This window comes from Nerophis lumbriciformis, linkage group LG31, assembly GCF_033978685.3.
Source record: "Nerophis lumbriciformis linkage group LG31, RoL_Nlum_v2.1, whole genome shotgun sequence".
Lineage (NCBI taxonomy): Eukaryota > Metazoa > Chordata > Actinopteri > Syngnathiformes > Syngnathidae > Nerophis > Nerophis lumbriciformis.
The window spans coordinates 28,444,032-28,516,120 of NC_084578.2; positions in this window are offsets into that span (position 1 = coordinate 28,444,032).

Below are 72,089 nucleotides of genomic sequence, written 5' to 3' on the forward strand. Positions count from 1 at the left end.
AGACCGAGCTAGCGTTCCTGCATCACAGAGATATGACTTAGATGAAAATACGAAGAAAGACGAAGGGGCCTATTTGGGGCGACGTTCATTCCCTCTCCGCAGCTGTGTCACGTCTCCTTGCGTCCTCTGCCGACCTGCCACAACACAAGATATATACGGACCATTGCGCCGAAATAGTGCCATTTGCGTGCATCCCTAGGAAATCAAATGTATAAATGCGCGATAAAATGAACGTGGAAATACATTTTTTATGAAGCAATGTGTCCTGCACATTGATCTGATTGCATATTTAACCAGGAAAGCACTGGAAGAGCGCATGCCTGTGCCAGGCCCTACCTTGCAATAGTAAAAAAAATATTGAATTGATTGATTGATTGAATCCAGACGGTGATACGGATCAGCCCCAAAATGTAATCAATCACCTGTTACTTGTCCTATTTCTGACATTTCCTGACAGTTAAATCAAAACTAGCCATAGCTTTTTTAGTAATATTGCTGACTAAATACCGATACCGTCTATTACAACGTAACAAAACACGTACTGGTATGTCAGACTTAGCCTTTTCTTGGTTTTAACTTCAATCTTACTGACAGGATGCAGTGCGTCTCCCATAACAATGTGTATGTTAAGGTAACGTGTAGAGTTCCACAGGGTACAGTTCTTGGCCCTGCACTCTTCAGCATCTACCGTATTTTCCGCACTATAAGGCGCACCTAAAAACCACAAATTTTCTCAAAAGCTAACAGTGCGCCTTATAACCCGGTGCGCTTTATTACGATTCATTTTCATAAAGTTTCGATCTCGCAACTTCGGTAAACAGCCGCCATCTTTTTTCCCGGTAGAACAGGAAGCGCTTCTTCTTCTACGCAAGCAACCGCCAAGGTAAGCACCCGCCCCCATAGAACAGGAAGCGCTTCTTCTTCTACTGTAAGCTACCGCCCGCCCCCGTAAGAAGAAGAAAAAACGCGCGGATATCACCGTACGTTTCATTTCCTGTTTACATCTGTAAAGACCACAAAATGGCTCCTACTAAGCGAAAAGGATCCGGTTCATAAAAAGACGCAATCTCTCCATCCGCACACGGATTACTACCGTATTTCACAGCAACTGATATTCCTGTGAACCGCACTGTGGAACGGGAGCACGTACGGTGAATATTCGCACCACAGGGAATGAGAAGTCATCCTTCACTGTGGTTCTAGCTTGCCATGCTAACTTCCACCCATGGTGATATTCAAAAGGAAGACCTTGCCAAAAAAGACCTTTCCAGCCGGCGTCATCATAAAAGCTAACTCGAAGGGATGGATGGATGAAGAAAAGATGAGCGAGTGGTTAAGGGAAGTTTACGCGAAGAGGCCGGGTGGCTTTTTTCACACAGCTCCGAAGGCGAACACACCTTCACTAAGACGGGCAGACAGCGCCGGACGACATACGCCAACATTTGCCAGTGGATCGTAAATGCCTGGGCAGATATTTCGGTCACAACTGTGGTCCGAGCTTTCCGGAAGGCAGGATTCACAGAACAACAGCGACACTGACTCCGATGACTTCGACGAGACGGAACCGGCCATTTTGGATCCCACGCTTGCGCAACTTTTCAATTCGGACACCGAAGACGAAGAATTCGAAGGATTTACGAATGAAGAATAACTTCAGAAGGTGAGCGCTATGTTTATTTTGTGTGTTGTGACATTAACGTTCGAGCAACATTATGTTGCTTTTGCTCTACACCATTTTGAATTTTACTATGTTTGTGATTGCACATTTGCGTACATTTTGGGACAGAGTTGTTAGAACGCTGGTTTTCAATATATTATTAAAGTTTGACTGAACTATCTGACTGTTTTTTTGACATTCCCTTTAGCGCAGCGTAGGCGCGGCTTATAATCCGGGGCGGCTTATTGGTGGACAAAGTTATGAAATATGTAATTCATTGAAGGTGCGGCTAATAATCCGGTGCGCCTTATAGTGCGGAAAATACGGTACATGCTGCCGCTAGGTGACATCATACGCAAATACGGTGTTAGCTTTCAGTGTTATGCTGATGACACCCAACTCTACATGTCCCTAAAGCTGACCAACACGCCGGATTGTAGTCACCTGGAGGCGTGTCTTAATGAAATTAAACAATGCAAGTCCAGCAACTTTTTGCATCTTAACGCTAAGAAAACGGAAATGCTGATTATCGGTCCTGCTAGACACCGACACCTATTTAATAATACCACTTTAACATTTGACAACCAAACAATTACACAAGGCGACTCGGTAAAGAATCTGGGTATTATCTTCGACCCAACTCTCTCGTTTGAATCACACATTAAAAGTGTTACTAAAACGGCCTTCTTTCATCTCCGTAATATCGCTAAAATTCGTTCTATTTTATCCACTAGCGACGCTGAGATCATTATTCATGCGTTCGTTACGTCTCGTCTCGACTACTGTAACGTATTATTTTCGGGTCTCCCTATGTCTAGCATTAAAAGACTACAATTGGTACAAAATGCGGCTGCTAGACTTTTGACAAGAACAAGAAAGTTTGATCATATTACGCCTATACTGGCTCACCTGCACTGGCTTCCTGTGCACTTAAGATGTGACTTTAAGGTTTTACTACTTACGTACAAAATACTACACGGTCTAGCTCCGTCCTATCTTGTTGATTGCATTGTACCATATGTCCCGGCAAGAAATTTGCGTTCAAAGAACTCCGGCTTATTAGTGATTCCCAGAGCCCAAAAAAAGGATGCGGGCTATAGAGCGTTTACTATTCGGGCTCCAGTACTATGGAATGCCCTCCCAGTAACAGTTAGAGATGCTACCTCAGTAGAAGCATTTAAGTCTCATCTTGAAACTAATTTGTATACACCAGCCTTTAAATAGACCCCCTTTTTAGACCAGTTGATCTGCCTTTTTTTTTCTTTTCTCCTCTGCCCCCCTCTCTCTTGTGGAGGGGGGGCACAGGTCCGGTAGCCATGGATGAAGTGCTGGCTGTCCAGAGTCGGGACCCGGGGTGGACCGCTTGCCTGTGCATCAGTTGTGGACATCTCTGCGCTGCTGACCCGTCTCCTCTCGGGATGGTCTACTGCTGGCCCCACTATGGACTGGACTCTTACTGTTATGATGGATCCACTATGGACTGGACTCTCACACGGCGTGGCGCAGTGGAAGAATGGCCGTGCGCGACCCGAGGGTCCCTGGTTCAATCCCCACCTAGTACCAACCTCGTCATGTCCGTTGTGTCCTGAGCAAGCCACTTCACCCTTGCTCCTGATGGGTGCTGGTTAGCGCTTTGCATGGCAGCTCCCTCCATCAGTGTGTGAATGTGTGTGTGAATGGGTAAATGTGGAAGTAGTGTCAAAGCGCTTTGAGTACATTGAAGGTAGAAAAGCGCTATACAAGTACAACCCATTTATCATTTATTTATCATTTATAATATTATATCAGACCCACTCGACATCCATTGCATTCGGTCTCCCCTAGAGGGGGGGGGGGGGGGGGTTACCCACATATGCGGTCCTCTCCAAGGTTTCTCAGAGTCATTCACATCGACGTCCCACTGGGGTGAGTTTTTCCTTGCCCTTATGTGGGCTTTGTACCGAGGATGTCGTTGTGGCTTGTGTAGCCCTTTGAGACACTTGTGATTTAGGGCTATATAAATAAACATTGATTGATTGATTGATTGATTAGAACATTTTCTATTCGGGCTCCAGTACTCTGGAATGCCCTACCGGTAACAGTTAGAGATGCTACATCAGTAGAAATATTTAAGTCCCATCTTAAAACTTAGTTTGGCTACTCTAGCCTTTAAATAGACCCTTTTTAGACCAGTTGATCTGCTGTCTCTCTTTGCTGCTCTTCCCCCCTCTCCCTCGGTTCTATCAAGTGACCATGGATCACCCTCAACAGAGGATTTGCTAGCTGTTCCAAGTCGGGATCCATGATGGACCACTCTTTGCATCATTTGGTGACGTCTCTGCACTGCTGACTTGTCTCCATGCTGGTCTCCCAATGGACTGGACTTTCATATGACGTCTAGACCCGGGGTGACCACTCCTTACGCATCAGTGGGTGATGTCTCGGCGTCCCGTCGTGTCTACATGCAAGAGGATCCCCTGCTGGCACCACTATTGACTGGACTTTCACATTATTAACTGTATCCACTCTGCATCCATTGCACCGGTCACCCGGTGATTAAGGGCAATATACCGTATTTTCCGCACTATAAGGCGCACCTAAAAACCACTAATTTTCTCAAAAGCTGACAGTGCGCCTTATAACCCGGTGCGCTTTATTACGATTCATTTTCATAAAGTTTCGATCTCGCAACTTCGGTAAACAGCCGCCATCTTTTTTCCCGGTAGAACAGGAAGCGCTTCTTCTTCTACGCAAGCAACCGCCAAGGAAAGCACCCGCCCCCATAGAACAGGAAGCGCTTCTTCTTCTACTGTAAGCAACCACCCGCCCCCGGAAGAAGAAGAAAAAACGCGCGGATATCACCGTACGTTTCATTTCCTGTTTACATCTGTAAAGACCACAAAATGGCTCCTACTAAGCGACAAGGATCCGGTTCATAAAAAGACGCAATCTCTCCATCCGCACACGGATTACTACCGTATTTCACAGCAACTGATATTCCTGTGAACCGCACTGTGGAACGGGAGCACGTACGGTGAATATTCGCACCACAGGGAATGAGAAGTCATCCTTCACTGTGGTTCTAGCTTGCCATGCTAACTTCCACCCATGGTGATATTCAAAAGGAAGACCTTGCCAAAAGAGACCTTTCCAGCCGGCGTCATCATAAAAGCTAACTCGAAGGGATGGATGGATGAAGAAAAGATGAGCGAGTGGTTAAGGGAAGTTTACGCGAAGAGGCCGGGTGGCTTTTTTCACACAGCTCCGAAGGCGAACACACCTTCACTAAGACGGGCAGACAGCGCCGGACGACATACGCCAACATTTGCCAGTGGATCGTAAATGCCTGGGCAGATATTTCGGTCACAACTGTGGTCCGAGCTTTCCGGAAGGCAGGATTCACAGAACTACTGGACAACAACAGCGACACTGACTCCGATGACTTCTACGAGACGGAACCGGCCATTTTGGATCCCACGCTTGCGCAACTTTTCAATTCGGACACCGAAGACGAAGAATTCGAAGGATTTACGAATGAAGAATAACTTCAGAAGGTGAGCGCTATGTTTATTTTGTGTGTTGTGACATTAACGTTCGAGCAACATTATGTTGCTATTGCTCTACACCATTTTGAATTTTACTATGTTTGTGATTGCACATTTGCGTACATTTTGGGACAGAGTTGTTAGAACGCTGGTTTTCAATATATTATTAAAGTTTGACTGAACTATCTGACTGTTTTTTTGACATTCCCTTTAGCGCAGCGTAGGCGCGGCTTATAATCCGGGGCGGCTTATTGGTGGACAAAGTTATGAAATATGTAATTCATTGAAGGTGCGGCTAATAATCCGGTGCGCCTTATAGTGTGGAAAATACGGTAAGTAAACTTTGATTAATTGAACTATTAGACAAACTTTGGTGATCGCCCAACCTCTTAGCGGAGGTGAATAATACAATTAAAAAGTTACATTTTAACTACCTTAAACAGTTCCTAAAATAAGACTTGACCATTAATTATTCAGCGCCTGCAGGATTTCACCACCATGCCAATACAGGCCTAGGACATAAAGATGGACAGGGGCCCTCCGATTTCATGGGGTCCATTTGTGACCCACAGCTCAAGTTTTATAGGCCCACGGCATATTGGCAAAATCAAATCAAACGAATAAACAGTCAAAATGTCAGCAAAAAGACGTAATATGATAACAAAAAGCTGACATTTTGATATTAATTGAAATACGATTTAAAACCTACAACACAATCCTGAAACAACATGATGTCTATAATTATGTTTTGTTTGTTTTTAGTTTTTCTTTGGACAAAATAAAAATAATATTCAAATGGCCGCTACATGCAAAATATGTGGTCCTTAGTGGAAAAGGTTTGGACACCCCTGTCCTACTTACACATCCTGTATGAGTTAAATGTACCCAGCTATCGTAAATGCTAAAACGAGTATAATAATATTAATTATTATGTATCATTAGTTATTATTCTAAACTGGCAAAGTACAGTGAGTAGAGTAACCATGCCACTGTCATTTACAAACTACATACATACATAATGTGAATTTAAATAATTGTGAAAAATTACGTGGGGATATAAAAAAATAAAAATAAAACAGGAAGTTGCGTCCTTCACATCTTCTACAGGCCAAAAGTAAGGAAATTGATGTGTTTGATAAAATATTTAATGATATTTCAACTATCACAAGGAGGGTTCAAATCTGAGCTCAGTCCTGTTATCACATATGCGGTCCTCTCCAAGGTTTCTCATAGTCATTCACATCGACGTCCCACTGGAGTGAGTTTTTCCTTGCCCTTATGTGGGCTCTGTACCGAGGATGTCGTTGTGGCTTGTGTAGCCCTTTGAGACACTTGTGATTTAGGGCTATATAAATAAACATTGATTGATTGATTGATTGATTAGAACATTTTCTATTCGGGCTCCAGTACTCTGGAATGCCCTACCGGTAACAGTTAGAGATGCTACATCAGTAGAAATATTTAAGTCCCATCTTAAAACTTAGTTTGGCTACTCTAGCCTTTAAATAGACCCTTTTTAGACCAGTTGATCTGCTGTCTCTCTTTGCTGCTCTTCCCCCCTCTCCCTCGGTTCTATCAAGTGACCATGGATCACCCTCAACAGAGGATTTGCTAGCTGTTCCAAGTCGGGATCCATGATGGACCACTCTTTGCATCATTTGGTGACGTCTCTGCACTGCTGACTTGTCTCCATGCTGGTCTCCCAATGGACTGGACTTTCATATGACGTCTAGACCCGGGGTGACCACTCCTTACGCATCAGTGGGTGATGTCTCGGCGTCCCGTCGTGTCTACATGCAAGAGGATCCCCTGCTGGCACCACTATTGACTGGACTTTCACATTATTAACTGTATCCACTCTGCATCCATTGCACCGGTCACCCGGTGATTAAGGGCAATATACCGTATTTTCCGCACTATAAGGCGCACCTAAAAACCACTAATTTTCTCAAAAGCTGACAGTGCGCCTTATAACCCGGTGCGCTTTATTACGATTCATTTTCATAAAGTTTCGATCTCGCAACTTCGGTAAACAGCCGCCATCTTTTTTCCCGGTAGAACAGGAAGCGCTTCTTCTTCTACGCAAGCAACCGCCAAGGAAAGCACCCGCCCCCATAGAACAGGAAGCGCTTCTTCTTCTACTGTAAGCAACCACCCGCCCCCGGAAGAAGAAGAAAAAACGCGCGGATATCACCGTACGTTTCATTTCCTGTTTACATCTGTAAAGACCACAAAATGGCTCCTACTAAGCGACAAGGATCCGGTTCATAAAAAGACGCAATCTCTCCATCCGCACACGGATTACTACCGTATTTCACAGCAACTGATATTCCTGTGAACCGCACTGTGGAATGGGAGCACGTACGGTGAATATTCGCACCACAGGGAATGAGAAGTCATCCTTCACTGTGGTTCTAGCTTGCCATGCTAACTTCCACCCATGGTGATATTCAAAAGGAAGACCTTGCCAAAAGAGACCTTTCCAGCCGGCGTCATCATAAAAGCTAACTCGAAGGGATGGATGGATGAAGAAAAGATGAGCGAGTGGTTAAGGGAAGTTTACGCGAAGAGGCCGGGTGGCTTTTTTCACACAGCTCCGAAGGCGAACACACCTTCACTAAGACGGGCAGACAGCGCCGGACGACATACGCCAACATTTGCCAGTGGATCGTAAATGCCTGGGCAGATATTTCGGTCACAACTGTGGTCCGAGCTTTCCGGAAGGCAGGATTCACAGAACTACTGGACAACAACAGCGACACTGACTCCGATGACTTCGACGAGACGGAACCGGCCATTTTGGATCCCACGCTTGCGCAACTTTTCAATTCGGACACCGAAGACGAAGAATTCGAAGGATTTACGAATGAAGAATAACTTCAGAAAGTGAGCGCTATGTTTATTTTGTGTGTTGTGACATTAATGTTCGAGCAACATTATGTTGCTATTGCTCTACACCATTTTGAATTTTACTATGTTTGTGATTGCACATTTGCGTACATTTTGGGACAGAGTTGTTAGAACGCTGGTTTTCAATATATTATTAAAGTTTGACTGAACTATCTGACTGTTTTTTTGACATTCCCTTTAGCGCAGCGTAGGCGCGGCTAATAATCCGGTGCGCCTTATAGTGCGGAAAATACGGTACATAAACACATTGCTGTCTGAGCAACTAAGATATTCAATTGTGCACATTGAACCTACAAGCTGTGCTCTCTTAGAACAGAATGATCGATCCGAGAAATACAAGTCGGAGGTGGATTTACGGTGTGTTCAAGGACCACTGAAAAGAGTAGGACAACCAAAGAGTAGAACGTCCACCAGTAATAATCATAAAAAATAATAGATTTTATTTGCAACACACTTTTCATTTAAATCAAGGGTATCAAAGTCAAGGCCCGCGAAATAATTATCTATGACCCCAGGGATGATATTTGATTAGTATTAGAACCGGCCCGCAGGCCACAGCCGCCTGCTGCAGTTTTGCATCAGTGTTGGTGCTAGGAATTTTCAAAATGGGGTCCCAGGGATCTCATCAAGTCATAAAACTGGGGTCCCACTTTTTTGCAACTGTTTTGAAAACAAATGATAAATGTATACATTATCCTGTTATATCTCACATTCTATATTGTGTTTTGGAAAAAGGTTGTCATAAACGTTACTTAATTCATGAACAAAAATAATACAAAAACCTTTTTTTTTTATGCATATGTAAATGTATTTAGTTATAATTATTCATTCACTTTCTTCTTTCCTTCATGGATCTAAACTTTACCGCTGACGGTATTTTTTCCGATATTTTTATTGTAATATTTTCAGAATGTGTTTGTTCTATTTTTGGCCAAAGTAAGACAAAGACAACAATCTGAAGTTGTCTTTATTTTTTAGTTTTAATGCTATGATTGTAGTAGTCATGTGCACAGATTTTCTTCCATGCAGCCCCTGAGCTAAAATGAGTTTGACACCCTTGATTTAAATAAACATTAAAGTGCTGAAGCACAAGCCAAAATGTATAATAATAATAACTTATTCAAAGACCAGTAAAGCATAAGAAACACAAAACATGCAAAATAGTTGCTTTTGTAACAGTGAGTCTATCTTCTTCTTGTACCAATGATTGTCACACACTAGAGATGCGCGGTTTGCGGACACAACCGCGGAGTCCGCGGATTATCCGCGGATCGGGCGGATGAAATTAAAAAAACTAAGATTTTATCCGCTCGCGGGTCGGGTCGGGCGGATTAATTTTTTTTTTTTTTTTTTTTTTTTTTGCGGGTGGCAGTTAAACCAATTGGGAAATATATATACATAGTTAAATGTTGTTACCCACATACGAAAAACGAGCAGGCACCTGCTGCATATGCCACAACAGAAGAAAAAGAAAGAAAAGAGATGGACACTTTTACGGAGCGGAGAAGGGACGCCTCGCCGGGGTCCGGGACCGAGGCCCCTTCCCCCGAGAGGGCCCCACCGGGAGCCGTAGCTGAGGCGATCCGCGAGAAGAGCCCGACGCACGTCCAGGGTCACTACCGCGCCCACCGCACCGACACCCCGCCTTGTCCGCTTTCGCCGCGGCCGGCGTCACGCGCAGCAGGTAAGCAGCTTACCTGCCCGCCACCCCCGTGGCCGGGGGCTCGTAACATGGGTCACTCCGCGCGCTCCGCCCGCGCAGCTTACCTGCTTGCCACCCCTGTTGCCGGGGGCGCGTAACAGGGGTCACTCCGCGCGTAGTGCGCTCATGAAAGGGGTCGGGCTCACCCTGGTTGATATAGAGAGCAGGACGGTGGCCATGGAAGTTGGAACCCGCTAAGGAGTGTGTAACAACCCACCTGCCGAATCAACTAGCCCTGAAAATGGATGGCGCTGGAGCGTGGGCCCGTATCTGGCCGTCGCCGGCAGCGAGACGCGCTTGGAGGTGCGCTCAGCGCGGCTCCCATATGATTGCGCACAGGTGTGCGTCTGGGTCGTGACAGCGTGGCACGCGAATGTCTCTGCTGCATTGGATCAGTCTCCTTTCTTTAACAGGCAAAAGCTTTATAACCTCACCATACCTGCCAACTTTTAAATCAGAAAAACCTAGTAGCCAGGGTCCAAGGGCCGCAGGCCCCGGTAGGTCCAGGACAAAGTCCTGGTGGAGGGTTCAGGGCTTCGCCCCCCGACGCAAAATGACTATTAGCATTCAGACAGGTTAAAATGTTGCTAAAACCATCACTTTTCTATCAGTCACAGTGACTTTTCAAAATAAAAATATTACAGCAAAAATCATATGGGTTGATTGACATGTTTATTCTGTAAGCTAACTTCAATAGTTTGAAATTATTTTGACAGTTAATGCCAGTTATCCTGTCAACCTTTCACAAGACTTCAATTTGTTAATTGAAAGTATAAATAGTATAAACACTTTTTACAGTATGTCGTGCTGTGAAATACAGCCGACAGGATTGTGCATGCATGGTGCAGGAGAACAAAGGACTTCTTTCATTTAAGGTTTGTGATAAACCATCAAACTCATTCGTTAAAAGGACTCTATAGTAATATAAAGCGAATTTTTCTGGACATTATCATGCAAGAAAAGTTTATTTTTGGGATCGCGATCACCGCGTAATGATTTTTAAAGGTTGCATTACATTATTAACTGTCCCATGTGATCAGCCAGTGCGATTGGAAGTCCATGCTCAATTATTGCCTCCGTAAATAAAACTTCGGCATTTATCACATCCAAAGAATCTGTTTGGGCGACGAAAAACGTTGAAAGTTTTCCACTTGTATCGCTAGCAACGGCATTAGACTTGTGTTTTTTTGTCCCAACGTGGTCTTTTACATCGCTAATTCCTCCGTGTCCGATCGAAAAATCTTGTCTGCACAAGGTGCAATTCGCGTAGTTTTCACCCTTTTTTAAATTTTTTTATTAATATTAGATATATAACAACGGGCGGATGGTGGGCGGGTGCAGTTCAGATCAAACGTTACATCGGGTGGATGGCGGATGGTTGACGACTTTCTGACGCGGTTGCGGATGAAATAATTGCCTATCCGCGCATCTCTATCACACACACACTAGGTGTGGCGAAATTATTCTCTGCATTTCACCCATCACCGTTGATCACCCCTTGGGAGGTGAGGAGAGCAGTGAGCAGCAGCGGTGGCCACGCCCGGGAATCATTTTTGGTGATTTAACCCCCAAATAGACTTCAGTGTGTGCATACGTATTTTTTGAGCACATTTAACAATATTGCGATGATAATAGCGGAGATAATTTTTTGTAACTGTGAAATAAAATGTCCATATCAATACATACTACTGTTCAGTGGCCTAGTGGTTAGTGTCCGCCCTGAGATCGGTAGGTTATGAGTTCAAACCCTGGCCGAGTCATACCAAAGACTATAAAAATGGGACCCATTACTTCCCTGCTTGGCACTCAGCATCAAGGGTTGGAATTGGGGGTTAAATCACCAAAAATGATTCCCGGGCGTTGCACTGCTGCTGCCCACTGCCCACCTCCCAGGGGGTGAACAAGGGGATGGGTCAAATAAAAAGGACAAATGTCACCACACCTAGTGTGTGTGTGACAATCATTGGTACCACAGTTTTTTTCATAGTTTGGCCGGGGGTGCGACTTATACTCAGGAGCGACTTATATGTGAAATTATTAACACATTACCGTATAATATCAAATAATATTATTTAGCTCATTCACGTAAGACAGTGGTCCCCCAACCTTTTTATAGCTGCGGACCGGTCAACGCTTGAAAATTTGATTTTTTTTTAAAAATAAAGAAATACAATCATGTGTGCTTACGGACTGTATCCCTGTAGACTGTGTGGATATACATTGATATATAGTGTATATATTGTGTTTTTATGTTGATTTAATAAAAATACATTTTTTATTTTTTTATTTTTTATTTTTTTTTCCCTGTGCGGCCCGGTACCAATCGGACCGCGGATCGGTACCGGGCCGCGGCCCGGTGGTTGGGGACCACTGACGTAAGAGACTAGACGTATAAGATTTCATGGGCTTTAGCGATTAGGAGTGACATATTGTTTGGTAAACGTATAGCATGTTCTATATGTTATAGTTATTTGAATGACTCTTACCATAATATGTTACGTTAACATACCAGGCACGTTCTCAGTTGGTTATTTATGCATCATATAACGTACACTTATTCAGCCTGTTGTTCACTATTCTTTATTTATTAGGGCCCGCAATGGCCCATTGCAAAAGGACTCCCACAGGGAGTCCTTATGCAATGGAACATAAGGACCTATTGTATTTCGTAGGTTTTATTATTTATTCTTTCTTATTCCGCAGCTTTGCGCACTACTTTCACCCCCTTCACATGCTTCAAAACTCACCAAATTTGACGCACACATAAAAAAACTCGAACAAAACTCTTTGGTAAAAATACCAAACCCCAAAACTCAAAATTGCGCTCTAGCGCCCCCTACCAAGTAAACTTTTTCTAACTCTCAGTACGAATGTCGTAGAGACATGAAACAAAAACCTCTATGTAGGTCTCACTTAGACTTAAATTTTAATAATTTATTTCCTCGGGCAAAAATCAACAGGATGTTGGCAATTCCCCCTTCAAGACTAAAAAGTACTAAAAACAGTCACTTTTGCCTCTTTGAACTGCTATTTGACCCCTTTAACATGCTTCAAAACTCACCGAACTCAACGCACACATCAGGACTGGCAAAAATTGCGATCTAATAAAGAAACCTAACCCCTAATTTAAAAATTGCCCTCTACAGCAATTTTTGAATAAAACTGATAAAAAACTGCTCCTCGGAAGAAAATAATTACAAAACTGCCTGTAACTCCCACTGGGAAGGTCGGAGAGACATGAAACAAAAACCTCTCCGTAGGTCTCACTAAGACCTACATTTCATAAATTGACAACCCCCAGCAAAAATCAACAGGAAGTTTGCTATTCCCCCTTCAACATAACATTTTTGGAAAAAGCGGTCACCTTTCTTCAAAATCTATCTCCTCTGAGAGCGTTTGTCGTTTCGCCTTCAAACTAACACAGGTGAGAGATAAAACCCTTGTGATTAAAAGTATAGATGGGATTTTTAATACCTGCTCCGGTTTTGATTTTATGACCCTTCAAAGACCCGCTGCGCTGATGCTGCTGCACTGCTGTTTTTTTAAGATGGCTGCTTAAAAGCAGGACGCACCAACGTGCCCACACAATGCAGACAAGGTAGGTACACTAGACAAAAGTCTTGGGACACTTCAGACTACAAGTACACAAAAGTATTGGGACACTTAGGACTAGCACCTGCCAAATACGCGGGCCCGTCCAACGCTGCTTGCAGCTTTAATTTTAAATTGCCTTTCAAATGTATATTCTTCAAATAAATTTCCCCCAAAAATGCGACTTATATATGTTTTTTTCCTTCTTTATTATGCATTTTCGGCCGGTGCGACTTATACTCCGAAAAATACGGTACTTTAACATTAACATCCCTAATATTAACACTTGGCCATCACTCTATCAGCACTGAGAGCAGACTCAGCCAAACTACCTCTAGGTAGTATTGCAATTATCAATGCCAACAAAGTAATTGACTCAGAAATGTAATAAAAAAACAAGATACAATGGACAGAAGTTATCATTATCATCTCATTTTTGAATGTTGCAATAAGAAAATTGCATTTTATTATTAAAAACAAGCAATATTTATTAACACACAAGTACCGAAAATTGGTACTGTTGAGCATGGGTATCGACTCCCAGATACTGGGAATTGGTACCATATCAGTTCAAGTGTGAAAAGTACCCATCTCTGATTTTTTATTAGTTTTGATTATCAAATTTAAAGTTGAAAAAAGACAAGTGCATAGATTTTGTGAAATGGTTCACAAGCTTTTATCAAGCAATTGCAGGCACTGCCATGATTGTTGATGTTTGTACAATCTTCCTGTTTATCTTTTCCATACACCTTTAGACCCTGCTGGTGTTGTAACTTGATATGAGTCCACCCAGCCTGCCTTCAGTATTTTCCAGAAAACGCATCACCTGAGACAAACTCTCGTGCAGGCATCTCAAAAGGAACTCATCTCAGCACCACGCTGCCTCGCTCCTCTCGACCTTGTTCATACAAACATTCAGAGTGTAGCGATCGGTTATAGAGCAGAACCAAAGTGAGGGCTTCTTCATATGGCCCCTCTGAGGCCCCCTACTGTGGGGCTGGTGTTTAATCAATCCCTTGGCTTCAACTCTCAGCAGGCCCGTGACTTCCTGACCTCACCATCTGTGCTGACTTGTGTTCACAGAATTGATGCTCTGTTATAAGATAACTGTCCTTGAGCTCTCCCCACTATTTTTTTTTCTTTCCAGCAATGTGATTTTGCCTGACCTACCCTACACACACTTTATACCCGCACACACAAACGTGACACACACAAACACACATTTATATGGCGTATGCTATTATGACACATGCAGTATGTCGAGACACTTTAAATGTCCTAAAACCCACAAGTAAGCAATGTGTTAAATGTATCTTTTACATCAGGAGTGGCCAAAATTGTTGAGTGAGGGGCCGCATTGGGCGAAAAACTTTTTGGGCCGGAGGCCGAAAGCCGTCTGCATGTAAAGCAACAATATATATATACACATACAGTACATATAAAGTCTATATATATATATATATATATATATATATACATCCATCCATCCATTTCCTACCGCTTATTCCCTTCGGGGTCGCTGGAGCCTATCTCAGCTACAATCGGGCGGAAGGCTGGCTACACCCTGGACAAGTCGCAACCTCATCGCAGGGCCAACACAGATAGACAGACAACATTCACACTCACATTCACACACTAGGGCCAATTTAGTGTTGCCAATCAACCTATCACCAGGTGCATGTCTTTGGAGGTGGGAGGAAGCCGGAGTACCCGGAGGGAACCCACGCAGTCACGGGGAGAACATGCAAACTCCACACAGAAAGATCCCGAGGCCGGGATTGAACTCACGACTACTCAGGACCTTCGTATTGTGAGGCAGACGCACTATATATATAAATATATATATATATATATATATATATATATATATATATATATATATATATATATATATATATATATATATATATATATATATATATATATATCAAATTGAGGCTTCTGTGGTTTATCCGTTATACAGTGCTCGATACCAGGGTAGAGCAGAATAAACGTTAGCTAACGTATATATATATATATATATATATATATATATATATATATATGTATATATATATATATATATATATATATATATATATATATGTATATATATATATATATATATATATATATATACATATATATAGCTGGCTCCCTGTGCGTTACCGAATACATTTTAAACTCCTTTTATTTGTTTTTAAATGTCTAAACAACCTCGCGCCAACCTATCTCTCCGACCTCCTTCAGCCTTACTGCCCCACCCGATCCTTAAGATCAGCCGATCAGCTGCTGTTGACGGTCCCTGACACAAGGCTGAAGCTTAGAGGTGACAGAGCTTTCGCCGTTGCTGCTCCCAAGCTCTGGAACGACCTACCCCTGAGTGTTAGACAAGCCTCCTCTCTTCCTGTTTTTAAATCTCTCTTAAAAACATACTTTTATTCCATGGCTTTTAACACTGAGTGATATCCATCCTGCAATGGCGCCCCATAATACACCTGCTGTGATCCTGTTTTTATGTTTTTATGTTTTTATTAATTCTATTTTAATTATTTATTTTTTATCGTGTTCTGTTTGTGTTGTGTTGTGTTTGCTCGGTACTCGTTTTATCTTTTAACCTGCTCATTGTACAGCACTTTGGCTACCCCTGTGGTAAATTTTAAATGTGCTTTATAAATAAAGTTGATTTGATTTGATTTGATATATATATATATATATATATATATATATATATATATATATATATATATATATATATATATATACATATACATAGATATATATATACATACATAAATATATACATCCACACTTGTATTTATATATACACGTGTGTGTGTATATATATATATACCAGATATATATATATATATATATATATATATATATATATATATATATATATATATATATATATATATATATATATATATATGTATATATATATATATATATTTATATATATGTATATATATATATATATATATATATATATATATATATATATATATATATATATATATATATATATATATATATATATATGTGTGTGTACATATTATATATATCTGAATCTGAATCCCATCTCCCAGAACGCAAACACAACTCTTGGTTGTACCAGGGATGCTTGTGTCTCAAATCAAATGCATGGCATGAAAACTTAAATTGTATTGTAATAAGTGGTGGATTTAGGAATGAGGAAGCTACAGGGATCCGTGTACCTTCCCGTTCATTCTATTTCCAATTCTTATTTCGGACCATTTTTTATATTTCCATTTTTGTAACAAAAGTTGGACAACTATTTAATGACACTTTTTTTTTAAACGACAATAGGACTCCTGCTGAACAAAAATGTCACAGTTATGCTAAAAACATGCTAAACGCAAAGGAAAAGCTCAAATACTGCTTCCGGTTCAATTTGTCATCACACAGATAACCACGCATTTTTGCATTTTGGATGAACATTTCGATTTTTGTGTTTATTTGGAAAAAATGAAATCCTTTAATGGACAACAGCACAACATCCAATTTTATGGCAATATTTTAATGAAAATCAACCCTTTTTTGTTTGTTTTCAAATCTGCCATATATAATAAAAATCGAAAAACAGCCCTAATTTTATTTTTGGATTTGCGTTTCAGAATTGGAAATAGAATGATAGAATGAACCTACAGGGTTTAGCACGGATGAATGATGGATTTTTTTTTTTAGCATTTGCAAAAAAATTGTGTTTAAAAAAAAAAAAAAAAAAAGATCTTTCAACTACTGCCCACCTTAAAGCAGACAATAATCACAGGATTACATTTTAGAATTAACATGCTTAAATGAAGCAAAATATTATTATCCAAGATTGTTTGGGTTTTTTCCTTTGTGCTAAATGACAAATATGTAGAGTAAACTATTGTTCGGTTTTTCCCATTTCCCAAAACATATCTCAAAACATATTGGAGATTTATCCCCGCATCTTACTGCTCTCAAGTCCAAGTCCTAAAACACCACACCACAACAGTACAACGCATCATGGAGGTGAAATTGGTTCTTTTATCATCCTGATGTTAATGAGGGTATGTCATTAGTTTTTTGTAAAAAAAAATTCACATAGAGCCCTGTTGTATATTAACTGACATTTTCTAAGCTACTTTTGTTTCTCAAGCGTATTTAATCTGCAGCGGATTGTCCCAAAACTAGAGCGAGGGAGGGTTAAAAACAATAACTATTATTTTTTTTTTGTGTGTGTGTGTGTGTTGTGTATGTATGTGTTTGTGTATATGTGGGCTTATGTATATGTGTGTGGATGTATTAATGGTTATATATGTGTGGATGTGTATGTTTATATGTATATGCATGCGTGTGTATATGTGTGTATGTGTATGTATATTAGAGATGCGCGGTTTGCGGGCACAACCGCGGAGTCCGCGGATTATCCGCGAATCGGGCGGATGAAATTTAAAAAAATTAGATTTTATCAGCGGGTCGGGTCGGGTCGGGTCGGGCGATTGAAATTGAAAAAAATTAGATTTTAAATAGATTCAGGCGGGTGGCAGTTAAACCAATTCGGAAATATATATACATAGTTAAATGTTGTTACCCACATACGAAAAACGAGCAGGCACCTGCAGCATATGCCACAACAGATGAAAAAAAAAAAAGAGATGGACACTTTTACGGAGCGGAGAAGGCCCCCGACGCCTCGCCGGGGTCCGGGACCGAGGCCCCTTCCCCCGAGAGGGCCCCACCGGGAGCCATAGCTGAGGCGATCCGCGAGAAGGGCCCGACGCACGTCCAGGGTCACCACCGCGCCCACCGCACCGACACCCCGCCTCGTCCGCCTTCGCTGCGGCCGGCGTCACGCGCAGCAGGTAAGCAGCTTACCTGCCCGCCACCCCCGTGGCCGGGGGCTCGTAACAGGGGTCACTCCGCGCGCTCCGCCCGCGCAGTTTACCTGCCCGCCACCCCTGTTGCCGGGGGCGCGTAACAGGGGTCACTCCGCGCGCAGTGCGCTCACGAAAGGGGTGGGGCTCACCCTGGTTGATATAGACAGCAGCTAGGACGGTGGCCATGGAAGTTGGAACCCGCTAAGGAGTGTGTAACAACCCACCTGCCGAATCAACTAGCCCTGAAAATGGATGGCGCTGGAGCGTCGGGCCCATATACCCGGCCGTCGCCGGCAGCGAGACGCGCTTGGAGGTGCGCTCAGCGCGGCTCCCATATGATTGCGCACTGGTGTGCGTCTGGGTCGTGACAGCGTGGCACGCGAATGCTGCATTGGATCAGTCTCTTTTCTTTAACAGGCAAAAGCTTTATAACCTCACTAATGCCTTGCATCGTCTATATTAGATATATAACAACGGGCGGGTGCGGGCGGATGGCGGGCGGATGCGGTTCTGATCAAATGTTAGATCGGGTGGATTGCGGATGGTTGACGACTTTCTGATGCGGTTGCGGATGAAATAATTGCCTATCCGCGCATCTCTAATGTATATGTATATGCATATATGTATGTGTGTATGTATGTGTATATGAATGTGTAGGTGTGTGCATGGGTGTGGATGTCCGGTGGCTCAATTGGCCTGGCTGTGGATGAGTTGGGGTAGGTGGGTTGGTGGCCTCGGTGGTAGCCGGGGGTGTGCGTTGTTGTGGTTTACGGGGTCGGTCGCTTTTTTGTTTTGGTTTCGGCGGCCGCGGGTGTTTACGCTGCGGACGGGCGGTGGTGGTGATGGTTGCTGCGGTGATACCAGCGGTTGGCATCGCTGTGTTGGGTTGGAGTGGTTGGGGGACTGTGGCTGGTGTCTGTGCGCTTGTGGGGTTGTGGGGCTGGCTGGCATTGGCTTGCCGGCTGGTTTGGGGGCTGGCGGGCGGACGGGATGCATTGACTTCTTCCCCCGTTGCTGGTTCTTTCCCTGGTCTTCACCACTCTCAGACTATGACATTTACTCTTGCTAGCAAGTATATGTACTCTTTTTGTCTTACTTTGTTTTTGTGCCAGGTGCCTTCCCCACCTTCCTGTGGCTTGTTCTTTTTGTTGTGCTCCATTTTTTTTGTGCTACTGAAACTTTTCAGTGCCATTGTTTTTTGCTCATTCCCCATTTTTTGGAATACATTTCTTTAACGGCACATCGTCTCTCTCTCTCTGCTTCTGGGGTTAAATTTTTTCTTTAGCATAACAAGCTCCCGATGATCAGTCCAAATTTACACACAACTAGAGATCTCCGATAATATCGGACTGCCGATATTATCGGCCGATAAATGCTTTAAAATGTAATATCGGAAATTATCGGTATCGGTTTCAAAAAGTAAAATGTATGACTTTTTAAAACGCAGCTGTACGGAGTGGTACACGGACGTAGGGAGACGTACAGAGCAGTTGCGTCTCCCAGTCATACTTGCCAACCCTCCCGATTTTCCCGGGAGACTCCCAAATTTCAGTGCCCCTCCCAAAAATCTCCAGGGGCAACCATTCTCCCGAATTTCTCCCAATTTCCACCCAGACAACAATATTGGGGGCGTGCCTTAAAGGCATCGCCTTTGCGTGCTGTCCCAATCACATAATATTTACGGCTTTTGACACACACAAGTGAATGCACGCATACTTGGTCAACAGCCATACAGGTCACACTGAGAGTGGGCGTATAAACAACTTTAACACTGTTACAAATATGCGCCACACTGTGAACCCACACCAACCAAGAATGACAAACACATTTCGGGAGAACATCCGCACCGTAACACATCATAAACACCATCCATCCATCCATCTTCTTCCGCTTATCCGAGGTCGGGTCGCGGGGGCAGCAGCCTAAGCAGGGAAGCCCAGACTTCCCTCTCCCCAGCCACTTCGTCCAGCTCCTCCCGGGGGATCCCGAGGCGTTCCCAGGCCAGCCGGGAGACATAGTCTTCCCAACGTGTCCTGGGTCTTCCTCGTGGCCTCCTACCGGTCGGACATGCCCTAAACACCTCCTTAGGGAGGCGCTCGGGTGGCATCCTGACCAGATGCCCGAACCACCTCATCTGGCTCCTCTCGATGCGGAGGAGCAGCGGCTTTACTTTGAGCTCCCCCCGGATGACAGAGCTTCTCACCCTATCTCTAAGGGAGAGCCCCGCCACCCGGCGGAGGAAACTCATTTCGGCCGCTTGTACCCGTGATCTTGTCCTTTCGGTCATAACCCAAAGCTCATGACCATAGGTGAGGATGGGAACGTAGATCGACCGGTAAATTGAGAGCTTTGCCTTCCGGCTCAGCTCCTTCTTCACCACAACGGATCGATACAGCGTCCGCATTACTGAAGACGCCGCACCGATCCGCCTGTCGATCTCACGATCCACTCTTCCCTCACTCGTGAACAAGACTCCGAGGTACTTGAACTCCTCCACTTGGGGCAAGATCTCCTCCCCAACCCGGAGATGGCACTCCACCCTTTTCCGGGCGAGAACCATGGACTCGGACTTGGAGGTGCTGATTCTCATCATCAGTCGCTTCACACTCAGCTGCGAACCGATCCAGTGAGAGCTGAAGATCCTGGCCAGATGAAGCCATCAGGACCAAATCATCTGCAAAAAGCAGAGACCTAATCCTGCAGCCACCAAACCGGATCCCCTCAACGCCTTGACTGCGCCTAGAAATTCTGTCCATAAAAGTTATGAACAGAATCGGTGACAAAGGGCAGCCTTGGCGGAGTCCAACCCTCACCGGAAACGTGTCCGACTTACTGCCGGCAATGCGAACCAAGCTCTGACACTGATCATACAGGGAGCGGACCGCCACAATCAGACAGTCCGAAACCCCATACTCTCTGAGCACTCCCCACAGGACTTCCCGAGGGACACGGTCGAATGCCTTCTCCAAGTCCACAAAGCACATGTAGACTGGTTGGGCAAACTCCCATGCACCCTCAAGGACCCTGCCGAGAGTATAGAGCTGGTCCACAGTTCCACGACCAGGACAAAAACCACACTGTTCCTCCTGAATCCGAGGTTCAACTATCCGGCGTAGCCTCCTCTCCAGTACACCTGAATAGACCTTACATAATAATATAAATTAATATATAAGTTGTCTGGTATGTTCACAATTATATTTAAGTACAAAATTGTTCTTCGATTGCAATAAGAAACATATGTTTAATGTACACTAAGATTTTTTGTTAAATTAAAACCAATGATGCAATTTTTTTGTGATGCCCTTTATTTAGAAAAGTACCGAAAAGTATCGAAATTAAATATTGGTATCGGGACAACACTACCTTGTATATTTTAGCTTTCACAAGTGCATCAATATGAGGTGTCACATTTTGAGTGTCCGACAGTTTTAGGATGTTATTCGAGTGGTTGAGCGTGAGCCTTGAGCAAAGCTTTGTTTTACAGATGCTCATTATAGAGAAAACTTGCTGGCAAAAGGGTGTGGTTTCCCTTTCACTTGCGTGAATAAATAGGAGGATGATAATTTTTCTCCCTTTTTTCTTTTTTCACAAAGACATTTTGTGGAAATGAGGATGCCAAATCATGATGTGTTCGAAGCAGAGGACATCAAATGGCAGGTTACTTGACGAACAAAATTGCTATTCCGACATCTACCGTATTTTCCGCACTATAAGGCGCACCGGATTATTAGCCGCACATTCAATGAATGGCATATTTCATAACTTTGTCCACCAATAAGCCGCCCCGGACTATAAGCCGCGCCTACGCTGCGCTAAAGGGAATGTCAAAAAAACAGTCAGATAGGTCAGTCAAACTTTAATAATATATTAAAAACCAGCGTTCTAACAACTCTGTTCACTCCCAAAATGTACGCAAATGTGCAATCACAAACATAGTAAAATTCAAAATAGTGCAGAGCAATAGCATCATAATGTTGCTCGAACGTTAATGTCACAACACACAAAATAAACATAGCGCTCACTTTCTGAAGTTATTCTTCATTCGTAAATCCTTCGTCTTCGGTGTCCGAAGTGAAAAGTTGGGCAAATTTACGATCCACTGGCAGATGTTGGCGTCGTCTGGCGCTGCCTCCTCGTCTTAGTGAAGGTGTGTTCGCCTTCTGTCATCCATTGTTCCCACGCAGTTAGCAGTCTAGCTTCGAATGCCCTGTTGACACCAATATCTAGCGGCTGGAGGTCTTTTGTCAATCCACCCGGAATGACGGCGAGTATTGAATTAAGCGCGTAAGCGTGTCTCTCAATGTGCTGTTATGAGCTAGCAAATATAACAACTACACTACCCAGCATGCAACGATAGTTACGAGCATGCGCGGTAGCCCTGAGAAGCGTTGTTGTATGCTGGGAGTTAGAATGTGGTTATGAGCACGCTGTGAGTAAACGTTGAGAACTCAGTTAACACGCCTCGTCTGCATTATTTATAATTAGACAGACAACACACTTAATAGGAGCCATTTTGGGGTCTTTACATAAACACACAAATGGAAATGAAACGTCACATATCCCAGCATGCACCGCGCGCTTCTTCTACGGGGAAAAAAGATGGCGGCTGTTTACCGAAGTTGCGAGATCGAAACTTTATGAAAATGAATCGTAATATTAATCCATATATAAAGCGCACCGGGTTATAAGGCGCACTGTCAGCTTTTGAGAAAATTTGTGGTTTTTAGGTGCGCCTTATAGTGCGGAAAATACGGTAGTTGACACATTGAGAACAGCAGTTTCTTTCATTTCAAAAAGGCAGCTTATTTTTCCACTTAGTAAACCTATCTCGCGGGGCCGGTTAAACCCATTCGCGGGCATAACTGACATAACTGTTCGAAGCTTTTAAGAAAACACCAGGGTTTGAGCCTGATTAGCCACCACTTACGCCGTCCCTGATTGTACTGCTTTGTATTTTTCACATTCACTCAGGTTTTCTTCGGTATGTATATTACTTTTACTTTAATATGTGCAACTTTAGACGCTCAAGTAGCAAAGTGAAGAGCATTCAGCATAACTTATGTGGATTCAATCACTCCAAATCAAACATACTAATTAAAACCCTCATGCTCAAACGCATAATTAGACCTAGCCTTGGCAGCAGCGCTTAAAGAGTGAAGGTGAAAAGTACCAGAACATTTTATATAATGTAGAACTCTGCATAATGTTTCTGTAAGCATGGCGATGGTACATCTATGGCAGGTACTTTTACAGTTACATTACTGGTGTAATCATCATATTTAAGACATGTTTTTCATGTTCTGCTGTCTTACACCAAATGTTGCGTTAGTTCAGTGTAATTTTTGCAACCACAGAGTAGAATCAATTGGCTGTTTGTCAAAAAAAACAAAAAGCTTGTATATTCTTCAGTTCAAGTATTGTTTATCAGCAGGTATGCGCGAACCACAACCCGTGGAACATACTTTCCTGTAAAACTTTTGAATATTTTTCAATTGTTTTTTTTTAGAACCTTTTAACACAGACCTTGGCAAATTACAGCCCGTTAAGATTTTCAATTCGGCCTAGCGGACGTTATCAAATATTTTTTTAGACCTTTAAAGGGGAACATTATCACAATTTCAGAAGGGTTAAAACCATTAAAAATCAGTTCCCAGTGGCTTATTTAATTTTTCGAAGTTTTTTTTCAAAATTTTACCCATCACGCAATATCCCTAAAAAAAGCTTCAAAGTGCCTGATTTTAACCATCGTTATATACACCCGTCCATTTTCCTGTGACGTCACACAGTGATGCCAATACAAACAAACATGGCGGAAAAAACAGCAAGGTATAGCGACATTAGCTCGGATTCAGACTCGGATTTCAGCGGCTTAAGCGATTCAACAGATTACGCATGTATTGAAACGGATGGTTGTAGTGTGGAGGCAGGTAGCGAAAACGAAATTGAAGAAGAAACTGAAGCTATTGAGCCATATCGGTTTGAACCGTATGCAAGCGAAACCGACGAAAACGACACAACAGCCAGCGACACGGGAGAAAGCGAGGACAAATTCGGCGATCGCCTTCTAACCAACGATTGGTATGTGTTTGTTTGGCATTAAAGGAAACTAACAACTATGAACTAGGTTTACAGCATATGAAATACATTTGGAAACAACATGCACTTTGAGAGTGCAGACAGCCCAGTTTTCATCAATTAATATATTCTGTAGACATACCCTCATCCGCTCTCTTTTCCTGAAAGCTGATCCGTCCAGTTCAGTTGGAAATGCATCTGCTTTGAGTGTCGCAGGATATCCACACATTCTTGCCATCTCTGTGGTAGCATAGCTTTCGTCGGTAAAGTGTGCGGAACAAACGTCCAATTTCTTGCCACTTTCGCATCTTTGGGCCACTGGTGCAACTTGAATCTGTCCCTGTTCGTGTTGTTACACCCTCCGACAACACACCGACGAGGCATGATGTCTCCAAGGTACGGAAAACAGTCGAAAAAACGGAAAATAACAGAGCTGATTTGACTTGGTGTTTGTAATGTGTTTGAGAAAATGGCGGATTGCTTCTCGATGTGACGTCACGTTGTAACGTCATCGCTCCGAGAGCGAATATTAGAAAGGCGTTTAGTTCGCCAAAATTCACCCATTTAGAGTTCGGAAATCGGTTAAGAAAATATATGGTCTTTTTTCTGCAACATCAAGGTATATATTGACGCTTACATAGGTCTGGTGATAATGTTCCCCTTTAACATCGGAACTGTAGCCACCATTATGATGTGCAGTACTGTTTTCAAATTTCCGTAGGTTTTGAACTTTACAAAGTATTTAAATGGTTGGAAACTGCACTTTTGCATGTTATACGAGTTATTATGGTGATCTACATCACAGCAGCTCAGATGAGGCAACAGGCAGTGTGGTTGGGTCTGTTTCCAGAGCGGCCACTGGCCAGCCTGGAACATGAATATCAAGAACAGATAGGGACAATCTTCCCTCTAATTTTTCATGTGTGTGAGCAAACGCAAAAACTCCCTGAGCATTCAGTGGAGCCCATGTGAGCAACATCAGACGTGCACACTGTGGCTACACCAGCAGTCCCAAACCTGACTAAATAACAAGTTCAATCTCCATCATTCCATCCATTTTCTACCGCTTGTCCCTTTCGGGGTCGCGGGGGGTGCTGGAGCCTATCTCAGCTGCATTCAGGCAGAAGGCGGTGTACACCCTGGACAAGTCCCCACCTCATCACAGGGCCAACACAGATAGACAGACAACATCACTTATTATTATAATCAAATGACAGCAGTCATTTCCATGAGATGATTTTCTAATATAAGTGTTTAGACCCACTTACAATGACAATAACAAAAAATATTGTTTTTCATGAATTGTGTACTTGTATTGTTTGTCTGGGTGGAGGTCCTGCTTTGGAAATAATTTGTACCCCTTTCAGACATTGCATTTAGTTCCTATTAAAACATTCACATATTGCACAATGAGTTGTAAGCAGGGGAATCATGTGTACATTCCTGCAACTTCCTGTTTGTAAAAAATATATTTTTAATAGTATTTATTTAATATACTAACAGCATTTCATGATTAATATTTATAAATTAAGATTCCTAATAAATGACACTAGAATAAGCACACATTTGATTGGTAAATCATATTGTAACGACCTGGAATGACACTTTATGTGTGGTGTTGGAGTTTTTGTGTGGCTGTAAACGCATCACTGGCTAAGTGCCATATGTGCATGTGTTGGCGCAAGTAAGAGAGAGCGAGCGGCTGCTGTTGATATAACAAAGTTGCTTTCGGTCTGGTTTGTACTGCAGAAAATGACAAGTTTTGCTAGATATTATTTTTTTACTAATGTTTTGGTGATGTGTTTATGGTCGACAATAAAGAGTTTTGCTCAGTAAAGAGATCGATGGAATTCATGTCCTCAAAGCGTGTCGACAGATACAATATTTGAACAATGATGACGAAAACAGTTTTCTCTGTCGTGTCCGTGTGTCGAAAATTGTTATGCGCTGATTTTTTTTATTTGATTTTGTGCGTGGCATAGATTTGCCGTGCGCAGAGGACGCTTGAGCAGTGCGCAATTGCACAGACGCGCACCTTAGAGGGAACGTTGGATAGGGAAGCTGATTTTTACAACAAAAAAGTGATATTTCAGAATGTTTTTTTTGCCCTTTCCGTTTATATTTTGCCTTGTTTGTTGCCGTGTTTGTTGCATTTTTGTTGCATTTTGCTTGATTGTAGAATATGTCGATCAAGGAGGTGGTGTGAAAAGTAAAGGAGGAGCGACGTTCATATGTTGTCAATATTCACTGTTTTATCGTTCATAGTTAATATTAAAAATCCCACATTCTTTATTTTCATGTAAATTCTGGGTGTCTCATTCATTAAAAAAAAAAGGAAAATTCCTTTCCATGTTTTGAGGTGGTCTGTCATAACGTTTTTAGCATTCAATCAGACATTTTTGTGTATTTTTACAATAGTGTTCCTAAAAATAAGGGACCCAAGTACACATACAGTACAGCAGTTTTTTACTGCTAAATATATATTTATGTATATTAGATCTGTCAAAGTTAACGCGATAATAATGTGTTAACTATTAATTCCAATAATGGCACATTTTTGGGACGGGCGATTAACACACATGCGTCCTTTTAGCGGTGGAAATTGGCTGCAGTTCACTTGCCACTGATGAGCCACAAGTGAGCGGAAATGGATAAAATAAAGTCTACCTTATGGAAATATCAGGTTCAAAGCCATGGCAAGTTGTTCTACCGACAAGAAAGGACTATTTTTCGTCGTGAGAAGGGGCGGTATCCCTGAAGCAAACACCTACTGCGTGCGTCGTTCTAGAGGTGGGTGGTGCTTCACTTCCATGCTCAGATTATGGTTAAGATGCAGTGATATAACATTTAGATTGTTACTGTGACTGGTGTTAGTAAGTAAGATGACATAAAAGCTCAACAGAAATGAAAGACGGTCGGCAGGAAGTCGAAATGAGACTTTTGAATTGCAAACAGTCGATCCAACATCAAAGCCTGAACCCAGGTGTGATTAATTTTCATTAATATATGATAACGCGATAATTTTTCCAAAATAATCACATGCGTTAACATTAACACTAATATATACATATCTTATTTATCCCACAATGGGGAAATTGTGTGGTTGCAACAAAAGTAAAACATAAAGAAAAACTTAAAATTAATAATAAATAATACATATTGCGCACACACGATTGCAATTTGTAGCAATAAATAATAAAACAAAAAAAACTGTATTACAAACTAAGAAAAAAAAGCAGATCAAAGTACAAACCCCGTTTCCATATGAGTTGGGAAATTGTGTTAGATGTAAATATAAACGGAATACAATGATTTGCAAATCATTTTCAACCCATATTCAGTCCAATATGCTACAAAGACAACATATTTGATGTTCAAACTGATAAACATTTTCTTTTTTGCAAATAATCATTAACTTTAGAATTTGATGCCAGCAACACATGACAAAGAAGTTGGGAAAGGTGGCAATAAATACTGATAAAGTTGAGGAATGCTCATCAAACACTTATTTGGAACATCCCACAGGTGAACAGACAGATTGGGAACAGGTGGGTGCCATGATTGGGTATAAAAGTAGATTCCATGAAATGCTCAGTCTTTCACAAACAAGGATGGGGCGAGGGTCACCACTTTGTCAACAAATGCGTGAGCAAATTGTTGAACAGTTTAAGAAAAACCTTTCTCAACCAGCTATTGCAAGGAATTTAGGGATTTCACCATCTACAGTCTGTAATATCATCAAAGAGTTCAGAGAATCTGGAGAAATCACTGCACGTAAGCAGCTAAGCCCGTGACCTTCGAACCCGCAGGCTGTACTGCATCAACAAGCGACATCAGTGTGTAAAGGATATCATCACATGGGCTCAGGAACACTTCAGAAACCCACTGTCAGTAACTACAGTTGGTCGTTATATCTGTAAGTGCAAGTTAAAACTCTCCTATGAAAGGTGAAAACCTTTTATCAACAACACCCAGAAACGCCGTCGGCTTCGCTGGGCCTGAGCTCATCTAAGATGGACTGATACAAAGTGGAAAAGTGTTCTGTGGTCTGACGAGTCCACTTTTTTTTTTTTTGAAACTGTGGACGTGGTGTCCTCCGGACCAAAGAGGAAAAGAACCATCTGGATTGTTATAGGCGCAAAGTTGAAAAGCCAGCATCTGTGATGGTATGGGGGTGTATTAGTGCCCAAGACATGGGTAACTTACACATCTGTGAAGGTGCCATTAATGCTGAAAGGTACATACAGGTTTTGGTGCAACATATGTTGCCATCCAAGCAACGTTACCATGGACGCCCCTGCTTATTTCAGCAAGACAATGCCAAGCCATGTGTTACATCAACGTGGCTTCATAATAAAAGAGTGCGGGTACTAGACTGGCCTGCCTGTAGTCCAGACCTGTCTCCCATTGAAAATGTGTGGCGCATTATGAAGCCTAAAATACCACAACGGAGACCCCCGGACTGTTGAACAACTTAAGCTGTACATCAAGCAAGAATGGGAAAGAATTCCACCTGAGAAGCTTAAAAAATGTGTCTCCTCCGTTCCCAAACGTTTACTGAGTGTTGTTAAAAGGAAAGGCCATGTAACACCGTGGTGAACATGCCCTTTCCCAACTACTTTGGCACATGTTGCAGCCATGATATTGTAAGTTAATTATTATTTGCAAATAAAAAAATAAAGTTTGTGAGTTTGAACATCAAATATCTTGTCTTTGTAGTGCATTCAATTGAATATGGGTTGAAAAGAATTTGCAAATCATTGTATTCCGTTTATATTTACATCTAACACAATTTCCCAACTCATATGGAAACGGGGTTTGTAATCACATAAAGTGCATTGTAAAGTTAGCAGAAAGTGTCTTTGTAGACTTTCACCGTCGTAGCAATGCTGGCGTTTTTAAGTGGCTGAGAATTTGATGCGTAATGTTTTTTCCCTACTCACAGATTGTTTGCGAACACTTGAAGTGAAGGAAATCCCACACATTCGACACCGTGTTTGTTTACAATGAACCTGGAGGAATTTTACGACTTTCTACAAAGTAAGAGAAAAGGAGCGCTTGTTTTGCTCACCCTCACCTGCCCACAGCAGAGTACGCGTAGTAAACTCGCCTCATTAGAACATTTTTTTTTTTACCGTTATCCGAGCTATTTCTTAATGTCCTTGGGTTTATCGGTATAAAAGGTCATAATTCTTCATATGGATTTTTTTGTGTGCCCCCGGGTCCTTAATAATGTGTGTGTCATTATACCCTTATATTTATTTTAGTCAACACAAACACTCCATCCGTCTGCTTTTAGCCTAGTCCCCCCTCTCCACAGTTTAGCACACATTGTGACCTGCAATTAAAAAAGGTTTCCCACCTTTGGTTGCCGATGCCTTTATTTGCCACCGGTGTGATTTATAACACTAGAGATGCGCGGATAGGCAATTATTTCATCCGCAACCGCGTCAGAAAGTCGTCAACCATCCGCCATCCACCCGATGTAACGTTTGAGCAGAACTGCACCCGCCCACCATCCGCCCGTTGTTATATATCTAATATTAATAAAAAAATTAAAAAAAAGGGTGAAAACTACGCGAATTGCACCTTGTGCAGACAAGATTTTTCGATCGGACACGGAGGAATTAGCGATGTAAAAGACCACGTTGGGACAAAAAAACACAAGTCTAATGCCGTTGCTAGCGATACAAGTGGAAAACTTTCAACGTTTTTCGTCGCCCAAACAGATTCTTTGGATGTGATAAATGCCGAAGTTTTATTTACGGAGGCAATAATTGAGCATGGACTTCCAATCGCACTGGCTGATCACATGGGACAGTTAATAATGTAATGCAACCTTTAAAAATCATTACGCGGTGATCGCGATCCCAAAAATAAACTTTTCTTGCATGATAATGTCCAGAAAAATTCGCTTTATATTACTATAGAGTCCTTTTAACGAATGAGTTTGATGGTTTATCACAAACCTTAAATGAAAGAAGTCCTTTGTTCTCCTGCACCATGCATGCACAATCCTGTCGGCTGTATTTCACAGCACGACATACTGTAAAAAGTGTTTATACTATTTATACTTTCAATTAACAAATTGAAGTCTTGTGAAAGGTTGACAGGATAACTGGCATTAACTGTCAAAATAATTTCAAACTATTGAAGTTAGCTTACAGAATAAACATGTCAATCAACCCATATGATTTTTGCTGTAATATTTTTGTTTTGAAAAGTCACTGTGACTGATAGAAAAGTGATGGTTTTAGCAACATTTTAACCTGTCTGAATGCTCATAGTCATTTTGCGTCGGGGGGCGAAGCCCTGAACCCTCCACCAGGACTTTGTCCTGGACCTACCGGGGCCTGCGGCCCTTGGACCCTGGCTACTAGGTTTTTCTGATTTAAAAGTTGGCAGGTATGGTGAGGTTATAAAGCTTTTGCCTGTTAAAGAAAGGAGACTGATCCAATGCACAGACATTCGCGTGCCACGCTGTCACGACCCAGACGCACACCAGTGCGCAATCATATGGGAGCCGCGCTGAGCGCACCTCCAAGCGCGTCTCGCTGCCGGCGACGGCCAGATATGGGCCCACGCTCCAGCGCCATCCATTTTCAGGGCTAGTTGATTCGGCAGGTGGGTTGTTACACACTCCTTAGCGGGTTCCAACTTCCATGGCCACCGTCCTGCTCTCTATATCAACCAGGGTGAGCCCCACCCCTTTCATGAGCGCACTACGCGCGGAGTGACCCCTGTTACGCGCCCCCGGCAACAGGGGTGGCAAGCAGGTAAGCTGCGCGGGCGGAGCGCGCGGAGTGACCCATGTTACGAGCCCCCGGCCACGGGGGTGGCGGGCAGGTAAGCTGCTTACCTGCTGCGCGTGACGCCGGCCGCGGCGAAAGCGGACGAGGCGGGGTGTCGGTGCGGTGGGCGCGGTAGTGACCCTGGACGTGCGTCGGGCCCTTCTCGCGGATCGCCTCAGCTACGGCTCCCGGTGGGGCCCTCTCGGGGGAAGGGGCCTCGGTCCCGGACCCCGGCGAGGCGTCCCTTCTCCGCTCCGTAAAAGTGTCCATCTCTTTTCTTTTTTTTTCTTCTGTTGTGGCATATGCAGCAGGTGCCTGCTCGTTTTTCGTATGTGGGTAACAACATTTAACTATGTATATATATTTACCAATTGGTTTAACTGCCACCCGCAAAAAAAAAATAAATAATCCGCCCGACCCGACCCGCGAGCGGATAAAATCTTAGTTTTTTTAATTTCATCCGCCCGATCCGCGGATAATCCGCGGACTCCGCGGTTGTGTCCGCAAACCGCGCATCTCTACTACAAGTATTTAAATTAGTCGAGTTTATTGTCTAAGCCTGGGGTGTAAAACTCAAGTTCATGGCCATGGTCCAAGAGGCACAAAAATACTCTCTTAAAATGTTCAATGAATATACCAATAATCCTGTCAATTGTCACACATACAGAAACAATTATTTGCATGCTTTATTTGAAGTTATTAACTACTGATTACCGTTAATATACGAGCACTGCTGCCAAGGCAAGGTCTAATTTGTGTATTTGAGTGTGACCGTTTTAATTTGCATGGTTGATTTGGAGTGATTGACATTCACATAAGTCATGCTGAATGTTGTTTAACTACGGGACAGGAAATGGGTAGAAGCAAAACTCTATCATTGTCACTTCCTGTTGAAGGGAGTGGATGGTTACAGCCTTAACTCCGCATTTGCTTCAGGGGTAACAGACTATTAAAGACCTTACAGACCACAGATCTTGAACACAAGAACAGGATTGCTTGCAAACACCATCGGTTTTGAATGAGGTGTGGACTTGTTGAAATAAACAAGTTATGATTGCCACTAGCTGACAACAAGCCAAGGTAATACTGCAGGGGTGCTCATTACGTCGATCGCGAGCTACCGGTCGATCTCGGAGGGTGTGTCAGTCGATCACCAGCCAGGCATTAAAAAAATAGTCCTAAAAATGAGCGATCATAAATCTTCACTATGACGTCACTTTCGTCACTTGATTGACATTCACGGCACCCGAGGGTCTTCTGAGATGACGCTCGCTGCTGCCAGCTCATTAAAATTACCGACTGGAAGGCGAGAAACACTTTATTTCAACAGACTCTGGCGCCGTACCTGTTGTCAAAACTCCAAAGACCGACTGCACAGTTGCGCTAACAAAATAAGAGTCTCAGAAAGCTGGCGTGCACAAGCTAGCAAGCTACGGAGTTTGCCGACAATGTATTTCTTGTAAAGTGTATACAAGATGCCAAAAACCAACCACTTTCATGTGGTATTGGACAGAAAGGAGGACTTTTTTCTCCTCCATTCGAAAATGCGGACGTTTTTAGCACCACTGTCTGATTCCAATCAATGCAAGTCATCAGAATCAGGTAATACACCAACTTATATTCTTGTCTTCATGAAAGAAAGGAATCTATATGTGTTAAACATGCCTGTATTATCTTTAAACACCTTAACTTGTTAACAATATTAACTATATGTGTTAAACATGCTTGCATTATCTTTAAACACCTTTAACTTATTAACAATATTAACTATATGTGTTAAACATGCTTGTATTATCTTTAAACACCTTTAACTTATTAATAATATTAACTATATGTGTTAAACATGCTTGTATTATCTTTAAACACCTTTAACTTATTAACAATATTAACTATATGTATTAAACATGCTTGTATTATCTTTAAACACCTTTAGCTTGTTAACAATATTAACTATTTGTATTAAACATACTTGTATTATCATTAAACACCTTTAATTTATTAACAATATTAACTATGTGTTAAACATGATTGCATTATTATTACACACCTTTAATTTATTAACAATATTAACTATATGTGTTAAACATGCTTGCATTATCATTAAACACCTTTAACTTATTAACAAAAACATATATTTCATAAATGAGTAAATATAAATTATATATATGAATGAGGTAGATCCCCACGACTTGACCAATTGAAAAGTAGCTCGCCTGCAGAAAAAGTGTGAGCACCCCTGTAATACTGGCTCACAGGTGAACTTCTAAGTGACGGCCCGGCAACAATGTGACACAACAAAAGAAACAATTCCAATCCAGAATGAGAGACTGCAACATAAAGTGACAGGTAAAGTACAATCCTGCGAGTAAGACATGTGAAATAAAAACAGTTAGTTGGCAGAGATGATGGCAAAATGACAAACACTTAAGAAAGAGACACTGGAAATATCAGACAGCCAAGAAATGACTTCTCAGATCCTTAACGATAATAAAGAGGAAACAAATTCACTGTTTAGTGACTTCAAGAATCTGTGGGAGGAAAACTGCCCTGTGTCAAATGTCTGCAGAGGTGGGTAGAGTAGCCAGAAATTGTACTCAAGTAAGAGTACTGTTACTTTAGAGATTTATTACTCAAGTAAAAGTAAGGAGTAGTCACCCAAATATTTACTTGAGTAAAAGTAAAAAGTATGTTGTAAAAAAACTACTCAAGTACTGAGTAACTGATGAGTAACATACACACACATATCATATATATATATATATACATATATATATATATATACACACACACACACATATATACATATATATATATATATATATATATATATACACACACATATATATATATATATATATATATATATATATATACGTGTATATATATACAGTATATAATTTATATTTATTTGTTTTGCCGTTTTTGTTTACATGTTAATAGTGTTTTAATGAATATACATGCATGTTTAACACATATAGATTCCTTTCTTTCATGAAGACAAGAATATAAGTTGGTGTATTACCTGATTCTGATGACTTGCATTGATTGGAATCAGACAGTAGTGATGACAAACGTCCAGGTTTTCAAATGGAGGAGAAAAAAAGTTCCTCCTTTCTGTCTAATACCACATGAAAGTGGTTGGTTTTTGGCATCTTATATGTCCAGCTTCCATATTCGTTTTTATACACTTTACAAGAAATACATTGGCGGCAAACTCCGTAGCTTGCTAGCTTGTTTGCGCAGGCTTTCGGAGACTCTTATTTTGAAAGCGCAGGCGCGATGGAGCAGCACTTTTATTGTGAAGACAGGAACTGTGCAGTCAGTCTTTAGGCTTTTGCCGGGGTGTACGGTTGAAATAAAAAATGGTCTTTTTTCCTTCACACTTTTGATTGATTGATTGGAACTTGATTGCACAGTACAGTACATATTCAGTACAATTGACCACTAAATGGTAACACCCCAATAAGTTTTTCAACTTGTTTAAGTCAGGTCATGTGAAACCCTGGCTCTGTTTGATTGGTCCAACGTCACCAGTGACTGCATCTGATTGGTGGAACGGAGTGAACGTCACCAGTGACTGTATTTGTTGAAACGCAGGCACTATGAAGGTCTGTCTGACAGACCAAAACAAACAAAGCGTGCATTAACAGATCGATAAAAATTAGTAGCGAGTAGCGAGCTGAATGTAGATAAAAGTAGCGGAGTAAAAGTAGCGTTTCTTCTCTATAAATATACTCAAGTAAAAGTAAAAGTATGTTGCATTAAAACTACTTTTAGAAGTACAATTTATCCCAAAAGTTACTCAAGTAGATGTAACGGAGTAAATGTAGCGCGTTACTACCCACCTCTGAATGTCTGTAAATATTCTCATTTGTCAGGTCATTGTATTGTCAGGGCATTGAATCAATAGCAACTGGACTTTTCAGATTGTTCTAAAATAAGCTTTGCCTCTTCTCTGAGCAAGCTTCATCAGCAATGTACATTTTCATGTGTGTGAGCAAACATACAAACTCCGTAAGTATTCCTTAGACCTAATGCAGGGGTCGGCAACCCGCGGCTCTAGAGTCGCTCGCATGCAGCTCTTTAGCGCCGCCCTAGTGGCTCTGGAGCTTTTTCAAAAAATGTATGAAAAATTGTTTTAATATGGTTTCCGTAGAAGGACAATCATGACGCAAACCTCCCTAATTGTTATAAAGCACACTGTTTATATTAAACATGCCTCACTAATTCGAGTATTTGGCGAGCGCCGTTTTGTCCTACTAATTTTGGCAGTCCTTGAACTCACCGTAGTTTGTTGACATATATAACTTTCTCCGACTTTCTAGGACGTGTTTTATGCCACTTCTTTTTCTGTCTCATTTTGTCCACCAAACTTTTAGCGTTGTGCATGAATGCACAAAGGTGAGTTTTGTTGATGTTATTGACTTGTGTGGCGTGCTAATCAGACATATTTGGTCACTGCATGACTGCAAGCTAATCGATGCTAACATGCTATTTAGGCTAGCTATATGTACATATTGCATCATTATGCCTCGTTTGTAGGTATATTTGAGGTCATTTAGTTTCCTTTAAGTCATCTTAATTCAATTTATATCTCATGACACACTATCTGTATGTAATAGGGCTTTTAATTTTTTGCGGCTCCAGACAGATTTGTTTTTGTATTTTTGGTCCAATATGGCTCTTTCAACATTTTGGGTTGCCGACCCCTGACCTAATGTGAGCAGCATCAGACATGCACACTCTCGCCACACCAGCATCACACCTGTACCAAAGCTGACATGCTGTAACAAGTTAAACGTTTTTTTTTAATATTCAAATTACATAAGTTCATATACCGTATTTTTTCGGACTATAAGGCGCATTTAAAATCCTTGACTGTGCGCCTTATAACCTGGTGTGCCTAATGTACGGAATAATGTTGGTTGTGCTTGCCGACCTCGAAGCTATTTTATTTGGTACATGGTGAAAAGATAAGTGTGACCAGCAGATGGCAGTCACACACAAGAGATGCGTGTAGACTGCAATATGATGGCAGTCACACACAAGAGATATGTGTAGACTGCAATATGACTCAAGTAAACACCAACATTTTATATGTTCCATTGAAAATATAGAACATTACACACGGCGCTCAAAAATCCATCAAAATGTTTTAGTATGACTTTGGTAAACTATGAAGCCGCACCACTTGATGGATTGTACTGTGCTTCAACATACGAGTATTAATATGGTGTGTGTATAATATTATGCAAAAGCAACGTTTCTTACCTTTCTGGTACCTGCTGATATGTATTTGGGATCTGCATAAGTCCTGAAAATTTGCGCGCTTCCGCCTTTGTCGTCGGTGACGACGCCGTAGTCGATAAGCTTCTTCTTTTCTCTCTATCTTCTTGTTATGGGACATTCATCCTCCGCTGTTGCCATTTCTAATACAAAGTAGTGTAAACTTCATACTTATATCTGTCAGTAAACTCGCCATGAAAGCGCTAAAACATACCGGTGTAGTGAGTTTACATTATTCACCCAAGGAACTTTCGTTATTAGAGAGTTCTGCTCGGACGGTTTTTCAGGGGACACATTTCCGGAGTTGTTATTGCACTAGTGAGCCACGGACGAGGAGATGCTGCTCCGTTATTAAATTTAAGTAAAGCCTGAATGTCATTAAAATAGTTAGCTCCATCTTTAGACACTTCTTCCGCTCCCGTCCTTGCACGCTACAACAAAGATGACGAAGAAAAGACGCTTCTGAAGGTGAACCACGTAAATAAGGCCGCCCACAAAACGGCGCATCCGGAAGCGACTGTCAGAAAGCGGCTTGAAGATGATCTGTAAAACATAATCTATGCAACATTTTAACCAAAGAACCACCAATTACATGAAGTGTTTTCAATTTAGAAAAAAATAATAATAATATGACCCCTTTATTGGGAACCTATAATCCGGTGCGCCTTTTGTATGAACATAGACCTGACTAGACCCGCTCATTGGCAGTGTGCCTTATAATCCGGTGCGTCCTATGGTCTGGAAAATATGGTGTATATATATATATATAAATATATATATATATATATATATATATATATATATATATATATATATATATACATAATAATCAAAACATACTATTTGTCCAAGCATCCGTCCATTTTCTACGGATTGTGCCTTTCAGGGTCGCGGGGGTGCTGGAGCCCATCCCAGCTGCATTCAGGCGGAAGGCGGGGTACACCCTGGACAAGTCGCCACCTCATCACAGGGCCAACACAAATAGACAGACAACATTCACACTCACATTCACACACGAGGGCCAATTTAGTGTTGCCAATCAACCTATCACCAGGTGCATGTCTTTGGAGGTGGGAGGGAGCTGGAGTCCCTGGAGGAAACCCACGCAGTCAGCAATAATAATAATAATAAGGGTACCGACAATAAACGGTATCAGTATTAGTATCCTCATCCGTTGCACCGGTCACCCAAGGGGGAGTCCCCAAATCTGCGGTCCCCTCCAGTGTTTCTCGTTGTTCCCATTGGGTTGAGTTTTTTTCTTGCCCTGATGTGGGATCTGAGTCGAGGATGTCGTTGTGGTTTGTGCAGCCCTTTGAGAGAGTTTGTGATTAAGGGCTATATAAGTCAACTTTGATTCATTGATTGATTTATAAGTAATATCAATATTGGTATCGTTATCAAATAAATCCTAAGGATACACATCCCTACACTGAGCTAGCTCAGTGGCCTTGTGGTTAGAGTGTCCGCCCTGAGACTGGAAGGCCGTGAGTTCAAACCCCGGCCGAGTCATACCAAAGACTATAAAAATGGGACCCATTGCCTCCCTGCTTGGCACTCAGCACCAAGGGTTAGAATTGGGGTTTAAGTCACCAAAATGATTCCCGAGCGCGGCCAGCGCTGCTGCTCACTGCTCTTCTCACCTCCCAGTGGGTGGAACAAGGGGATGGGTCAAATGCAGGGGCTAATTTCACCACACCTAGTGTGTGTGTGTGGTACTTTAACTGTAATTACTTGCATCTGAACAGTAAAGTGTAGAATGGATGAGTTTGAACTTAGTACATGCATGAATGATATGATTAATACTGGGCTTCAAATAAAAGTAGAAAGAAAGAGAACCAGACGAACTGAATGTTGCTTTAACAAAGCATCATGTGATCGTCTTGTAAAAGAAAATGATCACTGTTACAATCAATATTCAAATAAACCATAAAATGCAAATAAGAATAAATATGTAATTCATGCCCATGATGGGTGTGTGTAAGGTAAAGGTATGTCCTGTCAGTATTTTAAACATGTTGTTGGTACCAAAATAACTTACTGTCTGTTAACTGAATATCGTAAACCATTTTTATATATCAGGGTGAAAAGATGTGAAAATAAATCATCATTATTTGGCCCTAGTGTGTGAATGTGAGTGTGAATGTTGTCTGTCTATCTGCTTTGGCCCTGTGATGAGGTGGCGACTAGTCCAGGGTGTACCCCGCCTTCCGCCCGAATGCAGCTGAGATAGGCTCCAATACCCCCCGTGACCCCAAAAGGGACAAGCGGTAGAAAATGGATGGATTATGCAAATAAACCCAATGATATCACCAAACATTGTTCATGCCAAACGTATTCCATTTTTTAAAAACTTAACACTGCTTTGTGTAGCACGAATGTACTTTCAATGATCACCTTTTTTTTTGAAAATCATTGAAACAGTGATGTTTATTATCATTTTTGCTAGCCTTTCCATAGAGATGTTGAAAAGCCTCTTAGCTGTATTTTCTTAGCATGTTTTGTAAGAACTCATGAAATAACTACAATAAAAATAGTTGAATTGTAGTACCTGATGCTCTATTAAAGCATTGCAATTGTTAAATCGATTTAAAACAAGTTTTACCAGCAACACTACAATTTTTGGAAATGAGACGCTGTCATTCCGGGGAATAAAACGGGATAATCATGCGATCACAACTCCCAATGTGTTTCCTTTACCTAATAAGTTAAAATCAGGAATTAGGCTTTTTAGGATGATCCATCCATCCATCCATCTTCTTCCGCTTATCCGAGGTCGGGTCGCGGGGGCAGCAGCTTAAGCAGGGAAGCCCAGACTTCCCTCTCCCCAGCCACTTCGTCCAGCTTTTCCTGTGGGATCCCGAGGCGTTCCCAGGCCAGCCGGGAGACATAGTCTTCCCAACGTGTCCTGGGTCTTCCCCGCGGCCTCCTACCGGTGGGACGTGCCCTAAACACCTCCCTAGGGAGGCGTTCGGGTGGCATCCTGACCAGATGCCCGAACCACCTCATTTGGCTCCTCTCGATGTGGAGGAGCAGCGGCTTTACTTTGAGCTCCTCCCGGATGGCAGAGCTTCTCACCCTATCTCTAAGGGAGAGCCCCGCCACCCGGCGGAGGAAACTCATTTCGGCCGCTTGTACCCGTGATCTTGTCCTTTCGGTCATAACCCAAAGCTCATGACCATAGGTGAGGATGGGAACGTAGATCGACCGGTAAATTGAGAGCTTTGCCTTCCGGCTCAACTCCTTCTTCACCACAACGGATCGATACAGCGTCCGCATTACTGAAGATGCCGCACCGATCCGCCTGTCGATCTCACGATCCACTCTTCCCCCACTCGTGAACAAGACTCCGAGGTACTTGAACTCCTCCACTTGGGGCAAGATCTCCTCCCCAACCCGGAGATGGCACTCCACCCTTTTCCGGGCGAGAACCATGGACTCGGACTTGGAGGTGCTGATTCTCATCCCAGTCGCTTCACACTCAGCTGCGAACCGATCCAGTGAGAGCTGAAGATCCTGGCCAGATGAAGCCATCAGGACCACATCATCTGCAAAAAGCAGAGACCTAATCCTGCAGCCACCAAACCAGATCCCCTCAACGCCTTGACTGCGCCTAGAAATTCTGTCCATAAAAGTTATGAACAGAATCGGTGACAAAGGGCAGCCTTGGCGGAGTCCAACCCTCACTGGAAACGTGTCCGACTTACTACCGGCAATGCGGACCAAGCTCTGGCACTGATCATACAGGGAGCGGACTGCCACAATCAGACAGTCCGATACCCCATACTCTCTGAGCACTCCCCACAGGACTTCCGAAGGGACATGGTTTTAGGATGATAAAAACATTAAATATACCAAATATGTTATCATCAATACGGTCTTACGTACAGGATACATAAGACCGTATTGATACTCAACTCAACAAAACTAATTTCTTTACTCATATCACAGACGGGTACACACACACACACACACTCACACACACACACACACACACACACACACACACACACACTCACACACAATTTGACATCCGGCCTGAGGTTTGGCTTGGGTTTTGGCAGGCCGCTCTATGGTGAGCGATGTGAGGTTTTAGAGGGATTTGATGGTGTTGACATTGCCGTGAACCAGCAGAGCCTCTGCACTCTCACAGCTGCCTCCCTCATTATTTGGGCCTCCAATCATTGTGGAAAACCATTGCTGGACAGAACAAATATCACTCATCTCCTTCTCCAATCCGTGGACTCCATGCTCTACCTGTTTATTCTACACACTCTGATCCAAGGCAAGTTTAATATTCCAATCAAACAGACGGGCTATACATTCTCAGACTATTTTTTCATTTTCTTGGTGTGTGGAAAACCTTGCATTGAAGTGGTTTCCTTCTGAATCAGGCTTTCCAAAAGTTTTCCACCAAGGTCCACATACTGATGTCTACTTCGATATAAAAGAAATATAAATATACATATTAAAAAAAAAAAAAAAAAAAAAAAAAGGGGTATATATATATATATATATATATATATATATATATATATATATATATATATATATATATTAGTGTTGCCCCAATAGCAATATTTTATATATATATATATATATATATATATATATATATATATATATATATATATATATATATATATTAGTGTTGCCCCAATAGCAATATTTTGGTACCGGTACCAAAATTATTTTGATACTTTTCACAAAAAATTACATTATTGGCTTTTTTTTTTAACAACAAATCTTACAGTACATTAAACATATGTTTCTTATTGCAAGTTTGTCTTTAATTAAAATAGTGAACATACAAGAAAACTTGTATTTTATTAGTAAGTAAGCAAACAAAGGCTTCTAATTTAGTCTGCTGACGTATGCAGTAACATACTGTGTCATTTATCATTCTATAATTTTGTCAAAATTATTAAGGACAAGTGGTTGAAAATGAATTATTAATCTACTTGTTCATTTACTGTTAATATCTGCTAACTTTCTCTTTGAACATGTTCTAATTACACTTCTGTTAAAATGTAGTAATCACTTATTCTTCTGTTGTTTGATACTTTACATTAGTTTTGGATGATACCACAAGTTTAGGTATCAATCCGAAACCAAGTCATTACAGGATCATGCATTGGTCATATTCAAAGTCCTCATGTGTCCATGGACATATTTCCTGAGTTTATAAACATAATATAAATTTTTTTTAAACGAAAGGTGTTGTGATAATCATAGTAGTATCGACTAGATACGCTATTGTACTTGGTGTCATTACAGTGGATGTTAGGTGTAGATCCACCAATGGCGTTTATTTACATTGTGACGTCGGTGAGCTACGGTGTGTACTGAAGCATGTTTAGCTATTCCTCGTCCTGCAGGAATGATACTTGTAAGAAACGTACTTTATTAGTCGCCATGGAGGCGAGGATTAGTGATTTAGAAGTAGCTAAAACACTGCCGACTGAGGCTGGACTTTAGCCACTAGCTAGCTAGCCATGTCTTAAAGCACCTCTTCCGCTGGGCGTTTCAGTGTTATAACTTCACCTTTATCGTTAGTTCTTAAGCCAAAATGCGTCCGTTCTCCCTTTTCTGTCTACACGCTGTGTCTGCTTGTAAGTACTCCGTGATTGTGCGCTGCCGAACATGCTAGTAAACCCATGATGGACACGACGTGACGCTGACAGGGGCGCGGGGAGCGTGGGGGGAAGGACCGGTACTTTTCTGATGCGGTATAGTACCGAATATGATTCATTAGTATCGCGGTACTATACTAATGCCGGTATACTGTACAACCCTAATATATATATACAGGACTGTCTCAGAAAATTAGAATATTGTGATAAAATCCTTTATTTTCTGTAATGCAACTAAAAACATGAAAATGTCATACATTCTGGATTCAATACACATCAACTGAAATATTGCAAGCCTTTTATTATTTTGATATAGCTGATTATGGCATATAGCCTAAGAAAACTAAAAAATCCCATGGGAATACGGCTACATGCTTCCATCTGTCGAAAAGCTCTATGGAGATGATGATTTCATTTTCCAGCATGATCCAGCAGTGCCAAAACCACCAGTAACTGGTGTACTTACCATGGCATTACTGTCCTCGATTGGCCTGCCAACTCCCCTGACCTGAACCCCATAGAGAATTTGTGGGGTATTGTGAAGAAGAAGCTGAAAGACACCAGACCCAATAATGCAAATGAGCTAAAGGCCGCTATTGAAGCATCCATAACACCTCAGCAATGCCACAGGCTGATTGCCTCCATGCCACGCCGCATTGGTGCAGTAATCCGTGCAAAATGATTCCCAACCAAGTACTGAGTGCATTAGTTGACATTTTCAAATGTTTGATTTTGTTTTGCTGTTATAAATCTTTATTTTTTACTTGGTCTGAGGAAAATATTCTAATTTTTTGAGATGGGATTTTTGAGTTTTCTTAAGCTGTATGCCATAATCAGCAATATTAAAATAATAAAAGGCTTGCAATATTTCAGTTGATGGGTAATGAATCCAGAATGTATGACATTTTCATGTTTTTAGTTGCATTACAGAAAATAAAGGACTTTATCACAATATTCTAATTTTCTGAGACAGTCCTGTATATATATATATATATATATATATATATATATATATATATATATATATATATATATATATATATATACATATATGTATATATATATATATATATATATATATATATATATATATATATACATATATGTATATATATATATATATATATATATATATATATATATATATATATATATATATATATATATATATATATATATAAATATATATATATATATATATATATATATATATAAATATATATATATATATATATATATATATATATATAAATATATATACATATATATATACATATATGTATATATATATATATATATATATATATATATATAAATATATAAATATATATATATATATATATATATATATATATATATATATATATATATATATATATATATAAATATATATATATATATATAAATATATATATATATATATATATATATATATATATATATATATATATATATATATAGACGCATATAAAACGGGTGTCTTGTGCGGCCATGCTCGCGGGGTGTCGAGATTAGCGGGATGTGAGGCTGAAGAGAGGCGAGGCGTGCGGTGGTGTTCTGAGGTTAAGATGTGTGCCTGTTGGCGGGTCTGTTGTCCACTCTCTGGGTGGGGTTGTCACTGGTGTCATATTAATACTTCCTTTTTTCTAATAATTTTGCGATCGACTGGAAAAGTCCCAAAGATCGTTTGGGTTGGTGACCCCTGTTTTAATCGTTCCCAACTGGTGCAGCACATAACCTCTGAGAGCCACGGACCAAAAGTATCGTTAAAACTAGCAACGATGTCATATTAACGGCTGTTCAATGAGCTCCAACAAATAGGGTGGGAGAATGTACAAAAGGTGTTGTTTCTTTCAATGTTCCCGTTCCCTTCTTCCACCTTTATATCTCTCAGTATTTCTTTTAAAGTGCTGAATCCAACATTTTGGTACAAAAACAGGATTTCATTAAAAGCTCACCAGAGACCTGAGGTACATGGAACATTGTGTTAATCCGGTATGTTCAAGTGCTATGACATAAAATGAAACCTGGTACGTCATGAACTACAGGCTTGAAATAAAAATAACTACATCAGGCACTGCGTACAGGCGCAATTACCTTTTCCCCAAAGAAACGGACACTAAAACCTGACTAAATATGAAAAACGTAAGACTATTGGCTAGCTGACAACCACAGGTTGCATGGAAAACACATCCAACACGAAATAATTGTCTTACATTGTTTTGATGACTGAAAAATACTTCTGATAAATATAGAGCTGCATGGGTTGTAACCTTTGGCCTCCTTATTGAATTCCAGCGGTGCCTGAAATTCATTCAAAAGACTGAGACAATTTTAGACTCAATTTCCTGGACAATGTGGCTCTGGAGGCAGAGTGGGTTATGAAAATGAAGATCTTCTTCTTATACCTTCTTTTAGTTCCAAAGCAAGAGTGCTCATTTCTATGTGTTCAAATACACTGAGTAGAGCTCATTCAGGTCTCCCGTGACCACATTAGGGGTTTGGTACATTATATTTGCACAACAAGATCACAATATATTATTTTTATAATCTATTCATAATTACCTATGCTATTTACAACCTACTCTATTATATTATATTATATTTACCGTATTTTCCGCACTATAAGGCGCACCGGATTATTAGCCGCACCTTCAATGAATTACATATTTCATAACTTTGTCCACCAATAAGCCGCCCCGGATTATAAGCCGCGCCTACGCTGCGCTAAAGGGAATGTCAAAAAACCAGTCAGATAGTTCAGTCAAACTTTAATAATATATTGAAAACCAGCGTTCTAACAACTCTGTCCCAAAATGTACGCAAATGTGCAATCACAAACATAGTAAAATTCAAAATGGTGTAGAGCAATAGCAACATAATGTTGCTCGAACGTTAATGTCACAACACACAAAATAAACATAGCGCTCACCTTCTGAAGTTATTCTTCATTCGTAAATCCTTCGAATTCTTCGTCTTCGGTGTCCGAATTGAAAAGTTGCGCAAGCGTGGGATCCAAAATGGCCGGTTCCGTCTCGTCGAAGTCATCGGAGTCAGTGTCGCTGTTGTTGTCCAGTAGTTCTGTGAATCCTGCCTTCCGGAAAGCTCGGACCACAGTTGTGACCGAAATATCTGCCCAGGCATTTACGATCCACTGGCAAATGTTGGCGTATGTCGTCCGGCGCTGTCTGCCCGTCTTAGTGAAGGTGTGTTCGCCTTCGGAGCTGTGTGAAAAAAGCCACCCGGCCTCTTCGCGTAAACTTCCCTTAACCACTCGCTCATCTTTTCTTCATCCATCCATCCCTTCGAGTTAGCTTTTATGATGACGCCGGCTGGAAAGGTCTCTTTTGGCAAGGTCTTCCTTTTGAATATCACCATGGGTGGAAGTTAGCATGGCAAGCTAGAACCACAGTGAAGGATGACTTCTCATTCCCTGTGGTGCGAATATTCACCGTACGTGCTCCCGTTCCACAGTGCGGTTCACAGGAATATCAGTTGCTGTGAAATACGGTAGTAATCCGTGTGCGGATGGAGAGATTGCGTCTTTTTATGAACCGGATCCTTGTCGCTTAGTAGGAGCCATTTTGTGGTCTTTACAGATGTAAACAGGAAATGAAACGTACGGTGATATCCGCGCGTTTTTTCTTCTTCTTCCGGGGGCGGGTGGTTGCTTACAGTAGAAGAAGAAGCGCTTCCTGTTCTATGGGGGCGGGTGCTTTCCTTGGCGGTTGCTTGCGTAGAAGAAGAAGCGCTTCCTGTTCTACCGGGAAAAAAGATGGCGGCTGTTTACCGAAGTTGCGAGATCGAAACTTTATGAAAATGAATCGTAATAAAGCGCACCGGGTTATAAGGCGCACTGTCAGCTTTTGAGAAAATTTGTGGTTTTTAGGTGCGCCTTATAGTGCGGAAAATACGGTACATTATTATGTAGAACTCATTGGGCCAAATCTGGGACCTCAGGTACTACATTATGTGCCATCTCTTGTGCTACTATAACAATATATTCTTTAATATACTGGGAGTGTGCATGTGTGGATTATGTGTTTTTTTTTACATTGTAATTGAAAAAAGAATCCTCATTAATAGTAATAATAAATAATTACCATTGTTTGTTGAATATACATACTCACTTTTTTGTAAGGTGTGAGTGTGACGACCGGGGCGCATTGTGATGCGGGGTTCGTTCTCTCAGGAATGCAGACGGGCGTCAGACACAGCGTGCAGGTAAGAAAGTATTTATTTAATAATAACTTATACTGGAAAAAAGAAAAGGGTGCTCATAGCACATAAGGCAAAAAACTAAAAGAGCTAGCATGGGAGCTAGAAGGTAAAAAAAAAAGGAGTTTAGCGTGGAAGCTAACAGGTACAGAGCCGGAACAAAAGTCGTCAACTGTTGCACGAAAACAAACTACGAAGCCAGAACGAATGACAGGGAGGACAGACTTAAATAATAATGTCAGTGATGACAAACAGGTGCGTGTCGGGAACAAACGCGGCAGGTGAAAATAATAAGCAGCCATGGCAACAAACTCAGGTGTACAAAACAGGTACTCAAGGAGTCCAAAACTAACCAAAAACACAAGTATCTTGAAAACGTAAATAAAAAATATGATCCGGGCAGCGGATCACAACAAATAATGACACCAATTTTTTTTTTTTATGGAATTGTTTAGTACTGTTTTACCATTTGTTTATTTTTCAGGACTTATGCGGATCCCAAATACAAATCAGCAGGTACCAGAAGGTAAGAAAAGTTGCTTTTGCATAATAATGCGAAACAAAACGCCAGATAATATTTCTTACCTTATACACACACCATAATAATACTCGTATGTTGAAGCACAGTACAATCCAACAAGTGGTGCAGCTTCATAGCTTACCAAAGTTGTACTAAAACATTTTGATAGATTTTTGAGCACCGTGTGTAATGTTCTATATTTTCAATGGAAAATATACATTGGTGTTGTTTACTTGAGTCATATTGCAGTCCGCATGTATCTCTTTTGATTGGCTGCCATCTACTGGTCACACTTATCATTACACCATGTACCAATTAAAATAGCTTCGAGGTCGGTAAGCAAAACCAGAATTATTCCGTACATGAGGCACACCGGGTTATAAGGCGCACTGTCGAGTTTTGAGAAGATAAAAGAATTTTAAGTGCGCCTTATAGTCTGGAAAATATGGTACTGTATTTCCAGGTGGATGTTTTGAATATTTAACATTAGGTTGACCTTAACGCCATGTAAATATTAGAAATATAATGATGATGATGATGATGATGATTATTATTAATAGGAAATCATTTTGTGAATCAGTTATTTAGACAACAAAACAAAATCTGTAGGTGAGCCAACTTATCAAAACGTGAAAAAGGAAAAATAAGTAAGTTTAAACACAGCAGTAAATAAAATACATTTTTATATTGATGACATATTTGAAATATGCGATAAAGACTTGCCTTATATTTTGGAAAATGAGCCAAAGTGGAGGAATGCAGCGTTGAGGACTGCTTTATATCTTGTAAACTTAAATGCATATAATAACTATCATAGTGTCATGTCACTATCATAAAGTGTGGTGTCACTACCATAAAGTGTGATGTCACTATTATAGAGTGTCATGTCACTATCATAAAGTGTGGTGTCACTATCATAAAGTGTCATGTCACTGTCATAAAATTTGGTGTCATTATAAAGTGTAGCATCACTATCATAAAGTGTAGTGTCACTGTCATAAAGTCTAGTGTCACTATCATAGTGTCATGTCACTATCATAAAGTGTGGTGTCACTATCATAAAGTGTTATGTCACTATTATAGAGTATCATGTCACTATCATAAAGTGTGGTGTCACTATCATAAAGTGTCATGTCACTGTCATACAATTTGGTGTCATGATAAAGTGTAGCGTCACTATCATGACGTATAGTGCAGTGACGTGCAGTCACTAGAGGCAGGTGAGGCCCCGCCTCACCTGCCATCATGGAAAGAAAAAAAATGTAAAAAGAAAAAAAAAAAATTAAATTGTTATATGTATGCAGTGATTATACTATAAAGTTATTTTCCATTTAACTTCACCAGTTTTAGATTATTTGTATTCAAAATCGCTGAATTTTCACATTTGTCGTTCAAATACTGAGAAGAGACGGTGCGGTGAACAGCAGCCAGTTGAGGCACGTCACTCAGTGCCTCAACATGGACGGACTCGGCTAACTGCTGGCCTGCTGTGCAGTGAGACTGTATTGCTATATGAACTATATAATACATTTCCATAGTTTAGTTAGCTGAGGTATATAATGTACAGTGTATTTTATCAACAACTGTATGTGTGTAACGTATTTAATGTGCTGAGCGATCATAAAACGGCTGCAAAAGACGCACTGGCTGAGGCTCCAGTAATCCCGCCTCCTGCACCTCCGCCGTAGAATTGTTATATCAACTAAAGCCCACACTTAAACTTTCCACGTGCAAGATTGAATCTATTTAAAAAACGTATTTCATAAGAAGCCAAAAAGTGCAAAAACAATAATGTTCGTGTTGGAGGAGTTGTGAATGACTGCAGGGCCACAACATTAGGTACACCTGCAGACTGCAGGTGTACCTAATTCACAACTCTTCAAACACGAACATTATTGTTTTTGCACTTTTTGGCTTCTTATTAAATAACTTTTGTAACCTATTTTCATGGGCTTTTCTCTTTGTGATGTTAAGTTCATGTTATGCGCTGTTATACAGTATATGCCTTGAGCTCTTATTTTGAAGGCGCCAAGAGCGGAAGTGATGACATGTTGTAGTGGAGCGGAGATTTTTGAAAGAAGGTAAATAAAGTGGTCCTCGTGTAAACTGGAGCCTCCGTGTTTGTTATTTTGTAGTTTCATACAGTATAGGCGACATTTATAAACCCTCGGTTACACTTTTTTAAATAGATTCAATCTTGCACGTGGAAAGTTTAAGTGAGGGCTTTAGTTGATATAACACACCCATCAGGGGGTTCATTAATCCACCACAACAGCGGTGAATGGACTTTATTTATAAGTAAAGGTAAGACCATAATAACGTTTTTTTTATTAAATGTGCTTTTTTGTGTGCTACAGTTTGTATGTGTAAAGTTAAAGTTAAGTTAAAGTACCAATGATTGTCACACACACACTAGGTGTAATGAAATGTGTCCTCTGCATTTGACCCATCCCCTTGATCACCCCCTGGGAGGTGAGGGGAGCAGTGGGCAGCAGCGGCGCCGCGCCCGGGAATAATTTTTGGTGATTTAACCCCCAATTCCAACCCTTGATGCTGAGTGCCAAGCAGGGAAAAATGCTGGTATGAGCTTTTAAACATAACCCGTTAACTGCTGCCAATCAAATGGTGAATAAGATACTTTTTAGGGTTCATATGTTTGTAAATCTGTCTGTGATGAAGTCAGTGCCTCACCAGCCATCAACCTCACCGCACGTCACTGGTATAGTGTCACTATAATAAGTGTGATGTCACTATCATGAAGTATAGTCTCACTATCTTAAAGTGTGATGTCACTATCATGAAGTATAGTGTCACTATCATAAAGTGTGGTGTCACTATCACAAAGTGTAGTGTCACTATCATGAAGTATAGTCTCACTATCATAAAGTGTGATGTCACTATCATGAAGTATAGTCTCACTATCATAAAGTGTGATGTCACTATCATGAAGTATAGTGCCACTATTATAAAGTGTGGTGTCACTATCATAGTGTGGCGTCACTATCACAAAGTGTAGTGTCACTATAATAAGTGTGATGTCACTATCATGAATTATAGTCTCACTATCATAAAATGTGATGTCACTATCATGAAGTATAGTCTCACTATCATAAAATGTGATGTCACTATCATTAAGTATACAGGTAAAAGCCAGTAAATTAGAATATTTTGAAAAACTTGATTTATTTCAGTAATTGCATTCAAAAGGTGTAACTTGTACATTATATTTATTCATTGCACACAGACTGATGCATTCAAATGTTTATTTCATTTAATTTTGATGATTTGAAGTGGCAACAAATGAAAATCCAAAATTCCGTGTGTCACAAAATTAGAATATTACTTAAGGCTAATACAAAAAAGGGATTTTTAGAAATGTTGGCCAACTGAAAAGTATGAAAATGAAAAATATGAGCATGTACAATACTCAATACTTGGTTGGAGCTCCTTTTGCCTCAATTACTGCGTTAATGCGGCGTGGCATGGAGTCGATGAGTTTCTGGCACTGCTCAGGTGTTATGAGAGCCCAGGTTGCTCTGATAGTGGCCTTCAACTCTTCTGCGTTTTTGGGTCTGGCATTCTGCATCTTCTTTTTCACAATACCCCACAGATTTTCTATGGGGCTAAGGTCAGGGGAGTTGGCGGGCCAATTTAGAACAGAAATACCATGGTCCGTAAACCAGGCACGGGTAGATTTTGCGCTGTGTGCAGGCGCCAAGTCCTGTTGGAACTTGAAATCTCCATCTCCATAGAGCAGGTCAGCAGCAGGAAGCCTGAAGTGCTCTAAAACTTGCTGGTAGACGGCTGCGTTGACCCTGGATCTCAGGAAACAGAGTGGACCGACACCAGCAGATGACATGGCACCCCAAACCATCACCCAACCATGCAAATTTTGCATTTCCTTTGGAAATCGAGGTCCCAGAGTCTGGAGGAAGACAGGAGAGGCACAGGATCCACGTTGCCTGAAGTCTAGTGTAAAGTTTCCACCATCAGTGATGGTTTGGGGTGCCATGTCATCTGCTGGTGTCGGTCCACTCTGTTTCCTGAGATCCAGGGTCAACGCAGCCGTCTACCAGCAAGTTTTAGAGCACTTCATGCTTCCTGCTGCTGACCTGCTCTATGGAGATGGAGATTTCAAGTTCCAACAGGACTTGGCGCCTGCACACAGCGCAAAATCTACCCGTGCCTGGTTTACGGACTATGGTATTTCTGTTCTAAATTGGCCCGCCAACTCCCCTGACCTTAGCCCCATAGAAAATCTGTGGGGTATTGTGAAAAGGAAGATGCAGAATGCCAGACCCAAAAACGCAGAAGAGTTGAAGGCCACTATCAGAGCAACCTGGGCTCTCATAACACCTGAGCAGTGCCAGAAACTCATCGACTCCATGCCACGCCGCATTAACGCAGTAATTGAGGCAAAAGGAGCTCCAACCAAGTATTGAGTAATGTACATGCTCATATTTTTCATTTTCATACTTTTCAGTTGGCCAACATTTCTAAAAATCCCTTTTTTGTATTAGCCTTAAGTAATATTCTAATTTTGTGACACACGGAATTTTGGATTTTCATTTGTTGCCACTTCAAATCATCAAAATTAAATGAAATAAACATTTGAATGCATCAGTCTGTGTGCAATGAATAAATATAATGTACAAGTTACACCTTTTGAATGCAATTACTTAAATAAATCAAGTTTTTCAAAATATTCTAATTTACTGGCTTTTACCTGTAGTCTCACTATCATAAAGTGTGATGTCACTATCATGAAGTATAGTGCCACTATCATAAAGTGTGCTGTCACTATCATAAAATGTAGTGTCACTATCATGAAGTGTGGTGTCACTATCATAAAGTGTAGTGTCACTATCATTCAGTTCAATTTCAGTTTATTTCGAACATGCATACAATACAATGTAATGCATCACATATTTCCAGTTGTTTCATTACAGCACGTCCGAAAAGAAGTAGGAAGAAGCAGAGCTGATTTATTCCTACCCCTTTGTCATAGCATAGCAGACGTATCCCATTTCTTGGTTCTCTGTTTGTAACAGAACAGTGAATAAATAAATAGTATACCATAGTAACTAAACAAATATTAAATACGTAAATAATCATTGTCTAAAAAAAAAAGGTTCAAGATGTTCATCATAATTGTTCTACTGTGTACTTTGTGAACACTTGTAGTTTGCACAGTCTCTTAAACTCAATCATATTGGTGCTTTGTTTGATTTCTTTGGTTAATCCATTCTATAATTGAATTATACGGATATGCTAAAGGTTTTAAGTGTTGTATGTGCATTCAATCTCAGATTATATTTCTCCTCTTTTGTTGAGAAGAATTGTTGTACATTCTTGGGTAGCAGGTTAGAGTTTGCTTTTAAAAAAATGTCAGCTGTTTGCAAATGCACCAAATTGTTGGATTTCAATAATTGTGATTTAATAAATATAAGGTTTGTATGTTCTCTATATCCAACATTATGTATTATCCTAATTGATCTTTTTTTGTAAAACCATTAGCAAATGAAGCGCACATTTGTAGTTGTTTCCCCATATGTCTACACAATAACTCAGATATGGTAAAAACATAATAAGTTGTTTCAATGGACAGTGTTTGTCATAAAGCATCTCAAAGGTATTAAAAAAATACCATATGCATCGTTTACATCATTTTCACTGCATACATTGTCCCAACTTTATTTCTCGGATCATTTTTGAAAGCTGTCATACTTTGTTCTGTACATATTCTTCCAAATGTGTTTGTGTTTCCGTCATAGATTATGAAAACTGGCAGATGATCACTGATGTGATATTATCAGGCCACTTGTGATATTATTATCAAAATCATTAGTAAAAATACAAACCCCGTTTCCATATGAGTTGGGAAATTGTGTTAGATGTAAATATAAACGGAATACAATGATTTGCAAATCCTTTTCAACCCATATTCAATTGAATGCACTACAAAGACAAGATATTTGATGTTCAAACTCATAAACTTTATTTTTTGTTTGCAAATAATAATTAACTTAGAATTTCATGGCTGCAACACGTGCCAAAGTAGTTGGGAAAGGGCATGTTCACCACTGTGTTACATGGCCTTTCCTTTTAACAACACTCAGTAAACGTTTAGGAACTGAGGAGACACATTTTTTAAGCTTCTCAGGTGGAATTATTTCCCATTCTTGCTTGGTGTACACCAGGGGTGCTCACACTTTTTCTGCAGGCGAGCTACTTTTCAATTGATCAAGTCGTGGGGATCTACCTCATTCATATATATAATTTATATTTACTTATTTATGAAACATATGTTTTTGTTAACAAGTTAAATATGTTTAATGATAATGCAAGCATGTTTAACACATATAGTTAATATTGTTAATAAGTTAAAGGTGTTTAATGAAAATACAAGTATGTTTAATACATATAGTTAATATTGTTAACAAGTTAAAGGTGTTTAATGAAAATACAAGTATGTTTAATACATATAGTTAATATTGTTAACAAGTTAAAGGTGTTTAAAGATAATGCAAGCATGTTTAACACATATAGTTAATATTGTTAATAAATTAAAGGTGTTTAATGATAATACAAGAATGTTTAACACATAGTTAATATTGTTAACAAGTTAAAGGTATTTAAAGATAATACAAGCATGTTTAACGCTTATAGTTAATATTGGTAATAGTTAAAGGTGTTTAAAGATAATACAAGCATGTTTAACACATATAGTTAATATTGTTAACAAATTAAAGGTGTTTAAAGATAATACAAGCATGTTTAACACATATAGTTAATATTGTTAACAAATTAAAGGTGTTTAAAGATAATACAAGCATGTTTAACACATATAGTTAATATTGTTAACAAGTTAAAGGTGTTTAAAGATAACACAAGCATGTTTAACACATATAGATTCCTTTCTTTCATGAAGACAAGAATATAAGTTGGTGTATTACCTGATTCTGATGACTTGCATTGATTAGAATCAGACAGTAGTGCTGATAAGGTCCGCATTTTCGAATGGAGGAGAAAAAAAGTCCTCCTTTCTGTCCAATACCACATGAAAGTGGTTGCTTTTTGGCATCTTATTTATCCAGCTTCCGTACTCCTTTGTATACACTTTACAAGAAATACATTGTTGGCAAACTCCGTAGCTTGCTAGCTTGTGCACGCCAGCTTTCTGAGACTCTTATTTTGGTAGCGCAAGCAGGATGAAGCAGAGCTTTTATTGTGCAACTGTGCACTCGGTCTTTGGAGTTTTGACGACAGGTACGGCGCCAGAGTCTGTTGAAATAAAGTGTTTCTCGCCTTCCAGTCGGTAATTTTAATGAGCTGGCAGCAGCCAGCGTCATCTCAGAAGACCCTCGGGTGTCGTGAATGTCAATCAAGTGACGAAAGTGACGTCATAGTGAAGATTTATGATCGCTCATTTTTAGGACTATTTTTTTAATGCCTGGCTGGTGATCGACTGACACACCATCCGAGATCGACCGGTAGCTCGCGATCGACGTAATGAGCACCCCTGGTGTACAGCTTAAGTTATTCAACAGTCCGATGGTCTCCGTTGTGGTATTTTAGGTTTCATAATGCGCCACACATTTTCAATGGGAGACAGCTCTGGACTACAGGCAGGCCAGTCTAGTACCCGCACTCTTTTACTATGAAACTACGTTGATGTAACACGTGGCTTGGCATTGTCTTGCTGAAATAAGCAGGGGCGTCCATGGTTACGTTGCTTGGATAGCAACATATGTTGCTCCAAAACCTGTATGTACCTTTCAGCCTTAATGGCGCCTTCACAGATGTGTAAGTTACCCATGTATTGGGCAGTAATACACCCCCAAACCATCACAGATGTTGGCTTTTCAACTTTGCGCCTATAACAATGGTTCTTTTCCTCTTTGGTCCGGAGGACACAACGTCCACAGTTTCCAAAAACAATTTGAAATGTTGGACTCGTCAGACCACAGAACACTTTTCCACTTTCTATCAGTCCATCTTAGATGAGCTCAGGCCCAGCGAAGCCGACGGGTGTTGATAAACGGTTTTCGCCTTGCATAGTAGAGTTTTAACTTGCACTTACAGATGTAGCGAGCAACTGTAGTTGCTGACAGTGGGTTTCTGAAGTGTTCCTGAACCCATGTGGTGATATCCTTTACACATTGATGTCGCTTGTTGATGCAGTACAGCCTGAGGGATCGAAGGTCACGGGCTTAGCTGCTTACGTGCACAGATTCTCTGAACCCTTTGATGATATTACGGACCGTAGATAGTGAAATCCCTAAATTCCTTGCAATAGCTGGTTGAGAAATGTTTTTCTTAAACTGTTCAACAATTTCGCATTTGTTGACAAAGTGGTGACCCTCGTCCCATCCTTGTTTGTGAATGACTGAGCATTTCATGGAATCTACTTTTATAACCCAATCATGGCACCCACCTGTTCCCAATTTGCCTGTTCACCTGTGGGATCTTCCAAATAAATGTTTAATGAGCATTCCTCAACTTTATCAGTATTTATTGCCACCTTTCCCAACTTCTTTGTCACGTGTTGCTGGCATCAAATTCTAAAGTTAATGATTATTTGCAACAAAAAAAAAGTTTATCAGTTTGAACATCAAATATGTTGTCTTTGTAGCATATTCAACTGAATATGGGTTGAAAATGATTTGCAAATCATTGTATTCCATTTATATTTACATCTAACACAATTTCCCAACTCATATGGAAACGGGGTTTGTATTATCAGTAAGTGTGGCGCTGTGTCCTGAGATTCTGCTTGGCCTTGTACATTGTGTCCATAAAGTCCTCTATGGGCTTTTGTTTGTTAGGGTTCAAGAGGTCAATGTTGAAGTCTCCGCATAAGAAAGTTATTTTTTTGACTGATTTCAGTAAAAGTTGCCTTGATCCAGTTCTCAAACGTGTCAATGTTTGACCTTGGTGATCTATATATACAAATGTTCAGTATGTTTTTGTTTTTTTCATGTATAGTGTCACTATCATAGCGTGGTGTCACAATCATGAAGTGTAATGTCACCATCATAAAGTGTGATGTCTTTATCATAAATTGTCACTAACATAAAAGCTGGACATAATATGTCTTTTTTTTTTAGGTTCGCTGTAAAAAAAAAATAGGTTTGACTGTTTTAAAAAGGGGAACCGGAGGGTGTGTTCTAACTATCGTGGGATCACACTCCTCAGCCTTCCCGGTAAGGTCTATTCAGGTGTACTGGAGAGGAGGCTACGCCGGATAGTCGAACCTCGGATTCAGGAGGAACAGTGTGGTTTTCGTCCTGGTCGTGGAACTGTGGACCAGCTCTATACTCTCGGCAGGGTCCTTGAGGGTGCATGGGAGTTTGCCCAACCAGTCTACATGTGCTTTGTGGACTTGGAGAAGGCATTCGACCGTGTCCCTCGGGAAGTCCTGTGGGGAGTGCTCAGAGAGTATGGGGTTTCGGACTGTCTGATTGTGGCGGTCCGCTCCCTGTATGATCAGTGTCAGAGCTTGGTTCGCATTGCCGGCAGTAAGTCGGACACGTTTCCGGTGAGGGTTGGACTCCGCCAAGGCTGCCCTTTGTCACCGATTCTGTTCATAACTTTTATGGACAGAATTTCTAGGCGCAGTCAAGGCGTTGAGGGGATCCGGTTTGGTGGCTGCAGGGTTAGGTCTCTGCTTTTTGCAGATGATTTGGTCCTGATGGCTTCATCTGGCCAGGATCTTCAGCTCTCACTGGATCGGTTCGCAGCTGAGTGTGAAGCGACTGGGATGAGAATCAGCACCTCCAAGTCCGAGTCCATGGTTCTCGCCCGGAAAAGGGTGGAGTGCCATCTCCGGTTTGGGGAGGAGATCTTGCCCCAAGTGGAGGAGTTCAAGTACCTCGGAGTCTTGTTCACGAGTGAGGGAAGAGTGGATCGTGAGATCGACAGGCGGATCGGTGCGGCGTCTTCAGTAATGCGGACGCTGTATCGATCCGTTGTGGTGAAGAAGGAGCTGAGCCGGAAGGCAAAGCTCTCAATTTACCGGTCGATCTACGTTCCCATCCTCACCTATGGTCAAGAGCTTTGGGTTATGACCGAAAGGACAAGATCACGGGTACAAGCGGCCGAAATGAGTTTCCTCCGCCGGGTGGCGGGGCTCTCCCTTAGAGATAGGGTGAGAAGCTCTGTCATCCAGGGGGAGCTCAAAGTAAAGCCGCTGCTCCTCCGCATCGAGAGGAGCCAGATGAGGTGGTTCGGGCATCTGGTCAGGATGCCACCCGAGCGCCTCCCTAAGGAGGTGTTTAGGGCATGTCCGACCGGTAGGAGGCCACGAGGAAGACCCAGGACACGTTGGGAAGACTATGTCTCCCGGCTGGCCTGGGAACGCCTCGGGATCCCCCGGGAGGAGCTGGACGAAGTGGCTGGGGAGAGGGAAGTCTGGGCTTCCCTGCTTAGGCTGCTGCCCCCGCGACCCGACCTCGGATAAGCGGAAGAAGATGGATGGATGGATGGATGTTTTAAAAAAAAAACTGGCAGCTCCGTTGCCAGAATTGTACCATAAAATTTGCAGTGTTTTTTACAGCAGGTTATTACTGTTATCGGAATGAAAACAATTCTGGCAACTGAGCTGCCAGTTTTTTTTTTTACCGTAAAATCCAGAGTTGCTGTTTCTATAGTGTATTGCTTTAAATTAAAAAAAACAGTATAAAATTAGTTTTTAGTTGCCCGAATTTCACCGTACAATCTATTGTCATTTTTTACAGAATACAATTTGATGGATAACTTTGAAATCATAAGTCAAGCATATATTTTGAGTACCGTACCGTATTTTCCGCACTATAAGGCGCACCTAAAAACCACAAATGTTCTCAAAAGCTGACAGTGCGCCTTATAACCCGGTGCGCTTTATATATGGATAAATATTAAGATTCATTTTCATAAAGTTTAGGTCTCGCAACTACGGTAAACAGCCGCCATCTTTTTTCCCCGTAGAAGAAGCGCGCGGTGCATGCTGGGATATGTGACGTTTCATTTCCATTTGTGTGTTTATGTAAAGACCCCAAAATGGCTCCTATTAAGTGTGTTGTCTGTCTAATTATAAATAATGCAGACGAGGCATGTTAACTGAGTTCTCAACGTTTACTCACAGCGTGCTCATAACCACATTCTAACTGCCAGCATACAACGCTTCTCAGGGCTACCGCGCATGCTCGTAACTATCGTTGCATGCTGGGTAGTGTAGTTGTTATATTTGCTAGCTCATAACAGCACATTGAGAGACACGCTTACGCGCTTAATTCAATACTCGCCGTCATTCCGGGTGGATTGACAAAAGACCTCCAGCCGCTAGATATTGGTGTCAACAGGGCATTCGAAGCTAGACTGCTAACTGCGTGGGAACACTGGATGACGAAGAAGCGCGCGGTGCATGCTGGGATATGTGACGTTTCATTTCCATTTGTGTGTTTATGTAAAGACCCCAAAATGGCTCCTATTAAGTGTGTTGTCTGTCTAATTATAAATAATGCAGACGAGGCGTGTTAACTGAGTTCTCAACGTTTACTTACAGCGTGCTAACTGCCAGCATACAACGCTTCTCAGGGCTACCGCGCATGCTCGTAACTATCGTTGCATGCTGGGTAGTGTAGTTGTTATATTTGCTAGCTCATAACAGCACATTGAGAGACACGCTTACGCGCTTAATTCAATACTCGCCGTCATTCCGGGTGGATTGACAAAAGACCTCCAGCCGCTAGATATTGGTGTCAACAGGGCATTCGAAGCTAGACTGCTAACTGCGTGGGAACAATGGATGACAGAAGGCGAACACACCTTCACTAAGACGAGGAGGCAGCGCCAGACGACGCCAACATCTGCCAGTGGATCGTAAATTTGCCCAACTTTTCACTTCGGACACCGAAGACGAAGGATTTACGAATGAAGAATAACTTCAGAAAGTGAGCGCTATGTTTATTTTGTGTGTTGTGACATTAACGTTCGAGCAACATTATGTTGCTATTGCTCTGCACTATTTTGAATTTTACTATGTTTGTGATTGCACATTTGCGTACATTTTGGGAGTGAACAGAGTTGTTAGAACGCTGGTTTTTAATATATTATTAAAGTTTGACTGACCTATCTTGACTGTTTTTTTGACATTCCCTTTAGCGCAGCGTAGGCGCGGCTTATAGTCCGGGGCGGCTTATTGGTGGACAAAGTTATGAAATATGCCATTCATTGAAGGTGCGGCTAATAATCCGGTGCGCCTTATAGTGCGGAAAATACGGTATTTGTAGTTAACGTTTAAAAGATATGCCGATATGCATATAAAAGATATGCATGCAGTACATGTATTTTTTATTATCAAAATGGGAAGAACAAATACATTTAGTAAGAAAAGATTCTTTATTAAAGCATTTTATTTTAAGGCTTTTGCGGGCCACATAAATGATGCGGATGACCAGATCTGGCCCCAGGGCCTTGAGCTTAGTCTGTGGCTAAGGCCCTGTCTACATTAAGCCGGATAACTCCTTAAACAAATAACTATTTAGCCTTAGCACCGTGTCAGCCACACTAACCTATCGTTTAAGGTTCCCCTCCTTGAATATTTTTTTACACGGGTAAGTGAGCCATCTATTTCTATTAGCTCTGTATGGACTAACTGATCGTTTATAAACGGAGTTCGGAGAGGAAGTGACGTCAGAAAGAAAGCGCCACAGCTACTAGCTTCATAACAACTGGTTTCCACTCAGAGGTAACCACTAGAAAGATGGAGGCGAATCATCCACACATGCCCGTGTGTCTTCTTCTTGTACATGTACAGCCGCATGTGGAAATCACACATGAATACCTTAAGAGAAGGAAATGTGCGATTGCAGCTATTTCGGATACAACACTTCTCAGACGGCAACATAGCAATGTTGAGCGACGGTTTTGGATAAGCCCTGGAAGAACGGCAGCCTGGTGGATATGTTTGTCAACGAGTGTGTTGGGCCAGAGGAACGACAAGAGAACTTCCGAATGTCCAGGTCAGCTGTGATTCTACTTAGTGAAAAACTTTGTCCATTTGTCGAAGGAGAGACAACGAGAATGCGGGCTACCATGGATGTGATAAAAAAGGTAGCGTGTGCTTTGTATTACTTGGCCGACGAGGGAAGACTATGGAAAACAGCGAATGCATTTAGACTGGCAAAGACTGTATCAGTTATTGTCCGCCATGTATGACGAGCGATTACTCAACGTCTAGTTTTGTACTCCATAACTATTGTGAAGCCATGAAGACCGCCAATTTCAGCCTCCAAGCACAGGCAGCAGTGCAAGAATGGACAATCAAGGTGAAGGCGAAAGAGTGAGAAGTGTCCTGACCAGATAACTAGATCCCTAGATTGATTGTTGTAAAATGTTCTTTGTCACATTGTTTATTTCCATCTGTCCATTGAAGATTTGATTGATGTATGATGGCTCAGGTGTGATTCACTATAATAGTCTAACCGCTGCTGATGGTGAGGCAAGCAAGGCTCACTGTTAAAAGAAATGTGGCAATAGGCGACATTGAAATACTTCACACACCAGACTGGTGGGTAAGGATTCACTTCCAGGTCATAGGTGACTATGACGTAATATATGCACACTAGATCGCGTTGCGCCAGCGGACGGAGGTGGGAGGAGGTCTCAAACGATGGCATTGTGTGTGTGTGGACAGGGATAAGGTTAGGTGGGTTGTTATATCCTGTATAACCTTAGTGTAGAGGCATTCTAAGACACAGTTCACAGATTCCAGAAAAATCAAACTGCAATGAGTTTGTCAGGTGAGCAATCAAATCAGACCCGCTGGCATCGATTGGCTTAGCCTGCAGCTGTTGTAATTTGATGAAATATATACATACTTTACAGACTATATTTTAATTCTCACGGTTATAAAAGTATGGGACAAAGTGCGTCCTTTGATAGCTCAATACCAAACGTGACTCTTTCTTCTAAATACGATTCCGTTTTTCAAAGGATGATTCGCAACCCTACATCAAATGTCACTTCACCACTTGTGTATTTTTGTATTGCACACTTTCTCAAGTGACTGTAGGTTGTGTTTTTGTTTTTATACAACACATACTTTGCGTGGAAAACACCGTATACGCAACTTTTTGGCTCTGTTTTGTGCGTACCTAATAGGGCTGTGAATCTTTGGGTGTTCCACGATTCGATTCAATATAAATTCTTGGGTTCACGATTCGATTCAAAATCGATTTTTTTTTTCAATTCAACACGATTCTCGATTCAAAAACGATTTTTTTCCCGATTCAAAACGATTCTCTATTCATTCAATACATAGGATTTCAGCAGGATCTACCCCAGTCTGCTGACATGCAAGCAGAGTGGTAGATTTTTGTAAAAAGCTTTTATAATTGTAAAGGACAATGTTTTATCAACTGATTGCAAAATGTAAATTTGTTTTAACTATTAAACGAACCAAAAATATGACTTATTTTATCTTTGTGAAAATATTGGACAGTGTGTTGTCAAGCTTATGAGATGCGATGCAAGTGTAAGCCACTGACACTATTGTTCTTTTTTTTTTTTTTTTTTAAATAAATGTCTAATGATAATGTCAATGAGGGATTTTTAATCACTGCTATGTTGAAATTGTAACTAATATTGATACTGTTGTTGATAATATTCATTTTTGTTTCACTGCTTTTGGATTGTTCTGTCGTGTTTGTGAGTGTTGCTGGGTCGGGTTTGGTTTTGGAATTGGATTGCATTGTTTTGTTGGATTGATTAATTAAAAAAAATAAAAATAAATAAATAAATACAAATAAAAACATAGATTTTTTTAAAATGAGAATCAACTCTGAATCGCACAACGTGAGAATCGCGATTCGAATTCGTATCGATTTTTTCCCACACCCCTAGTACCGTATTTTCCGCACTATAAGGCGCACCGGATTATTAGCCGCACCTTCAATGAATTACATATTTCATAACTTTGTCCACCAATAAGCCGCCCCGGATTATAAGCCGCGCCTACGCTGCGCTAAAGGGAATGTCAAAAAAACAGTCAGATAGTTCAGTCAAACTTTAATAATATATTGAAAACCAGCGTTCTAACAACTCTGTCCCAAAATGTACGCAAATGTGCAATCACAAACATAGTAAAATTCAAAATGGTGTAGAGCAATAGCAACATAATGTTGCTCGAACGTTAATGTCACAACACACAAAATAAACATAGCGCTCACCTTCTGAAGTTATTCTTCATTCGTAAATCCTTCGAATTCTTCGTCTTCGGTGTCCGAATTGAAAAGTTGCGCAAGCGTGGTATCCAAAATGGCCGGTTCCGTCTCGTCGAAGTCATCGGAGTCAGTGTCGCTGTTGTTCTGTGAATCCTGCCTTCCGGAAAGCTCGGACCACAGTTGTGACCGAAATATCTGCCCAGGCATTTACGATCCACTGGCAAATGTTGGCGTATGTCGTCCGGCGCTGTCTGCCCGTCTTAGTGAAGGTGTGTTCGCCTTCGGAGCTGTGTGAAAAAAGCCACCCGGCCTCTTCGCGTAAACTTCCCTTAACCACTCGCTCATCTTTTCTTCATCCATCCATCCCTTCGAGTTAGCTTTTATGATGACGCCGGCTGGAAAGGTCTCTTTTGGCAAGGTCTTCCTTTTGAATATCACCATGGGTGGAAGTTAGCATGGCAAGCTAGAACCACAGTGAAGGATGACTTCTCATTCCCTGTGGTGCGAATATTCACCGTACGTGCTCCCGTTCCACAGTGCGGTTCACAGGAATATCAGTTGCTGTGAAATACGGTAGTAATCCGTGTGCGGATGGAGAGATTGCGTCTTTTTATGAACCGGATCCTTTTCGCTTAGTAGGAGCCATTTTGTGGTCTTTACAGATGTAAACAGGAAATGAAACGTACGGTGATATCCGCGCGTTTTTTCTTCTTCTTCCGGGGGCGGGCGGTAGCTTACAGTAGAAGAAGAAGCGCTTCCTGTTCTATGGGGGCGGGTGCTTACCTTGGCGGTTGCTTGCGTAGAAGAAGAAGCGCTTCCTGTTCTACCGGGAAAAAAGATGGCGGCTGTTTACCGAAGTTGCGAGATCGAAACTTTATGAAAATGAATCGTAATAAAGCGCACCGGGTTATAAGGCGCACTGTTAGCTTTTGAGAAAATTTGTGGTTTTTAGGTGCGCCTTATAGTGCGGAAAATACGGTACCTAAGCTTTAGAGACGAGTCCTCTTGCCAAATCATATCTTTATAAAGGGATCCAACACTTATGTTCCATATTTATCTGTACTGCATATATGTAGTCTAATGTCCTCTAATGGCACTTCACAGCGGTAATGGTGCTGGGGTTAATGTCTGTGTGTGTGAAAGACAGTGTGAACGAGCACGTTCAACTCAGGCTGGTTCATCCCGAGAGCTGTTTATCAACTTCACTCATAGGCTATAGAGTCTCATTCCCTCTGTTAAAGGTTAATGGTTGAGAGCTGACAACTACACATAAAACCAGACGAGTACTAGCATGTGACGTCACACTGCTCTTTTACAGATGTGCATACTTGCCAACCCTCCCGGATTTTCCGGGAGACTCCCGAAATTCAGCGCCTCTCCCGGGACAAATTTTCTCCCGAAAATCTCTCGAAATTCAGGCGGACCTGAGTGACGTGTCGACAGCCTGTTTTCACGTCCGCTTTCCCACAATATAAACAGCGTGCCTGCCCAATCACGTTATAACTGTAGAATGATCGAGGGCGAGTTCTTGGTTTCTTATGTGGGTTTATTGTTAGGCAGTTTCATTAATGTCCTCCCAGCGCGGTAACAACACACAACAACAGCAGTCACGTTTTCGTCTACCGTAAACAGCAATGTTGTGACACTCTTAAACAGGACAGTACTGCCATCTACTGTACATGCATATGTGACAATAACATCTAGGGCTTTTAGAGAGTACAGTGCACAACTGCGCACACAACAAGGAGATGAAGAATGCATCATCAGAGAGGGTGTTCAGCATGGTTAGAAAAATAGTGAAAGAGAATAGAACAAGGATGGACAATTCAACCCTTAACTCAACAATGAGTAGATGAGTGTTATGTGTGTGTATATGTGCAAATAAATGAACACTGAAATTCAAGTATTTCTCTTATTTTTATATATATATATATATATATATATATATATATATATATATATATATATATATATATATATATATATATATATATATATATATATATATATATATATGTGTATATGTATATATATATATATATATATATATATATGTGTATATGTATATATATATATATATAATAAAATAAATAAAAAAATATATATAGCTAGAATTCACTGAAAGTCAAGTATTTCTTATATATATATATATATATATATATATGAAATACTTGACTTGGTGAATCCTAGCTGTAAATATACTCCTCCCCTCTTAACCACGCCCCCAACTACCCCCCCCCCCCCCCCCCCCCCCCCCCCCCACCTCCCGAAATCGGAGGTCTCAAGGTTGGCAAGTATGCAGATGTGCGATTTAAAAAGTATCTTTTTTTTTGTTTTTTGTCCTGTCCAGCTTCAAAAAGTATCATAAGCCCCTTTGACAGAAAATGCTCAGGAACTTTTAGTTGTTGGTCATTGTAGATACACACAATATAATGTTTTAAACAGTAATTTTCCTAAATTTCCATCTCAATTCAACCCACACTTTAACTCCATGTCCTCTGCAGGGCTCCTCCAGAATGTGGTCATTAGAAAAACACACCTCATATTTTTGCTCACATCGACGGCAGTCAAATAGTTAACCTTTGCCTTCAGAAAACAAAAAATGTGGTTTTAAAAGGTGGCTGCAGAGTTGCGTGTGTGTTGCTATGGTAATTGCTCAGCGTCAATAAACACATGTCCATGCAACTAGAAGAATGTCAGCTAAAAGCTAAACATACTAGATTTGGGGAAATCAAGACAATTCAAACCACACGCCCTCAAATGGGGCAAATGTATGATGAACAAGTTAACAGTCAGCGCATATGTCATGAATGACTTCATAAATAGAAACATAAAATGCTTAGCATAGCAGAGCTTAGTTCCAACGATGCAAGTATCAATCCCCTGCTGGCCCCCACTATGGACTGGACTCTCACACTATTCTGTATTTTCCGCACTATAAGGCGCACCGGATTATTAGCCGCACCTTCAATGAATGGCATATTTCATAACTTTGTCCACCAATAAGCCGCCCCGGACTATAAGCCGCGCCTACGCTGCGCTAAAGGGAATGTCAAAAAAACAGTCAAATAGGTCAGTCAAACTTTAATAATATATTAAAAACCAGCGTTCTAACAACTCTGTTCACTCCCAAAATGTACGCAAATGTGCAATCACAAACATAGTAAAATTCAAAATAGTGCAGAGCAATAGCAACATAATGTTGCTCGAACGTTAATGTCACAACACACAAAATAAACATAGCGCTCACTTTCTGAAGTTATTCTTCATTCGTAAATCCTTCGTCTTCGGTGTCCGAAGTGAAAAGTTGGGCAAATTTACGATCCACTGGCAGATGTTGGCGTCGTCTGGCGCTGCCTCCTCGTCTTAGTGAAGGTGTGTTCGCCTTCTGTCATCCATTGTTCCCACGCAGTTAGCAGTCTAGCTTCGAATGCCCTGTTGACACCAATATCTAGCGGCTGGAGGTCTTTTGTCAATCCACCCGGAATGACGGCGAGTATTGAATTAAGCGCGTAAGCGTGTCTCTCAATGTGCTGTTATGAGCTAGCAAATATAACAACTACACTACCCAGCATGCAACGATAGTTACGAGCATGCGCGGTAGCCCTGAGAAGCGTTGTTGTATGCTGGCAGTTAGAATGTGGTTATGAGCACGCTGTGAGTAAACGTTGAGAACTCAGTTAACACGCCTCGTCTGCATTATTTATAATTAGACAGACAACACACTTAATAGGAGCCATTTTGGGGTCTTTACATAAACACACAAATGGAAATGAAACGTCACATATCCCAGCATGCACCGCGCGCTTCTTCTACGGGGAAAAAAGATGGCGGCTGTTTACCGTAGTTGCGAGACCTAAACTTTATGAAAATGAATCTTAATATTTAAAGCGCACCGGGTTATAAGGCGCACTGTCAGCTTTTGAGAAAATTTGTGGTTTTTAGGTGCGCCTTATAGTGCGGAAAATACGGTAACTAGATCCACTCAATGTCCATTGTACCGGTCCCCACATCTACGGTTCCCTCCAAGATTTCTCATTGTATCCCATTGGGTTGAGTTTTTTCTTGCCCTGAGCCGAGGATGTCGTTGTGGCTTGTGCAGCCCTTTGAGACACTTGTGATTAAAGGCTATATAAATAAACTTTGATTGAATTATCTATTGTGATTCCATGTTGTATCGAAATGACAAAACTATAAGACAGTAATGAGTATGTGAACAGATGTTGCACTTTTAAACATGACCAGTGAAATTGTAGGGTATGATTTATTTGTTCAAGACATGGTTAATGTGTAAGGAACATCACATGGTTACATTTGTTCAACTTAACATGCCAGGAAAGGAGTAGAAAGAAGCAGAGTTTATTTAAAAGGGTGATATTATGATTTTAAATCTACATCTAAAACACGTTTTAATGGTTCACATGTTATGTAGCAAATAAGAACATGCTTTGATCAAAATGTAGCATACATTTTACTTTACCAGGCTTATTTACATGCAAAAGACCTCCTCCATGCATCGCCCCCTCCAGCTGGAAGCGACTGTGCGGGGAGGCAGGGCCAGCAGACCGACGGCGAGGCGTGCCCCGCCAGGGACGACTCCGAGATGGCGGCGAGGAGGCGTGGCCGGCAGTCCAACAGCGAGGCAGAGCACACCGGAGCCCGCTCCAAGATGGCGGCGAGGAGGCGGGGACGGCGAGCAAGTGGCGAGGCGGTGCGCGCCGAGATCGACGCCACAATTGTTACCAGGTGCTTGGATCGCGCACCTGGTACCAATCAGCTAATCTCCTCGCAAAGTGTAAAAGGGCGACAGTAGTACAAAAGGTTTATTTACCCATAGTCAAAAAGTACAAAGTTGGATTGAGTTGCCTGAGCAGACAGACAAACGTCCTCCGGAGGACACAAGTATTAAGCAATCACCCGTAGCCCTTGTCACTTGGCCATTGTATCTGTTTCCTTCATGCGTCAAGGTCCTGTCGTTTTCGACCTGTTTTTTCTGCAACATTCTTGACTCCCTTAGTCATGATAGACAATCAAAACATTTTGTAGAATGGTCAGACCGACTCCATTTTCAACTTTCACATACATCTGGTCTTCCAATGGTTTAGAATAGAAAAGAATGAAACGAGCAGACATTCTTGACAGACACGAAATATCAGTGACGTGCAGTCACTAGAGGTAGGTGAGGCCCCCGCCTCACCTGCCATCATGGAAAGAAAAAAAATGTAAAAAGAAAAAAAATTAATTAAATTGTTATATGTATCCAGTGATTATACTATAAAGTTATTTTCCATTTAACTTCACCAGTTTTAGATTATTTGTATTCAAAATCGCTGAATTTTCACTGTGCAGTGAGACCGTATTGCTATATGAATTATATTATACATTTCCATAGTTTAGTTAGCTGAGGTATATAATGTACAGTGTATTTTGTCAACAACTGTATGTGTGACGTATTTCTTGTGCTGAGCGATCATAAAACGGCTGCAAAAGACGCACTGGCTGAGGCTCCAGTAATCCCGCCTCCTGCACCTCCGCCGTAGAATTGTTATATCAACTAAAGCCCACACTTAAACTTTCCACGTGCAAGATTGAATCTATTTAAAAAACGTATTTCATAAGAAGCCAAAAAGTGCAAAAACAATAATGTTCGTGTTGGAGGAGTTGTGAATGACTGCAGGGCCACAACATTAGGTACACCTGCAGACTGCAGGTGTACCTAATTCACAACTCTTCAAACATGAACATTATTGTTTTTGCACTTTTTGGCTTCTTATTAAATAACTTTTGTAACCTATTTTCATGGGCTTTTCTCTTTGTGATGTTAAGTTCATGTTATGCGCTGTTATACAGTATATGCCTTGAGCTCTTATTTTGAAGGCGCCAAGAGCGGAAGTGATGACATGTTGTAGTGGAGCGGAGATTTTTGAAAGAAGGTAAATAAAGTGGTCCTCGTGTAAACTGGAGCCTCCGTGTTTGTTATTTTGTAGTTTCATACAGTATAGGCGACATTTATAAACCCTCGGTTACACTTTTTTAAATAGATTCAATCTTGCACGTGGAAAGTTTAAGTGAGGGCTTTAGTTGTGGACTTCATTTATAAGTAAAGGTAAGACAATAATAACGTTTTTATTTATTAAATGTGCTTTTTTGTGTGCTACAGTTTGTATGTGTAAAGTTAAAGTTAAGTTAAAGTACCAATGATTGTCACACACACACTAGGTGTAATGAAATTTGTCGTCTGCATTTGACCCATCCCCTTGATCACCCCCTGGGAGGTGAGGGGAGCAGTGGGCAGCAGCAGCGGCGCGCCTGGAAATCATTTTTGGTGATTTAACCCCCAATTCCAACCCTTGATGCTGAGTGCCAAGCAGGGAAGAATGCTCATATGAGCTTTTAAACATAACCCGTTAACTGCTGCCAATCAAATGGTGAATAAGATACTCTTTAGGGTTCATATGTTTGTAAATCTGACTGTGATGAAGTCAGTGCCTCACCAGCCATCAACCTCACCGCACGTCACTGCGAAATACAGCTCAATTGTCAGAAATTCCACTACAGGTTCACTTCTGTTCCGACAAATATTGAAAAGTTAGAACTATATGTTACGGGTCCCAGGCGTGGTCATCGTAAAGCAGAGTAATTTACCTGAGTCAAAATACAAGCAGAATGAAAATTATATTTCTTCTAAATGTACTTAACATATATTCATGCTCTGCTGTAGTTTTATGAGATGTTGTTGTACTCTGCAGTTTTACCCATACAATCTATATAGTGACATGGCTGAACACACATGTCTTTGATGTTACGAACAACTTTCTCTCTCTGTTTTTTACAAAATTTGTAGCACGCCAACCACGCCAACCACGCAAGTGTCTACACAATTAACATTTTAACGCAACAACAGTTAGTTTGTAAGGGTTTGTACTGGTACAAAAGAAGTTTAAAAATAAAAATACAGGCAGAGAGAAAATGAGGACGATACTTGCCGTTCTCCATGCACATTGCTTACACGCACTGGCAGCAACTGTGGATTAAACAATAGACCTGTATTTTCCTATTTTTTTTATTTATTAACTGTTCACATGTAACCTATCAAACTTCGGCCCTCTTATATATGCAGTTACACATTTACCCAGTTTTACCAAATTTTAGACAGCAAAATGTGGACAATACTCTGGGTGTGCCACACACACAGTACTTCTTTATTACAAATGGCAGCAGCATAGTATTTGAGCACCCAAGCGTACACTACATGTACAAGCCTGAGTTGACCCAGACTGGCAGGAACTTTAGATTTAAGTATACCAAAGGTTAGTTTATTTGCTTTCTCTTTCAATGCCATTCAGTCCATGAAGCTAAAATAATACAGGCTATGTGTTATTATTATCAGAGGTAGGACCAAGTCATTGTTTTGCAAGTCACAAGTAAGTCTCAAGTCTTTGCCCTCAAGTCCGAGTCAAGTCCCGAGTCAAGACAGGCAAGCCCCGAGTCAAGTCCAAAGTCAAGACTGGAAAGTCTCAAGTCAAGTCCTAAGTCCTGCATTTTGAGTTTCGAGTCCTTTCAAGTCCTTTTAACCACAGACTAATATATTAACACAGATTGTGTATGCTTTTCAAACGCTGTATTTATTTATTAAAACAAGTGCATTTTAAATTGCAGGAAAGAAAATTGTGCTGACATTGCACTTTATAATAGCACTATTAACCAGTCATTTTAAACATTAACTCATTCCTTTACAGAACAAACACATTGAAAAATAAAGTGCAAATGTACTTATTTGTACAAAAGTGTTAACATTGAAAAAACATGACATATACGTGAACATAACAAAACCGGTGGTTGGGGACCACTGAGGTAAACAACCAACAGTATGTCAGAAAGCTAGCTAAAACGGTACACATATTCATAATATAGTATACATTTTAACTGACCTTTATTTTACTATTTTTGTCTTTTTTTAGGTGGCTAAAATACGCGGTGCTGCTGACCGCCGTCTAACGTTACGTGTGATATATTGACTAACGTAACCCTGCTTAAAAAAAATCACTGAACAAAAAGTATGAATAAGGTAGTGAACTGCAACAGATTCCCGTGTTTGCAATAACGTTATAACGTTAGCAGTGAGTTTACAGCCTCACTGATTTAACTACACAGCAAATAAAAGTCACGTTACTTAGCCAATAAACGTTATCTTTCATTCAAAACTTACCGTTCTTTGTGCAACTTCAAATGCCAGACGAAGTTGGAAGTTGTTGCCTCTCCATCAGTAATTTTCGAACCGCATGTGTTGCATACTGCAAACCGTTTTGTGTTGACCACCTTGTAATTTTTATACCCAAACAAAATTATTTTAGGTATCATTTTTTGTTCACTGGCGTGTGGTTTGGACATGTCTTCTTCCTTGGTTGTCCTGCAATTTGATTGGATGAATGCTGTGTGATGAAAACAAAGTAGATCTAATTTGATTGGCTGTTGTACTGAGAGCACACCAGCTGACACACGCAACGCTGATAGACAGGTACACAATGAAAAATACGGAGCGCTCCCGAATAACTTTTTCATCTTTGGGTTTTGGAGAAAGTAGCAAGTCATGTCAAGTCATGTCAATTCAAAAGGCTCAAGTCCAAGTGAAGTCACAAGTCATTGATGTTAAAGTCTAAGTCGAGTTGCAAGTCTTTTTACATTTTGTCAAGTCGAGTCTAAAGTCATCAAATTCATGACTCGAGTCTGACTCGAGTCCAAGTCATGTGACTCGAGTCCACACCTCTGATTATTATGTGTGCAAACACATTCCAATGAATTTGTCTGATTTAATTGTACAAACCCCGTTTCCATATGAGTTGGGAAATTGTGTTAGATGTAAATATAAACGGAATACAATGATTTGCAAATCCTTTTCAACCCATTCTCTGTTGAATGTGCTACAAAGACAACATATTTGATGTTTAAACTGATAAACTTTTTTTTTTTTTTGCAAATAATCATTAACTTTAGAATTTGATGCCAGCAAAACGTGAGAAAGAAGTTGGGAAAGGTGGCAATAAATACTGATAAAGTTGAGGAATGCTCATCAAACACTTATTTGGAACATCCCACAGGTGTGCAGGCTAATTGGGAACAGGTGGGTGCCATGATTGGGTATAAAAACAGCTTCCCAAAAAATGCTCAGTCTTTCACAAGAAAGGATGGGGCGAGGTACACCCCTTTGTCCGCAACTGCGTGAGCAAATAGTCAAACAGTTTAAGAACAACCTTTCTCAAAGTGCAATTGCAAGAAATTTAGGGATTTCAACATCTACGGTCCATAATATCATCAAAAGGTTCAGAGAATCTGGAGAAATCACTCCACGTACGCGGCATGGCCGGAAACTAACATTGAATGACCGTGACCTTCGATCCCTCAGACGGCACTGTATCAAAAACCAACATCAATCTCTAAAGGATATCACCACATGGGCTCAGGAACACTTCAGAAAACCACTGTCACTAAATACAGTTTGTCGCTACATCTGTAAGTGCAAGTTAAAGCTCTACTATGCAAAGCGAAAGCCATTTATCAACAACATCCAGAAACGCCGCCGGCTTCTCTGGGCCCGAGATCATCTAAGATGGACTCATGCAAAGTGGAAAAGTGTTCTGTGGTCTGACGAGTCCATATTTCAAATTTTTTTTGAAAATATTCGACATCGTGTCATCCCGACCAAAGGGGAAGCGAACCATCCAGACTGTTATCGACGCAAAGTTCAAAAGCCAGCATCTGTGATAGTATGGGGGTGCATTAGTGCCCAAGGCATGCGTAACTTACACATCTGTGAAGGCACCATTAATGCTGAAAGGTACATACAGGTTTTGGAACAACATATGCTGCCATCTAAGCGCCGTCTTTTTCATGGACACCGCTGCTTATTTCAGCAAGACAATGCCAAGCCACATTCAGCACGTGTTACAACAGCGTGGCTTCGTAAAAAAAGAGTGCGGGTACTTTTCTGGACCGCCTGCAGTCCAGACCTGTCTCCCATCGAAAATGTGTGGCGCATTATGAAGCGTAAAATACGACAGCGGAGACCCCGGACTATTGAACGACTGAAGCTCTACATAAAACAAGAATGGGAAGGAATTCCACTTTC